We start from the raw sequence: 72,089 nt of genomic DNA on the forward strand, positions 1-72,089 counted from the left end.
GTTGAAATATGTTATGCCAAGCCATATTGTTATGTATATAAAGCATGAATCTCTGTCACATGTCACGATCATTATGTCATGAAGCATACATTTATTAGTAAGTTAGCTTCTAACTTACTCTCAATGTTTACGAATGTATGGTGGTAAGATAGTATCATTTATAATCAGGTTCATCATTGCTTATTATATGTCATGCCATGCCATGCCATTTATCATCTGTCACATATTTATTACATGTCATCTATTACATGTTTGTTTATTACATGCCATGATTGCCATGTTATCTGTTATATATTTATCTGTTATATATTTATCTAATACATGCCATGAATGTCATGTCATTTGTTACATGTTTATCTGTTACACGCCATGGATACATGTCTTGAGTCACACTAGTCCATCATGAAATATTTTCTCAGTCAGTCATGCGTAGGAAACTTATGGCGTAATCACTCTAATTGTCCAAGTATCTCCATTGATAACTTGTACAAGGTACTCTTGGCGTAATCATTTTGATTGTTAGAGTACCTCTATTAAAATACTCATGGCGTGATCATTCTAATTGTCAGAGTATTTCCATTAAAACTATTACGAGGTGCTCCTGGCGTAATCATTCTGATTGTTAGAGAACCTCTATTAAAATACTCATGACATAATCATTTTGATTGTCTGAGTATCTCTAACGAAATTTGTTGGGCGTAATCATTATGGTTGATCAAATATTCCTGACGAAACATATATATGTTAAAAAGGTCGCATGTTCATGTCAAGTCATATTATTTTCATGTCAAATCACGTTATGTTCATGGCCAAGTCACGTTATTTTCAAGTTATGATCATTTCATGCTATTTTTCAAGTCATGTCACGCATGTTCAAGCTTATATCATGAAGCATACATGTCATCTACTATCATGCATACCTATTCATACCGTTGGTAGCTTAGGAGCCTTGTTGAGATTTTATAAATCTCACTATGGTAGTCCCAACACCCATTGCCCCCAAAATGGTAGACAATGTATTAGGAAGCAGAAGAAAAGCACACACAACCAAGCAAGAGCCTCGGGAGGATGAGAGACTTGATACTCAGTTTTTGGGACATCATTTTGAATTGATAGCGGAGTTGTACAAATAGCTTGACACTTAGATTAGAATCATGTATATTCGTAAATAAGGAGTTACACTTTTAGTACTATGCTTGTTTGATACAGACTAGTTAGAACCATATTATAACTTTTGGATATGTGAATATTACGATATCATGATTATGTTTTGGGATATACTATTTCTGGTACATTGTGTATTGCTCAAAGAAAAAATTATCCACTGCGAATAGTGCATATTGTTAGATGTATGCTAGGTACATTGCATCCTTAATTGTCATGAACGCGGGTATGTAACCTTATGTTGCATATCTGGAAGTTTCAAAGCTCCATCAAATCCCAAGCAAAGCCTGCGGGTGTGTGATAACCCAATCTAAGCTAGGTCCTTACTCATATTTATTTTATTTTCTTATTTATAGGAGAAGTTAAGGGTGTAAGATTGACATAGGCCATGTTCTGATTGATACAATAGGCGCCCATGCCCAAGGAAGAAGCCCAACACTTAGCCATTTTGGCCCCTTTAAGGGTCTAGGGTTTGGACTGAGTATGAGGCACCACTTGGATGGAAGGCCCTTGAGTTTCCCTAAGATGTAATCATTAGATCCATAGGCATGGGAGACTCTATTCACTAGGGAATGTGCCACTTGGCAAGCACGCAAGATGGCTTCTAGAAGAAGTTGCATGAGAGAATATGGGTTAGGGTTTGGTTTACTAGAGTACACACCCAACCCCATGGAGGCCAACTTTCTTATGGCCACTTATCACACATGCATAGGGCTTTAAGATTTCTAGAAGAAGTAATGATGAGGAAGGTGAAGAGGGGCTTAGGGAAGAGCCACACGCCACTCATGATGGCTTCTAGAAGAATCCATGAATGAAAGAAGACTAGAAGGACTTCAGTTAGGGTAAGAGTTACATGCCTACATCATGTCATTTGGCAACCATGCATTGTCTTTCTCTTAGGCTCAATGTATCTGGACAAAAGTGGAAGAAAGGAAGTTAGGGAAAAGGATTTCGGGCATGGTGAGGGACTCACATGCCACTTGTCACATGGCATCCATGCATGAGCCCTAGGGATTCTAGAAGGATCTAATCATGATGAGGGACATCTAGTAGCCATAAGGCTCCACACTCCTCTCCATGTCCAAAGACCTAGGTTCATTGAACCTAGACCATATAAAGGTGGAAGAAGCTTTAGGGTTTCGCCTAGGGCAAGGAATTTCCATTTGTCATCCATGCAAGAAGTGAAGTGTCTCTTGACATTTTCAAGAGAAGCAATGATGAGGGTAGAAGAAGGGGTGGATTTTGACCAAGGTAAGAACTAAGACGCCACATGGCACCCATGCACAAGGGACCCTTTGGTTTCTACATTAGAAGTGATGATGGGAGAGAGAATGAGTGGGAATTGAGGAAGGTATTTAAGGAGGGAATTAATGGAACTGGCACCCTACCCCCACCAAAGGTCATTTGTCTCATTTTCATATTTTTCCTCTCCTCTCTTCTCCTCTCTATCTCGCCTACCTTAGAGTAAGAAAACCAGGCATTATTTTCCTTCCAACCAAACACCATCTACGCCCTAGCATTGAAAGGAAGATCTAGACATCACAATTGAAGAGGTTAGCATGGTGAGATCCTTCATGTTTCTATCTCTTCTCATGAACACACACATGCACTTGTAAGGGCTTTTGCGTTGAAGAAGGGTCAACTTGAGAAAAGAGTAAGGGATATGCATTATGGCCTTGTCGTGAATCTTATGGGATCCATAGAGTATTTGGTTCAACCATACTTAATCATATTGAGTATGTTTTCTCAAAGAACCCGAACCATCAATGGCAAAATAGAAATGGAGTCCTTGTAAGGTTAGGTCATTTTCGACCACCAATAAGGTTTCCATGAAAGCCTTCCTTCTAGTAAGACACATGTTAGAAATCTTTGCACATCTTCAAGGAACTTTTGGCCATAGAGTTGATGTACATACACAAGTATACTCCTTTCACACAAACGGCTATTAGGGTTAACAAGGACCCACTAGCACCAAACCATTATGGGTTCTATCAAGTAAGGGAAGTACTAACACCATTCGACCTAGGATTTTTCCTCACATAAGTTATACATAAGCATGTGTTTTCTTCATGTTCTAATTCTTTCAAGCTATAAACGTGATGCACTCTTAAATATGGCATAAGTACATGACATTGTTGCATGAAAGTCACATGGTCACATGTCAATTTTTTCGAGTTGTGAATTAAAAGAAAAATGGTTTTGTCATGTCCCCAAATGCTAGGATAGGGGAATATCCCAGTAGAACTTCTATGTCCATTTTGGAGTGCTTAAATTGGAGTGGTAGCCCCTAGGTTGACAAAGCACAATCAACAGACTTCGAATGGGTTCTTTTTAAAGGAATCCGGAGTGAAGTAGCACTTAACACTAGTGGGTACAACATATTGAAAATGTGGTGAAGGTGAATTGCGAACTGTAGTATTAGATGGTCTCTAAATTACTCACACCAAGTCAATAGGGCTGGCAATGTGATGCAGTAACAAGTAGAGACTAATGGTGCATAAGGGAGCCATGAGGTTTCCACCCACATTGTTATATGGACTAATGGTTACAAGTGATTAACATGGATTGAAAAATGATATTTGCACATGGTATTTTGTCACTCTGTTACATGATTACATGGTCAATGTTTTGAAAATAACACGTACAAGAAAGAATAAGTTTTTGGGTCAAGTTCATTTCAATGCATTCATACTCATGGTTTGTCTATATATGCTTATATTATCTTCTTGTATGTTATTGGTTTAACTTGTTGAGATATCTTGAAATCTTACTATGGTAGTTTCTGCTACTATTCCTCCCATAATGTTAGAAGTTGTAATAGGTCTAGGAGAAAGCGATGGGGAAACACAAGAGGGAAGATCCCCCATGAACTAAGGAAGCCCCTAAGAGTCCTAAACTTTTCCGCTGCAATTATTACATACTGCTAGAAACATGCTAGGTGCATTGCATGTAACTGTCATGAACGAAGTGTGTGTAACCTTGAGTTGCATGTTCCGACGCTTCAATCTCCAACCAATCCCAAGTGGGGTCTGGGGGCATCACACCCCATGCTCTCACCAATTCTCCTCACTTTCACACAAAGCCAACTTTCACACTTTTACAATTTGAGAGTAAACCGAGTGAGAGAGTTGAGTGACAAAGAGCTAGGTTTTCTCTTGGTACTCAAAGCTTTGTAAGTCTAATTCTCAAACCTCATCTCTTATATTTTATGTTATCTTAATTCATGATCTTGTTAGTGTAGTGTTGGATGATTTCCCTTAAAGTTTTGTGGTTGAATATTAAAAATATGGAAGTGATGTTTCAACTAGCATGCTTTGTTGCTTTGGCGTTTTTGTGTTGAAGTGTTGTTTGGCCCTAGATATTTCGGTTCTAATGAAGTTAGTATTTGGTTGGAGTGCAAATATTTTGGTTGATTTATAGCACAAGAGGTTTCATTAGGAAAAAAAATTGCATGCTCCATTAGGGTTATGGAAACCAAAATAAGTATGAAACTCTTTGTTTAAGTTTATTCTTTAAGCCCTAGAGTCTTGGTTTAGTGATTTGATCCTATAAAATCTTTCTAACAAGATTTGAGTCTATGTTTTGAGTTGTATTTTGAGCCTTGTAATTAGAGTTTTAAGTTGAGTTTTTATTGAACATTCAAGGACATATGATTTGATGAAAGTTTTGAGGATCTTGGCATGTTGCTTGTTTTAATATTGAGGTTTGTTGTGTTATGTTTTAAATGGTGCTAAGGCTTATCTAGGACATGAATTTGAAGTGTATGAATGATTTAGTTCACAAAAACTTGCATGCTACCTAAGGATTTAGTCAAAATGGTCTAGAACAAAGCATGAATGAATCAGTTTAGGGTTTATGGCACAAACCGATTTCTATCTATCGTTATCTTGAATTTTATTGCTTTGAGTTATGTACTACCAAGCTAGGAATGAGTATTTAACATGATAGAAGATAGGGTTGGGGATTTATTAAGGTTCTTGAAGTCATTTGCAAGAAAAAGGCTAGAGATGCCATACTAAAGTTTCGGATTACATGGATATTTATGTTTTGAGTTGATTTCTTCATATGAAAAGTATATGACTATGGTTATTGTATATATGGTGTCTTGACATGTTACTAAACTAGGAATTAAGAGTTGTTCATATGTTAAATTCGGATCATAGCATAAATGGTATGCAAAGATGACCAAAAATTACATCAAGTGAAAATAGGGTTTAGAGGTTTCAACCAAGGTATATATCTCATGGTAGATATTTGATTTTGTAAATTCTAAGTTCATGAATTGATTAAGAATATAAAATACATGAAGTATGTGAAGTTTGTTGAAATTCAGGGCCTATTTGTAATTATTGAAAGTTTAGGGGCTTGTTTGCAAATTCTCAAAGTTAAGGGGCAATCTTGCAAATAATACTCTAGGACTAGTAAGTTTTGTTTTTCTAAGTTAAGTAAAATTTTCTATCCTTAGAATATCTCTCATTTCTGCCCGCTCTACTTTTGTATGCAAAGAAATCTGTAAGTTAGCTTCTTACTTACTTTCTGTGTATGACAATATGTTTGATGGTAGATTTTATGCAAGCATATCATGTTTTATCTTGATTCTCATATGAGCAATAATTAGGTATGCCATAAAGTCATTTGTCATATGCATGAATATCTGTCACATAGCACAAATATATGTCATGAATCACCATGAAGTCATTTGTCATATGCATGAATATCTGTCAATAGCACGAACATATATCATGAAGCATCATGAAGTCATTTGCCAAATGCATGAATATCGGTCACATCACATGAACATATGTCATGAAGCATCATGAAGTCATTTTCCATAAGCATGAATATCTGCTATATAGCTCGAACAAATGTAATGAAGCATGCAAGTCTGTCACATTTCTAAGTCAAGCAAGAAAATGTTAAATTTTATCACGACCCCATGAGATAAGACATCATGATAACCCCATGATATAAGACTATGCCGTGAAGTATGGAAAACTCTGATGTCGATAAAGTTATGTTTTGTAAAAGCAAGTTCATTACTGTAACGAAATTTGTTTATGAAACCAAACATGTCATGAAGTATGAAAAACTCTATAACGCCGTCCTTGTGATGGGACTTTAGAAAATAATTTTAGAAAATGAGACGGGAATCACTGGACCTTTTAAAACTTTTTCCTTTCCTTCCCAGGATATAAAATATTCTATGTTTAAAATTAAAACCTGCTTGTAAATTAAAAAAGAGTTTACAGCGAAAATCATTAAATTAATTACAAAGTCATTTTATTAAAAAAATATTCTTTCATACATTACATAAATAGGCTTAGGCTTCTGTCACCTTTCCCTTGGGCCATATTTGTCCTGACGCTTTGTCCTCATTTTGTTCCGGGAGGGGGAGGGACATAGATAAAATAAAATGAGTCGAATACTCAATAAGTATTACTTCTTAGTATAAAAATATACTAACATATGTCTTCATTCATGCATTCATCATTCCTCTACATACTTTACATAAAAAATTTATTTCCTTTGAAAATAACAAAAGGTGGGATTTTTCTTTAAAAATATTTTCCTTCCTACTAATACATTTCTCACACCTTGTACATTCATTCATAAAGAAGCTAAATCATTCGTACATTCAATTACTCTTATCACTTTTTCTTTGGCCAATACACACTGTTATGCCCTGTGTGTTGGGGTTAGCGGCCTTTTGGACCCGAATTCCACCCGTGGCCACAAGTTAGGAATCCCTTTAAGTCAAGGGGCAGCATTGGGTGTACTACCAGTACTACTTACCCAACACTGCAATCTGCCTAGTCTATTGGTACCATCATTCATTCATTCATTTAGTCATGGTCGTTACGTAGCTTCATACATTAAAACATTCATTCCTTTTTTTTTTCTTTCCTTTCCTTTCATTCATTCCTTTCCGTCCTTTCCTTTTTACTATTTTCATTCATCAAACCATTTCATTTCATAAAATAGCATTTTTTTTTTATAAAAAAAAAAAAAAAAAACTGCACAGAGCCTTCTTTATTCAAATGAACCTCACTTTAGGCAAAGGAATACCAACTACAATCAAAGAACCGAAAGCCAGAACAAGACAATTCCAAACGCAATAACAAGAAAATTCAAAACAGAGGAACTTAAGCAATAACCAGCTCCGAAAGCAAGACAAATAATGCCCAAGGACAACAGAAACCAAAAGCAACCCTACTTCTAGTAGAGATGTAAAGATGGCAATCCCGATTTATCCAAACAAATTATACCCCTTAGTTGCCAAGGCACTTCCCAAAAATTATGCCAATCCAGATTTTGACCAACGACACCCGTTTTTGCAAGCCAATCTACAACCTGATTTCCCTTCCCATAAACATGCCGCAATATGCAAACCATAGAATCCATGAGAGCAATTATTTTATCCCAAAAATCCTCCAAATACCACACCTCACATCTCCTTCTCTTCCACCATGAAATCACTACCAGTGAATCTAGTTCTATTTCCACAAAGTGAAACCCCACCTGTTTACAAGTTCTAAGACCCTACAAAAGAGCTAACAATTGTGCTCTATTATTCGATCCAATGCCTAGATGAGAAGCAAAAGCATGTACCAAATTTCCTTAGGCATCTTTCATGACACCACCAGCCCCTGAGGAACTCGAATTACCGAAGCTGCTCCCATCTGTATTTAATTTAAACCAGCCTTGAGCAGGTTTTTCCCAGGAAACAAACTTGATCTGACGCCGTGAAGGAACAACCACAGGAATCTGCAGTGCATTAAGAACCTACCTATCATGCATGGAAAGCTTGGAAACCTTATGAATATCATGACACAACAGACCTACCCAATGTTGAATAGACTACTAAACGGATAGGAAAGGCTCTAACCGACCCTCCATTCAAGCTGCGCATCTTCTACTCCAAAGATGCCAAGTGATTATCGAAGGTAATATCCCCACAATTATCCCCTATTAGATATGAAGAAGAAGCACGATGAAACCATCCAACCATCATGTTCTTCCAAGTTCTACCAAGTGGGAGCCCTAGTATTGCCCCACAAAAATGCCACACCTCAGCAGCTAAATCCCCTTCAAAAAGTACATGATTTTGGTCTTCATAACTACCATTATTACAGCAATCACATCGAGAAACAATAGGGACCCCGATACAACGAAGATGATCATCAACATCATTTCATAGCATACACATAAACACCATCAATAAACATCATTTCATAGCATTCTTTAAACATTCTTTCATAGCATCATTTAAATTTCAGTTTATAGCCTCATTTAAATATCATTTTATAGCATCATTTAAAAATTATTTCATAGTCTAATTTAAACATCATTTCTTAGCATCAAGCATAAACCTCAACAATTGATTTCATGGAAAATAAAGACAATAACTACTACATATAGCATCCATCTCACATGCATACAACTATTTTTTAGGTGCATAAATAGGGACTGACAAAGAAGGTCATTACATATATATACCCTTAAAACATTAATACTTTAGCTTCATTTCATAAACATCATTTCATTTTCCTTCATTCAATAAAAAAGACATTTTTCATAAAAGTTTTTCATTTTCATTTTCATATCATATAGAAAACTCTAAAAGAGTATGAACATAATACTTACCTGGACTCCATGCTATTTTCATTTCATGCAATCCATTCATATGCATGTCAGATGGCAACTTACATGCATACATAACCTAAACTTCATTCCCTTTTCAAGTGCATATGCAACTTAAAATTAGAAATGCATAAAACTACCCTTGACTTCAATTCATACCTCCAAACACAAGCTATTCAACTCCATATCCTTATACCTTAAAGTGAATCTCCATAGTTCACCTTAAAGGTTAGGGTACAATCCCATCAACTCCATCACTCCATTCCCCCGTTCATGCATAACCTAACCAATACTTCATCATAATCCAAACCAAGCATAATATACAACTTTAAGCCAACCTTAAGGCCCTAAACATTGTATACTCATGCTTAAGACAAACTATCTATTACATATGGTAAATCTGTCATGCACATGCATCCAACCAATTTGCACATGTACCTTAACCTTTTATCACCTAAGATAAACATACAGTTTACTAAAATGTTCGCTTGTGTATACAAGCTTTATACACACTGACACTAATATCCAACTCAAATTGCACATGTACCCTACCCTTTTATCACCCAAGTTCAACATACATTCTACCCAAAACACCGACTTATTTTTACAAGCTTCCTACCAGCCAACACAATCCCAACCAACATATCCCTTAACACAGCATGTCTAACTACATAGTTTATCTCGACACTTCACATGACATACAACCACATCACACTAGAAAAAAATCCAAGCACTTCACAAACTATATAATCACCCCATCACTTCACACTACACAAACTCAACTACACAAACATAATAATCCACTAGATAATAGAATAAGGAGTATACCAATTTCAGGGGCTGAATTGGAGATTCATGGTGGCTCTTTGTGCTGCTATAGTGTGGAGGGCAGAATAATAAATCTAGGGCTGAACATTGAAGTTGGCGGCAGTGAAGGGTGATTCAAGGTGGGGGGAGAAAGAGTTGCTTTTTCTTCAGGTTGTTGGGCTTGCTGTGCATGGTGGTGGAACTGGAGGAGGGCTTTCACTTGGGGCATGGAAGAGGCAATCCATGGCTAGGAGACTCACAGTGGTGGTGGTTTAGGGTTGTTATGGTGGAGAGAGGGTGCTTCGTAGGTGGTGGAAGGCTCTGTTTGGAGGATTACGAGGTTCTCCACTGGGTGCAATGCTTGTGGCTATGGATGAAGGAGACGGTGGAGACTAAAGGCATAAGGCATCGTTGCCAGTTCTTCACGGCAGCTAGTGGTGGTGGAGATCGTGGTGGCACTGAATGAATGAGAGAAATAAAGAGGGAGACAAACGGTGAGAGAGTGAAGGGTCGAGGAAGATGAGGGTTGTGGTTAGCCGGCGACGTTGTGGTGGTGGAGCATTACAGACTACGGCGGTGGTCAACAATAACATAGAGAATAGATGAGGGAAAGAGAGAGTGCATGTGAGAGAGAAGAGAGATCTGAGAGAGGGAGAGTGAAACCGAGATGGATGAGAGGATGAGGTGGTTGCGGCGGGGCTTGATTGTAGAGGTGGCTAGTGCAGGAAGAGTAGGGGCTTAGGCCGTGGAATGAGAGAATAGAGAATGGAGAGAGAGAGAGAGAGAGAGAGAGAGAGAGAGAGAGAGAGAGAGAGAGAGAGAGAGGTGGGGGCTGGGGTGTGAAGGAGGGGTTGCTCACGGCGGCTTGAAGTTGTGCGGCATTCTTTGTGGCGGGGACGCTAGTTAGCAGTGAGGCGAGAGAGGTAGAAATCGAGGAAGGGAGGGGGACATCGTTCGTGGGAGGGGAGGGGGGGGGGGTTAGAGAGGAAAAAGAGGGATTAGGATTTTTGGACAATTAATCAAGGCCTACATTTTGGGGTTCCTAACCTAGATCCAATAGTGGAGATTAAACATAAAAGAATGAAAATAAACTAAACAAAAAAAGTAGAGAAATGAAAATAAAATGAAATGAAACTATATTTAAAAATTCAGCTTTGTTTTCTTAATCCCAAAATAATATTTTACATCATAAAATAAAATGATGAGTTTAATAAATATTTCTTAGGAGAAATAAAATCATCTAAATAAGTAGCGTTTTTAACATAAAATAAAATGATGAATATTAAATAATATTCCTAAAGACAAAATCATTTAAATAAAATAATTTTCTAAAACTTTATTACTTTCGGAGCTCCAAAATTAAAGAAGCTTACTTTAAAAATTAGATTTGGTTCAATAATACTAAAATGCCCCATTAAAATAAGTTGTGGACTCATAAAAATATTTAGAAGATTTTAAAACACTTTGCTCAATTTAAAAATCACCCGCTAAATTTAAAAACAAGGATTCGGAATTTAAAATGTAAAGGCGAGACTCATGACCAATCGAGAGGAAAAGAAGTGGTTGGTCACAAACATTGATGTCAATAAAGTTATATTTTTCAAAAGCAAGTTTATGTCTATCATCCATACGTGCCATGTTTATTATCATGCATGCTTGACATACTGTAGGTTGCTTAGACATATAACTTGTGGAGATTTGGAAAAATCTCACTATCGTAGTCTCAACTATCATTCTCACCCAGAATGGTAGAAGTTATGTCAGGATCAGATGGAGCAAAACACCCTAGACTGGACAAGGTTGAATATAACAATGGGCAGCTAGCTTGAGATGACTGAAGACAAATACATAGAGGAAGCCCATTTTAAGTTAACTGATTTTTACATGGAAATTATCACGCTTTTGTTAAAAGATATTCAGGAGTATAGAGGGGGAGCGTAAGCCCTACTGGATTCCGGTAGTTGAAGAAGTTCTCACATTTGAGAATCATTTTGACCCAATCGACCATTTCATGAAACTTGTTTTGAAGTTGATAACTGAGATCCAAGAGATCTTGGGAGGCACAGGATAATGTTTTTAACCATATAACCTAAAACAATGTGCTTATATTTTTTTGTTATTACCTTCAAATCGAAAAAAATAAAATAATCAGGTTGAAAAAGCCTAGTGTACTTCAGCGCGCCAGGGGCGGCTCAAAGGCAAGGCGACTAAGGCGCTTGCCTAAGGCCCCACTCCTTAATTAAGCCCCCTAATGGCTAACGTTGTTTATTCAAAAAAATTGACATAAATCATTTATATTCTTTCAAAAAATAAAATTGATAGAAAATAGATATTAAAAAAGGTTAGTATTGTAACCAACACATCTCAGATATTCTTTTAACATTTTGCTATGAGTTGTAAATAAATTAATAATTAATATTTTTAATAAACATCTTATAACATAAAAACGTAGTTATTTCAGATATACAATAATTAAGAATAGAATATAAAATTTAGATTATAATCTCAACTTTAAATAATATTAATCATGATCTAAAAAAGAAAAGTTTTATGATCTTTTTTTTTTCGATTTGGGGAGGTGGTTTTGAATTTCAGATCTCTATTTTGGAGGCTGAATGTTATGACAATCCAGTCACATACCTTTAATTAAAAAAAAAAATCTGATCTTAAAACTTACACAAAGAAAAAAATGATATATTGTACAATCGAAATGTTTATTGATTTGTATTATATTTAATTGGAGAATTGATTGAATTATTATATTAAAAATTTATAAAAATAATCTCGTCTTAAATTCTGGCCTTAGGCCACCGTGTGCATTGAGCCGCCCCCGTCAGCGCCTTCACTCAAACTTGCCTCAGTGTTCAACGCCTTCACTCAAACTTGCTCTCAAACTTAAAATCTCCTATTAAAAGTTCCTTTTTTCCTATCTACAATCTAGAGAGAGAGAGCTTCAAATGTAGGTATGAACATTTAGGAAAGAGGGAAAAGTTGGAGGAGTTCATGGCGTCAACTTAAAATTTCAGTGTTTGTTGGAAGAATGTAAATAAATTGCTAGAACGTATTTTACAATTTTACTAACAAATTATTTTTATTTTAGATATAAAAACCATCACAAAATATAGCTCAAATATAATATCATGATGTTCAAACGTGAAAGAAAATTTGCTAACCTTTTATAACAATTTATCATAATCATCACAAAAAATCATTTTTAGTGACAATTTTTTATCCGTCACAAATTTTAAACCGTCACAAAAAGTTCAATTTGTTGTAGTGGTTCAAGCGGTTGTTAAAGGTCGAGGAAATGATAAATTTTGAAAAGATGAGTTATTTTAGGTCATTGACAACCCCTTATACATATATCCTAAGTATCACATCTGATGTATGATTGGAATGACCTATATGTTTGACTGTGATATATATAGTATCACTATATATTGATCAATGAATGGAAAGATAAGGACAGGAAATGATAAATGAAAGGAAAGGATATAGGTTTAAATGAATGTTTGACTGTTTGATATAAAATGTTAAAAAGCCTTGACTATAAAGACGGTACCATAAGGTTAAGAAGGGATTGCAACATTGAAATGCATTATTGGCAATGGACCTAGTGATACACATTCATGAGGAGGCTAGGTTCTTATCCACTCGCCATGAAAGAGTAATGATTGCAATAGTTGCTAACCCTAATGCATGAGGGTTAATAGTGTGTACCGGCCATAATGTTAAATGAGGGAAGACTACAAAGGCATAACTGAGATTGAATGTGATTGCATGACTAGATTGTATGACTGAGATCTTGAGAAGTCAAGAGGAACGGATGTATATGTTTTAATGTAACTAAATGTGATGAATGTGACTGAACATGATTGAATTTGATTGTGAATGTTATTGCATGACTAAAACCTATATTTTTATATACTTACAACATGAAGTAGTTCTTACTGAGTATTTGACTCATTTTTACTTTCATGTATGATTGTCCCAGGTGATGTTTAAACTAAGGATTGAAGCTATATATAGGATGGGAATTGCCACAGTAAGAAGTGCAAGAGTCCTAGATCATGTACAAAGGTTTTTCAAATTATATTTTTGATAAAACAAGATTTGAGAAATTTAAATAAATTCTTCCGCGGACTCTTTTTGATATTTAAAGTACGTGTTATTTTATGAAATGAATCTTTCTCTTGGATAGATACACAAAATCCTCTTGCTAAGCTTATAGTGATGGCTAGTGTAGTGAGGTGTGGTTGGTGTGATAGAGAAATGAAGCACAAACTGAAGAGAAGAGAGTGATTTTTATTCAAGTGAAGATGGGCATGAGTTTTGATGTGTAAACGGTTTTCCAATGGTCTTTACAAGGGCTTAATTTCTTACACTTGGATACAAGAGAGGAGAGTGGCTTGGAGTGTGATTGGAAGAGTTAGGAGGCAAATAAATGATGGTCTTGAGCATGGGGTGCAGCTGATAGTGGTGGGGTAGCGCCATATGAAGTGTATGAAAGTACTTTATGGTGTGTGGTAAGGTAGGGGTGGTCACTTTGGAGGCAGGGGTTTTGACACTTTGTGGAGTGGACATAGAGTGGATCTTTTATGACGGGAAAGTGGCAATTTTGTGGCTGCCACATCATCACACATTTTCTTTTTCTGAAGCCTAAATGTTCGAAATAAGATCAAACCAAATTTCTTTAATTTTGTTCAAAAATAATTTCTATTTGAAGATTTTCGTTTTCTAAATTTTTCTCTTAGGTTTCGTACGTACGCAATTCAAATCAAAATCTACCTTTGTACTTCGTCATATATATCTTATTTTATCATGCCTTATCATATCCTTAACGTACTTTTATTTGTGCATGACATAGTATAAACAAACATAATATATGAGTGCATGGAATAAGCTGGGATACCAAAGAATGTGTCATATGTATAGTCATAGATAAATAAATTAATAAATAAAAAAGGTGAGATCTGAGAAGGATTCATAACTTTCATTTGAGATCTTTTAAAATCAAAGGAAATGTGAGTTAAACACATTTAGGATCCCTAGAGTTAGAGAAAGAGGAATTGTGCTACGTGGCAATCACATGTCACCTATGTGGCGAACCTAGAATGCCACTTGGCAATCCTGGAACACCCTAAGAAAGTTTTGATTAGGACCCACTCCTTCGGGTGCCTTGGACAAACCATCATAGATGTATTACACTTGGCATCCACTTAGACCTATGGATCACCACATCACCAAGTTGGCTTGCCACCTCACTTGGCTTCATTACCTAGAAGCTACATGACATGCCAACTCAGCCCATCAGAAAGATCACATCACACACACTTGCATCATGGCAAGCAAATGGGGCATGTGCCACTTGTCACTCGTTAAGCTAAGGTTGACGATGTGAACCAATCCTCCAACACCTCCCTCTCCTCCCTTGGCGAGCCATCACCCTCACCATTAGATTTTCCTTCTTTTTAGTCAATGCTTCTTACACACTTGAGCTCAATCCTACACTTGTACATGAGGATGGGAGCCAACCTTAAACCCAATAGGAAATCATGCAAGAGAACCTTGCAAGCTCTCTCTCTCTCAAGTTTATCATTGTATGCATGTTTTATGAAAAGCGCCATGAGGGTTGGGTCATGAACCCAAGTTGGAATGGGGCATTATCCCAATGAAACCTCAAGTTTAGTGTTTAAGAATGGAATTGTGTGGTGGAGGCTAGAGAAGCTTAAGGTGAAGGACGGTTACACAAAACCTTAACTATTCTTGAGATGAAGTCACACTAACAAACTTTAGTTGTAGTCGTGACAAAGGGAACCAGGACATCCACAAGGATCTTTAGTGAAAGTCATGGCATACGGTTAATATAGAACGAAATTGGGAGTTTTGGGAATAGAGATGTTGAGGAATCTAGAAAGAGTCTCATTGGTTGCATTTCATTCTCTAGCATTTATTTAACTGTTTAAAAATCTTCCCTGGTACTAAATCTCTTAGATTAATTACTTATCCGCCGTGCACTGTTCAGATCAGTAGCAACATACTAGGTGCAAACATATTACTGTCATGAGCATAAGGCATATGCAACCCAATGCTACATATCCTGACACGTGGACAATCTGTCAAAACATAAGCAGGAGGTCGGAGGCATCACAAGAACACATTATATCAACCTATAAAATAGTAACAAGGGTGAGATCACGGTTACGTGCCTCGAGTTTTACACAAGATCACTTTATACCGTTAATAACAATTAAGCACGTCAAGAAAGCATCTATACATGATACTCGTATCATGACATTAAGATCTACTTAAGAACACTAGAATGTTTAAAACTTAAGGCTTCGCTTGTTTTCATAACACTTCTCAACTCATCTCATTTAATTATTACAACTTTTTCAATTTCTCACACAAAATAAAATAAACAATTCAACTTTTTCAAATCACAAAATAATAATAATATTAAAAATATATATTCTAATAATATTTATTCAAATTTTAACTTTTATCTCAACTCATCTCATCTTATCTGCGAAAACAAATTTAATGAGGCTATCCAGGGACTTAATAATTTAGTGGAATTTGATAGTAACATATCCTTATAAATTGACCCGTGATATATAATTCAAATATCCAACCTGTGATAAGGCCAAGAGCCGCTGATCTAATCCTAACAAATTTTCTTTTCTTTCAAGTAGAAAACTTGCCTAACATGATCACTAGATAGCTTAGGAAACTTCTCAATCTGTCAGAACAACAGATTCTGAATTTCTTGTAGCGTATTAGGAATGCTTTTTGACTTATAATTCAGGCCTAGGAAATAGTTTTGGAAGTATGTATGAATTAGAGTAATATAAATTACTTGGACATGATCATCACCTAGAATCATAGCTGCAGTAATTAGAAAAATCTCCGGTACGAGTCTACCGAGATTAGGTAAAACAAATTAGGAAAACAAATTGACGTTAGAGGATCTCCTAGTCCAGGGATAAAACTATAAATAAAGAAAAGTTCATACTAAATTGTAATTAAATAAAATATTAAGGGCAAAACTGGAATTTCTACAATTTATAGGGTTAGATCAAGAGAGCTTTTAAACATTTTAATGGTTATAATTCTTGTTAAGTGAAAGACGTTACGAAAAACCCTAATTTCTTGATGTGAAGAAGTCACACTGAAAGATGTTTACGAGAATGTGTGGTCAAGAGAACCACTACACTTGCACGGTGCGAAGGGGCCATACCAGGTGGCTTAAAGTAAAGAGTACGAAAAAAGGGAAAAGGAAAAACAAAGAGAATGTTTGGGGGCCTTGCCCATATTGCATTATAAAACCGAACGCTGATCTGGATATAATCGCCTGATATCCGGATCCACAATTGGGTAAGCAGTGCTACCCCTTGCTATATTTGAAGTACAGTACATTTGATGCGTCAACCCAGATGATGAGGAGAGCCAAACTTTAAGGTATGAAATCTTGTACGTATATATAGTTTCAATATCCAGTTTTTGTCTATAACACCCTGCTTATTTATCCTTATAGATTAACTCTTAGATCAACACTAGAATTTAGAAGACTAGCTATTAGAGTAGTCCATGACCCTAATAGCTTTAGAAATAATCAAATTAAGTTTAGAATCTTGGTTAAGAGCATTGATAGATCACCACAAGATTAGTAGTGATCTTGAAACCATGTTTTAAGCTTGATTTTTATTCTTATCATTTCTCATCCTTTTGTTCTAAAATTTTCTTGTTTGATTATCAATTTCTATTACTCTTAGATCATATTAGAATTTTAGATAAACCTTTACGCATGTCATTTAGGGTAATGACATGTCAAACCCTAAAACCATACCAATCGGCACCCATGTGTACTTTTGTGTGCAATGGACTAATGTGCCCCTAGCTCAAATATTTTTTATACCAATTTTATCAAAGAAATTTCATTTATTGGCCCCTCAATTTATTCATGAAATTTCCTACCAAGCTTGATTTTCGAAAACCTTAGCTAAAACCACAAATTTTGTCCAATCCAAAAATGCCCTTGAATTTTCGACAACCATCTATGAAAATTCCTCATTTATTTTATTTTATTTGATCACCACTTCACCACCCAATCCCCACCGTCTACTACCTAAAGAGGATACTCAAGTATGCCTTAAACTAGCCACAAAATGACAAGAGGATAGTCCAAATGAATAGGACAAAAAAGTTTTGCTTTGTGAATTACCCCATATCCGACGGCATCATTAACTCTTAAGCATTTCATTAATTGCACCACCCTTTCACCACTACCACACGGCAAAGCCCCTCTCCCCATAGCCATTCAGGCTTTCAGCCTACTCTAAGGTGCAATGATCACCAAGTTAGCAAACCACCCAAGGAGGATCTAGGCTAGGCGACATCATCACCACTGTCCAAACTCCCCAATGGGAGGCCACATTGTCAATGCCACACACACCCCTTGGAGCCTATATAAACTCCACTCCACCCCCACTTCTTCCTCACTTCACTTTCTCAAACTCCATTGAGTGATCTTGAGAGTTCTCATCCTCTAGTTCTTAGTTCTAAGTGAGTTCTTGAGTTGTGAGCTCTTAATGGGAGGTTTCAAATACTACAAATTCTACGGAATCTTTGTAAGTTTTCTCTTTAGATCTTAGTTTATATGTTAAGTTGTGTTTTTGAGTGTTAGCATTAATTATGGGTGATTATAGCATGAGATACCATGTTTAGCAAGAAGCCGAAATTTTGGTAGATAGGTTTATTGTTTAAATTATTTTGGTGAAAAATTAGTTATGGCATACTTTGATAATTTATTATATGATTCGAGTATGTCTTAGAATAATTTTTGAAGGATTAGTTTGAGGTTAGAAACATGTCATAATAGGTTTTAATCTCTATCTTGTGTTTATCATCAAAGCATGTATGGTTTGACTTTTAATCATGCTTCAATTGAGGAAATTGACTTATTTTACTTAGGCTTGAAATATGAGTATTTAGAAAACCTTCTGATTGGGGTAAGAAGAATGCATAATTTAATTCTAGCATGTCATTGATAGAAAGGTCATATCATGCATCACTTGAGGTTTAGCTAGAGTTTAAGGATTTTATTAGGCATGATTAAGTATTGGGATGAACTTGCTCAAAATTAAGCTTTTATTGCGTCATTGAGGATTTATAGTGATCATTTTTTATTGGAGGGATTTTTCATGCATGCATTCATGAGGATTAATAGTCAAAATCTCATATAGGCATCAACTAGAGAGCATGCCACGAATTGAGAATGAATAAGCTAAGATCACTTTGATTTTTTTAGGCATGGACGGGATTAGAATGTGCAAGATATGAGGACTATGACTTTTGGTTAAGATTGGAGAGCTTTTGCATTAGTAGCAATATTTGAAAGTTTATGAGTATTTTCGTAATTTCCCTTTATCTAGAAAATTTTATTTTTTCCTTAAACTAGTATAAATTCTAACTTAGTACAATTGTTATTACAGTCACTACCCCACTCCCAACTTCAACAGCCTATAAGTTGGCCTCTAACTTACACTTTAATGATTATTTATGATTTATTGATAAATGTCGCATCCATTTTGAAATTGTCATTTTGAGTATGAAATGTCATATCTTATGTTCCATTTTTGTCATTTTCCATACAACTATCATTTTGAAATGTGTCACATACATGCATATCATGAAAATCATCTTTAAAAGTATTGCATAAAAAATTATTTTATCACGACCCCAAAGGCTAGGATGGGAAGTATCCTGGTGGAACTCCTATGTCCACTATGGAGTGATTAAATATGGAGTGGTAACCTCTGGATTGACAATGAATAGTCAACATGCTTCAAATGTGTTCTTTTTAAAAAACCCCGGAGCGAAGACATATGTTACGACACCTAATGCTGGTAGGTGTACATGTTATGATTTTTACGATGTTATGTTATATTACCAATGCATTGAGAACGAGTCTGCAGATAACGTAGTTTCAACGTGAGTTGTACTACGGTCACCTATAGGTACTCATAGTGCATATGAAGAACTGTGATGATACCATACGTTATGTTAATTCTATGATTTTATATGATTCATGATAAAAAAAAAAAATGAAGTTGTTAATGACGAAAATGAAATTATGTTCTTTCTGAGAAAATGTAGATTCTTGAGAAATTTGAATGAGAAACAAATACAGTTTTTCTGCATTGCATGCATTTCTTGTTTATCATTCTTCATGCATAGTCTATCTTTGTACACATTAGTTGTCTAACTTACTAAGGTTTCAAGTAAATCTCGCCCTTTATGGACTCACTATAATAGAAGTTGTAGATCTAAATGAATCCATTGGACCAGTGGATCAAGAGGATTGAAGAGGAACCAGACGTCGACAGAAGACTTGATCTTATTTTTATATTTCTAGGTCTGACCCTTCATACCATAGAGCTCATGAAGCAGTTGGTTTAAATTTTTGGAAACTTGGCATTTTGTACTAAAATTAAACTACCTGATGATTTGAACTTATGGTTTAATCAATATTATTGGGATGATTTTAGTTATTCTGGTATAAGTTCATTTTCACCCTTACTTTTCACTGCAATTATTGCATATTGCTAGTTGCATTTCTAGGATGCATTACATATTAACTATCATATAGGACAGTATGTAACCTTGTGTTGCATGTTTTGACACTCTAAATTTCCGTTACATCCCAAGTAAAGATTGGGGGCATCACACTGTCAAACCGAGTTGGGTAACAATGTTGTTATTTCGTAAATGGTCTGTCTTATGGTTTTGTAATATTCTACCTTGTGTTGTAGTTAAATTATCTGGTACGACATTATTATAAATGTTTATTTCCATAGCCATCAACATCAAAACCTAGAACCATGCTAAATAGCCCGGTAAAATATGATAGAATGTATGGACATGCGTCGACTATGGGTTGTTTGTCGGACATTTTGATAACCCCAAGTCTTGTAGTGACAGGGAATCGAGAGCAACACACGTATAAATTACATGGGCTGGCTAAAACTTGCTTGGAGCATAGATGTTATTTTTCCATGGATGTATGTTATTATTATGGAGTACTACAAAGAGACACATCCATGAATATTTTTGTATTTTGAAAATGGACAATCATTGGGGCCCGCCCAGCATGTACCACTCGGCGTGTCTCTAGTGCATTTGAATTTTTTTTTCTTTTAAATATTATTTTAACATCATTAATTAATTATTAAGAAAAAAATACACAATTTTATTAATAATAACTTCCTTAACTATTGATAAGACTTCCTTAACTATTAACTACTAACTTCAAAAAAAAAAATTCCTTAACTATTAAGAAAAAAAAAATTAAAATATCGAAGTGGTAACTTTGAGGAGGCCAAGTATCATTTTCATTTGAAAATTGGTGAAAAAAGCATGAAAAAAATTTATACACATGCATCATAATTCCTAATTTCCCTTTATATATATATGCAGATATTAGAGTTTAATCGGCAAGAGAAATGTTTTAGCCACAAACGGATTTTATAAAAAGAAACTCATAAATTGACATGATTTGATACAGTACATTAGATCATAAAATTATTTTTATTGTAAAATAAATATAACGTATCATATAAAATAATATCAGTTTGTGAATTTTTTTATAATTGTAACACTTCTCAATTGGCAAATGTATGTATTATGAAATGGAAGACGAAGAGACTTACAAAGGAACTTAAGGGATTTTCGAAGGAATTAGAGTACATATGATTTTCTATGCAATATTAGTTATGTGCATTATGAGCATTGTGTACTATTTTATTGCTTTGACTATAACACCCGAAACCTCCGAACCTTGAACAGATCTATTTTAACTATTTATTTAAGATTATTATTAGGCGTGGAGAGTTTTATTTATTATTATGTACGTTATGCAAATATTTTTAAGGTAAAAATCTCAAATATGCTAATACTAGGCTTTTAATCCGGACCATTATATTTTTAAGATGGAATTGAGCCGGGTCGGGCCCATGATTTTCAAACAAAGCCCAATTGAGCTTTATTTGGATAATTTTAAATAGATTATAAGCCCAAGAATTATTTTAAAGATCGAAATTATTTATTTAGCAAGTCAGACTTATTTTAGACTGAAACCCGACCTATTAAAATGTATTATTCAACTTGACCCACGAATTTAAATGGTTAGGTAAAATACGATACATTAATTGGTGTCATTGAGATGAAGATCAAGTTTGTCTTTTAAAATATGAAGCTATATATATATATATATATGCGCGCGCTGCAAGTCATACGAGGATTTTGCTTGACATTCTCTACAATAAGTAGCAAATACCATTAATAGTACTCAACTGGAAAGTGAACGTTGGAATCCATCTTTAGGCATCAGTAGTTCATAATCAGGTTTCCTACAATTGTCCTTTTTATTCTCATTGTAAACTGAGTATATTAATAATTAATATTTCTGTGTTGGACATCTGGAATTAGGGTTATTTCTTGTTATGGGTAATGCAAGATATAATTTTAAAGTGTGCAAACCTCTTTTTCATATAGAGTGCACGAGACTTGCACATCTTAAAATTATAAATATAATTTATCTTCCTGTGATATCTTGAGTTTATTGCGCATGTACGTCACACTTTTGTATGGACACGTCCTCTCTAGCATATGGTCAATTAGCTATGAACACTTTATATATATATATATATATATATATATATACATATATAGATAAATTCTCCTTTTAAGTGAAAGAGTGCATTAGAAGGTGATGGATACAAGTCTTTAAGCCCTGTTTGAATAGTGATATAAGATAAGATGCTTTTAGATGAAAATATTATTAAAATATTATTTTTTAATATCATTATTATTTTAAGATTTGAAAAAATTGAATTGTTTATTATATTTTATTTGAGAATTTGAAAAAATTCTAATTGTGAGATGAGATGAAACCATTTTTGTACCAAACATGCCTTAGTTAATGGTCAAACTCATTCCAACGCAACTGTCACCCCTCAATGAAACAAAAATTACTTCCAAACATCTCCAGATAGTCGGGTCCTAAGCTCTTCATCAATTTTTATTTAGCCAACGAAAATAGACAAAGCATACTGAATGTACAAACTAATTTGATGTGTTACCTCTTTATACCTACTACACCAGTAATTGAACCTGTCAGAGAGGATCATCCATGCTGAAAAGCTCAAATTTGTAAAAATCCAATACCAGAAATGACAAGAATATAATACAAAAACCATGCCATCACAATGCTTGCCCCAGATATGACATGAATATAATACAAAAACCCTAGATCAAAAAATTTTCCCCAGCTATAGAGCTTGATCTTATACTTTTACAAAGCAATCAGCTTTCTTGTCACTCTGTTCCAGCATTTCAGAGACAAGCCATATGCAAAACAGAAGTTGAAAAGGCAACAAATGACACATTGAAAGTATCAAAGTTCAAATTGGAAGACTTCATTAGTTGCCTATAAAAAATCCCACATCTTCTATCATAAACAATATAAAAAGATAGCAAATACACGTATCACTGGGGTTGGATCATGGATGCAAATTCCCACTGCAAAATTTTCTACTCTTGAAGTGAAAGGTGTTTTTTTAGTACACAGCCACAGGGGTGCATAATATCTTCCTGAATCCTGAGTATGCCTTTCTTTTCTTTTCTTTTTTTGTGCTAAATCCTGGGCATGCCTTCATTTCTGCAGTTGTTACACTATGATACACTTATCTTCAGAACCTTCGTCAAGTGAACATCTCCATTTTCGTCCATGCCGGAAACTCCATCGATTAAATCAGTTACTGCTATTGACAAAGAATGCTACTTTAATTGTAGTTGTAAAAAGATAAGATCCAAAAATGTCGAAGATATATTGCTTCAACAGGTGTTTTCAATGATCTATAATTATACTCTGATGTTACACTTCTACAACTCTTCTGTAGAAAAGAACATATGCCGCAGAAGACTTTATCTTCTCATGGCTGATGGGATAAACACGGGCATCATCAAATTCGTACCACTGGTCACCCCCTTGCTACATCAGAACAAAAACAATTAGAATACCATTTTTTTTTTTGTAAGTAAAACACAGTTACTACTGGCAGAGCGAAGCTTAAACAAGATAAAGATTTCATGATAAATTAGATTAAAGCGGACTACGTCTACGAGTTAACGAAGAATCTTGTTTTGTAGATAGGTCTGCATTTTTGGGCCAGCAAGTCTAATTGCTGCCAGCATGTGGCTAAGTGAAGCCCAGTCTTTTTTTTTTTCCCATTTAAAAAGTGCCTAAATAATTGTATGAAATTTTTTTAAGCATGCAATTAAACCTTGGTGCTTATCTTCCTCCTTGGCAATCAACGAATGTAAAGCACATTTGCAACAACCTAGAACTTCTAGCTTCAATACGAACTAAACAAGATAAAACATTGTTCAAAAGAAAATAAAAAGTCCAAAATATGTAATATTTTTCACCAAGAGGATTCTAGCGATCACAAGAAATCATGAAAGAGTTCACTCGTATAAAGTTAGGAATATATGTGACGGTCATTTAAAGTTAGGAATGTACATGACGGGCTCCACAGATGTACAGTAAACTCATGTGTCTCACATAAAAGCAATTATAACACATACACCAAGGCCACATATACGAAAAAGTAACTATGATATGGATAGGATGTCAAAATTTCCCTTCTACAAGTTATTGTATATTTTGAGGATACATGGTAAGTTTTTCAATAAAACAAGTCGAAAGATTAACTACTGACAAGAACACCACTTACATGGACAAATGCTGTGTAATGACCACCTCCCATGCTTCCGTAGTGATTACTAACTGCATAAAGCATGTAACGGTTACCTGACTGGCCATTCATCTGGGAAATATAAGGTGACAGATCAAAATTATCAACGGGAAAGTCGACATAAGTCTCTAGCTTGTTCTTCGAGAACCGGCTATATGAGAACCTCTTCAAATGAATAACCAATATTTCTGGCAGTCTCCAAAGATCTAACTTTTTAATAGCTTGACAATGCTTTTCACAGCCAGGACAGTACCTAAAATTACGTAAAAAATAAATTGACATCAGAAAGGGTGCAATAACAAGCTGCAGTTAACAGAAGGAAGCCAAGAAATGCTAGAGGTTGTAGGGAACGGCATATGCTGCACAGGAAATCATAAATATATACACTGATAGTGCACCCGTTAAGTAATTTGGTCTTGTCTATTCCAAAAATAACAAAACAAGGCCATTAGTAATCCATGGACTAATATCTTGAGTACGTATGGAACATTTAATGAGGCTGTTAAGATTGCTCAGTGATATAACTTTAAATGCCATTGATATAAGAAAAAAAAGGTTTCTTAAATGGATATGGAAAAGCTATCTATTATGTCAATTTTTTCATATGAAATAAGGACGCCAATGCCAAGTGAGTTTGAATAGAGTAGCTAATACACAATGGCCAAGTGCAGACAACTGGAGGACATTGTTTCATTCAATTAGAAAAGTCACATTATCCAATATCAAAGCCATGATCTTGATATTGATGATGATGAGAACACTACTGTAATAAGAAATGTCGGTAGGACGATTAATAGATTAAAACTCACAACTACTACATTCATTGCTTTTGGAAGAATGTGTCCGAACACCTTGATACTCTACCAGAAAGCAAGCCACTATATCACCAAAATGTTACAGGATTGCCCAATCAAAAAAGTAGGTACAATTAACCCGTCAAAATATATCAACCCCCCATATGTCAGACAAAATATTCTGGCTAGATAGAATATGAAAATATTTTCAAAGCACAAGGTAAAGATTAATGAGGTACCCACTGACCACATGTCTTCCGGTCCAAGAGGTTCCTCCAGCAAGAATGCTTCTAGGCACTTGTAGAGAGAAATAGACTCCTGAGGTTTCTTCACATAGAACCCAGACTTGAAAACCTCTGGTAATGAGCAAAGAAGTTTTGTATCATATCGTTCCATATGTGACTCTGGCCAGCATACAAGAACATATAATCGGCTGGACACTCCCATAACTGTCACTGGCTCATTCATGGCTAACTTGGAGTGCTTGACAATTCCCTTTTCATCAGTCAAATGAAATTGCAGTTCTGCATCCAAAGCTGAGACAAACCCATTCACTTTAGAGGGGTTCACACATCCATCTGTAACAGGAGTTTCGGCACCCTCTACTTCTTCAATTGCAGTGCCCTTGGAGATATCAAAGTCTTCTGTGGGATTTTCTGCAAGTATTCGGAATGAATTAAGCAATTTTAGATAAAGATTGCAGATATAAGACCCATCCACAGGCCCGCAAAGGCTTGCCACAAGAGGAACTCCAAATGCCTTCCAACTTGAAGTCAGCTTCCCATGGATGTACTGTCTGACAATATAGAATTAAAGAGAGAGCCAGGATTAATGGGGAGCCCTTCAAATCAATATTCTTTTAACACATCTTAAGAAAATAGTATTAATATTGAGTATGTCTGGAACCATGTTTGTTTGCCTGAAGTTCTCAACTTAAGCTTTGCAAGGAAAAATGCTAGGACTTATCAAATTAATCTACCCGCTTTTCTTTCAAGACTAAATCATTAAAGTAGCAAATTTAGAACAAGAGGGGTAATAAACATTCCAATATGGTGATTCAGCTTCCACATGTTGGAGTTGAGCAAAGGGCACAAGTACATAAAAAATTCTCCAAATAGATTTCACATTATAGAGAATCCATTTCCTCCATTAACTAAACTGGAGGATAAAAAAACAACAAATCAATAACCTCTATGAGGCCTTGTAACGTCACTCCCCTCCCCATGTTTGACTTCAAGAAAAATTATGTTTTTTCATCATACTATACCACTCTTCTTGAAAGATCACATAGTAAAGAAGCACCATATACAGTTCCTGAAAATTTATTAGACCTAAAAGCATGAAAAAATGAAGGTAGCACACGGTTCAAAGATGGAAGTCTGGTGATGCTTGTACCCTAAGCCTGGATTCAAGTCCCCCCAAAGAGCAAAGATTTCTCTATTTCTCTATCTTATTTTTCATTTCATTATCTTTTTACTGCCAGGATGAAAAGAAAGCCAGTACAAAACACTGAAGGCAAAGAGGGTACAGATTGTTATAGAACCTCATGTGGCATATAATATACTTTCAGACTGCAGAAAGGTCTCTGTCTTCATAAAGTAAAATATCTATTTTCCAACATTATCCCATTCTGATTTAAGAATATATGTGGCTTCCCTAATTAGTTTGAGAAGGTTACACAGCTTGTTGAGTTTATTTGTATACATTATTTACTTGAAATTTTTCTATATCTTAAATAAATTTATAAATAAGGCACCTTACATTTTTTTTTTTAATAAAACGGCGAGGTCAGGCCTCTTATTATTAAGAATCCCTCACTGAGGTGGAGGAACAACCATACTTACAACTTCCAAACACAAACCAAAAAAAATACATCAATGTCGAATATAAGAAATACCCAATTTATCCATACGGACTAAGCCCCGAATACAACCTTGCATCAATTCCTGTCTAAAATCTGATATTCTACCTTTAGTCCCCTCTTTTGCCAAGAAATCCACCACCATATTTGCTTCTCTAAAATTATGCCAAAAACGAACATTAAGATCACTTACAAGCTCCTTTACTTCCTCCAAAAAATCCCATAAAAACCAATACTTACACACACCCAAAGCTAACCACCCAATCACCACAATTGAATCGGATTCAACCAGTAAATCTCTCAATCCCAACGAGCACAAACACCATTCCAAATACAAGCACACACATTCCATAGAGTCTGGGACCACTATGTTTCCAGTCCACGTATATAAATCAATATTTGCATGTTATGGAGAAGACACAGAAGCCAACTTTTCATGGGCCAAAGAATGGTGAACACCAATTCTTAACTTAGACTTCCACATACAATCACATCAAAGGAAAAAAGTTCACAGTTGACAAATATCATTGAGCTGATTCAGCCCCCTAAAATCTTATTATGTGAAGTTTACAATTCCATGGACTACGAGAAACTAATCAACAAGGTATTATACAAAAAATTGACCACTATGTAGGATGATCATCTGATCCCAAAACCCGACCACCCTAATGGTACCAATCAACATAGGTCAGTTCTCAACAGTCCATTGGCGCACGCCAGTTATGTATTGAGGTGTATCGATGATTGTCAGGTTGGTCGTCGACTATTAGTATCAGTAAACCCAACCATACCAACCCAACGCACAGCAGATAGTCACTTCACTTACCGATTTCCCCCAATAAAAAAAGGTTGTACACTGATTTCCAACTTCTGACCAGAGTTGGAAGAGATTTTCTAGTCTGATTCTGCCCAACACCCTCCACCGCACCCAACATCGCCAAGGGCATTTAGAAGTTACGCTGCACCGCCTAAGACCACCTAGCCCCAAGGCTGCCAGATCTGGCCACGGCACTATTTCGTTCAGCACCATTGGTAAGCATCTCTCTCTCTCTCTCTCTCTCTCTCTCTCTCTCTCTCTCAATGCTTGGGGAAATGGGTGGGAGGCCAAGGGGATCAGTGGGTGAAGAATATGCAGTGACACACTACAGTTGGTGTATGGTAAAACACCTCAAAGGGTATTGTTAACACAACCGAAAGCCATTTCTCTTGCTCCATCGTTTTCTGATCTGAGGTGTCAGTTGTTCTCTAGTCTTCTCAAAACAACCATTAATCCTTTTCGGTTTTGCTTTATACTAGTAAGTGACAATCACATATGATGGGTCACGGGTGCCGACTGTGGATTTGATCATGACAGTTGAAAGATGTCATTGAAGATCGATCTAATCATGGCCAGCTAAAGGAAGTCATTAAAGATGGCTCAGCCTTTAAGAAGCCCTTTCTTTTCTCTGGAATCTTTATATCATAGCAAACGGTTGTACTTGACCTCATGTTCCTCATTGAAGTGGTGTTAGGTAGAAGAAACTCCCACCCTACAATGACCATATCAGCACTCCTCACAACCAGATCAACACCTTTCACGGCCAATTAGTGCTCCCCAATCAATGCAAATGGCACCTCAACCCCAAAAGATGCTCCTCATAGTTTCAACCACTAGGTAGGCACTCTAACGGCTGCCACTGAGCAAATTGGTGAAAAGGTAAGCTCACCTCATGAACCCCTCGTAGTGCCATAAATCAGCCAAAGCGATGCCTAACAATGAACAAACTAAATGCAGCGAATGTCAGGGCAGATTGGCTGAGTACTGGTTTAGGGCCACCAATGACCGTTGACTAAATCAAATCAGAAAGAAATAGCAAATAATTAAATTGGCCACTGAGAGTCTGAGATTGCCGACTTAGCACTGATTTAGGGATACCAACGACCACTGATTTTAGATCAAACTTGAAAGACATTACATAATTAACAAACAAATTGAACTTACTCCTCCATACGCTGATTTATGAAGACAACCAAGGGAACCTGCTCAATATCTTTTGCTAAACGATAGGCCACCAGTCGGTCATCATCTCTGATTAAGGATAATGAATCAGCTGGCTCCTCAAGATAGCGTATAATCCGGTTGTTGTATATCTATATGCAAACCATGGTGATCAGAGATCAAAATAAAAATATATTTACATCAGCATTTCCAGTAGTATAAAATTAAATATCAAGCATATGCAAGCTTTACTTTCAGAATATTAAGACACTGCAAAATACCTCAGCCACCAACAAGGTCTCGTCAGCCCCTAAAGAACACGCAATGCCTAGAGCCTTGATAAGATCTTCACATTTTCCATACTTTGGTACAGTAATAGTGCATGGAGATGGCTTACTATCCCCATTGGTATTCAAAACTGTTAAAGTCATCGTCCGCATTATTGTTGAAGGTAGAGGAAGTGATAGGTACATGAATGGATCAAAGGTTACAGAGATCTTTTTGCAAACAGGACAAACTAACGTTGATTTATATTGACCCTGCAACCAATCATGACAATAAGGCAAATAACATTAGTACTATATAAAATGAAAACATCATATACTTTCAATTCTCATGTAACAACTCAAGGAAAGCTCAAGCCAAATCCAGATCTATAAATCAAAAGGACTAATAAATGCATATGAGCCCCTTGGAATCAGTATAAAGAGTAAGAACCTTTTCGTCCCAGGCAATGTGGTATCCTATTCACCACCTTCCTACTCAATCAGGTCTATTACATCTCAACTTAAGAAAAACAAAAAACTACAATGCAGGTCTTCCTAAGAACAAAAATAAGATCTGTTCGAGCTTATATGAAGATCTGTTCCTATAAGAAATGTTCCAAAACAGAATCCAACCTGGTTGTCTGAAAATTACAATAAAATTAAATAAATTGCCATCAAACCAAAAGCAGTTTGCCAAGTTAGCGACTTAACTATATATACAATCAACTTGGGTTGAATCACTAGATAAATGGATATGTAACCTTGGTTTGATGTGGTCAATCTATTCTTCAATTCCTTCCCTTAATCCATGTACTAAGATTTATGTAATTGGATCGAAATCCATACAAAAGGTCAAAGAAATTGACTGGCCAAAACGTTTTGGTACATTGGAGTTGTCAGTCTACTGTAGCAATAAATATAATGTCACATTCTAAACATAACTTTAAAATCTTGACATGAGCAAAAATTCAAATTTCATGCCATTATGAACACTTTTTTTGCAATTCATATTTTCATTTGCTAGTCACACCCCAGGTTTGGCCACAGCAAAGCACGCCTCAGTTTCCCCAAATTTATGCATGCCCAACATTTAGGCCTCGTTTGTTTTCACAGATGAGAGGAGATGAGATGAGTTGAGATAAAAGTTGAAAGTTGAATAAAATATTGTTAGAATATATATTTTTAATATTATTTTTGTTTTGAGATTTGAAAAAAGTTGAATTATTTATTATATTTTGTGTGGAGATTTGGAAAAGTTGTAATGATGAAATGAGAAAAGATGCGATGAGATGAAAAGTTTGTAAAAGTGAACACGACCTTAATCCCAGTACTAGCCACATTAGCATAATGCCACCCAAACCACCAGGAGAGGCTTTCACCATCCCTTAACAATAAAAAATTACAGCAAAAAGAGAGAGTTGGGAGCAACAGAGGGATGAGAAATTTAAAGAAAAAAGGAAGACAACACTTACTTGGCACACATCAACAATTATGGAGTTATTACGAGCCAAATGATTCTGCCAGTATTCATTGGCCACTTCTGCATCTGGTCGACCATCTTCATCTTTGGCTTCAATATAAGGCTTGCATTTTACACGATTGAGATCTTCATGGAGCCCATCCAACAAAAAAGCAAGAAGCTCCTATGACAAAAACAAGAATTGTCATTTTATCTGAAGATAAATTTATGGTAAACCCACAGGCCACAACCCAGAAGATACAAAAGGGAAAACCAACACCTATTTTTGACATATTAACTTCACTCACTTGGGAATCATGTTGATTATAGCCACTGAATTGAGGAGCAAATCGAGCTAGCTTTGACTTAAACAATCTTGGAGCCACTGGAGCTGCGCCAGGAGCCCATAACTTCCTTAACAGATCTCCAAATGCTAAAGCAATCTCACCCTAGTGAAGAAATAAATACCTATTAAGAAACAGAACATTCGGCAAATACTCCGAGCAAAATGAGGAACCTCTCATAGAAATGTACTCGCAGAAAACTCATGTTAATATTAGAAAACAATGAATCTATGATTGTGGTAAAAGGATAACATACATCCATGCCTAGTAGGTTCTCATGATTTATTTCTCTACCATAATCTCCAAGAAAATAATCAACAAGCTTTGGGGTGTGGGCTAAGCATTGGAGAGCACTGTTCATGAAACATGTGTTTCCAAGATTTTGCAATCCAGTCAATCCCAAAGAACCCACTTCACCGGAACCTTTATGACTCAGATTAGAGTTCGTATTGCCTACACAACCATTCAGTGAAGGGGTGGAAGATGAAATTGACAAAGCAGAATGCTGTCTAAACTCTACTTTTCTTCCATCCATGGACTTCACAGAATCTGACAACCCATAAACTTGCAACTCCAGTACAATCTGTATAGAAGCATAACACAACTGGAAAAACGTTAGAGTCCATAAATCAAAAAACCATAAATCACTTAGAATAAAGACCAAGAAGTTAAAGCAGCAGTTGTAATGAAATAAACCTAGGAGGAACAATTGATTTAGTATTCTGGACTAATTTCCACTAGCCACTGAATGAACTTCCTTGTCGGGCAAGTGAGATAAATTGAGCCAGCCCTAATTGATGGTCCATCCATAAGACTTGCACAAATTTTGTATGCCATAGAAGTAACCGAAACAAGTTTTCCAGAAACTCTACCATAAAAAGTTCTGGACTTTTGCTCCATAGAAACTTGGAGAATTACTCACAGTACCAGACCAGACACCAATCCAATGAAGAGGACAGGCCACTTATTAAAAAGCCACACCAACATATGCACTGGGAGCAATATAACTGCACATGGCTAAAGACGCATGCAAACACATGTTAAGTAATAAGTTTATTAGAAAACGCAAAAGATCCAACCCTGTTACCCATATGTATACACAAACACACAAACATAAATTTAGATATCATTACTGAGGAGGAAACTTCAGTACCTAGCAAATATATATTGTATGTATGTGGAGGGGGTGGGGCTAGCTCAGGGGAAAAAGTTTGAACATGCTAGAGTTACCCTCCCAGTCTTGCTGATGCAACAATAATTAGCTTGTTCCCAGGAACAATACACCCATTCAAGTAAACCTACCATTAGCCAATTTAAGCAAGCAGTCATTCTAACAAATAAGGGTGTGCAACCGGACCCCTTTTTTCCCCGGTCCGGAACCTGGAAATCTGGGCTACACCCAGGCGGGTGAAATAAATCCGGATCCAGTTCTCTACCCGGTTATCCGGTTTTTCAAATATCTATCACAAAACGAAGCCGCTGAGAAGAGTCTGCTTTTTTTTTTTTTATTCTTCAGACTTCACGAATACGGAATCGGGAATACTCCATCTCCAGGCTTTAGTCTTCGTCTTCGACTCTTCACTCTTCACTCTCGAGTTCTCACAAATACAGAATCCTTCTCTCTCAAGTCTCTCAAGTCTCTCAAGTCTCTCGATCTCACAGTCATCATCTCACCGAAGGTCCGAAACACTTTGCCCTCTCTGTCTCTCAAGTTTCTCAATCATTCTGTTTCCGGTGAGAGGTCACTGCCCGTAAGTCTCTCAAATGTCGCTACTATCGGTATGATCCTCTCTCTCTCTCTCTCTACTCTGTCTTAGCCTTTGGATTTTGTTTGTAAAAGATGGGTGTTTAGGGATTTTTGTGTTTTAGGGTTTGGTTGTGATTTTTGGGTGTTTTAGGATTTTTTTCCCGTAAGTCTCTCAAAATATATATTCTCTACATGAGATAGTACCCCATTAGTCATTAAGCGATTGAATTTATAGATAAACACGCTCTCTAAAGACTTTTGTTTTGGCCAATAATACCTTTCAAAATTAATATTACCCTCAATTTTTGGACCCCATCCCCCACAAAAGAAGGAGAAAAAACACCCATCTATTTTGTATAACCAATTCTCTCCTTCCTGTTTATATAACCAATTCAACTATCCCCTCAAATTCAACTATAACCAATCAACTACTTATTCCTCTCAATTGTATATAGAAGATCATAAAACATAAGGTAAAAAAGTAAATGTGTTATCCTCCAAAACTAAAAAGAAATTCCTGCCATTAATTTCCAAACAAACTCAAATAACTAAAGCAAAAGAATCCAACATAAGGTGGAGTTTGGCCGCTACCTCCAAAGTTACACCACCAAGAGATAGGAGAAAATAAAACAAACAGCAGAATTTTTCAGAAATTGGGTCCCAATTTTGTCTATCTCCATGAATGATACTTGTGTTGAATTGATGCTCTTGTACTGCTTAAATATGTAGTTGATGGTTCTAGGAATGAGCATCTCTTGTATTCATATCCTAATATAGCAAAAGACACACATTTCAATCTTTCAAATGAGATTGGCCCGTCCTCACAAGTCTCAAACCATGAAAGGTCCTTATGGTTGACAGTTCTTCTGTTGGTCAAAGGGGTCCATCCTCTTTTCAACCAAAGCAAATGAAGTTGGTCTATTTTGGATGGAATTTGGACTGGATGACGTTTTGAGTGGGTCAAGTCCAACTTGCAGTTTTGTTTTCATTATTTTTTTTCATAAATATATTATATTACTCATCAGAAAAATTGTTGTTATGAAACTATAATTTTAGGTTCAGATTGTTCTCTGTTTCTTCTATCCTGTTTCTTTCTGTTTATTTGTTTTATTGTAAAGATAATGCATTGAACCACGAGCTATGTGACTAATGCAGAATATATTTATACATCAGTTTACATTTCACTGTCCCGATATCTTTCCATGAAAATGCTGAAGCATATACATTATTTTTTATGTTTAAAACAGATGGAAGGTAGTTTTAGTGGTAGTGTTGGAGGATCAGCACCTATTTCAATGGACATGGAGGAAAACACTAGTCCTTTAGTGCCTTCCTATATGAATACCCCAAACCCCACACCATCTCTCCCTCCAAAGTCAAAAAGAGCCAAGAAGGCTACCAACTAATCTCATGTATGAGATCATTTTACAAGGGTTGAACATGTTGATCTCATTGCACCTAAAGCTCAATGCAATTATTGCTTCAAGATTTATGGATGTCCTTATAAAAATGGTACTTCATCAATGTCACACCACCTAGGATATGCTTGTCCGAACTCTCCCATTAGAAAGAATAAAAATCTTGGGAAGGATAAATCATCATCACACACTGGAGTTAGGATGGATGATAAAGGATCTAGTCCTCGAATGTTAAGATAATATGATCGTGAAAAATTAAATGCGATAATTTCCAATTTGTTTATCCAGTGTGAATTGCCATTCAAGGTTATAGAGCTTGGAAATTTGTTTATCCAGTGTGAATTGCCATTCAAGGTTATAGAGCATACAGCATTTGTTAAAATTTTGGGTTATTTAGAGCCTAAACACACCTTGTCATCCCGAACCACCTTCCAAAAAGAGTGTATTGGTTTATAAGAGGAGAAACAAAGGTTGAAGGCTTTGTTGAGCAGTCAAAGAGTTTGTTTGACCACCGATATATGGAAATCGGTGCAAAACAAGAATTATAATTGTCTCACGTGCCATTATATTGATCAAAGTTGGGTATTACACAAGAAAATCATAATGTTTTTCAAGATTCCTAATCATAAGGCGAGACCATTGCTTGGATGTTGAGTATTGCTTGGCGGATTGGGAGATTAACTGTATTTGTACGATCACTGTGGATAATGCCTCCTTTAATGATGTCGCTATTGATCATGTGAGGAGAAACATAAGAAATAAGGAGTTCACAATTTTGGGAGGTGAGTTGATACATGTGCGATGTGCTGCATATATTTTAAACCTCATTGTATGTGATGGTTTAAAAATTATATATGATACTGTAAATAAGATTAGAGAAGCAATGAGATTTGTGAGGTCCTCACTGACAAGGCTTGATATGTTTAAAACATGTACAAATAAGCTGAATATTGTGTGTGGAAAAATAGTGTGTCTAGATGTTCCTACTAGATAGAACTCAACATATCTAATGCTTAGTGTTGCTGAAAAATACGAAAGAGCTTTTGTGCTAATGGGAGTGAAAGAGTCACAGTTTTTGGCGCCTCCGTTTGAAGATTGGCAAATGACTCAAATTTTTATTAAGTTTCTGAAAATTTTTTATGATGCCACTTTGAAAGTCTCCGGCTCATAGTATGTAACCTCTAATATGTTATTTTAACAAATTTGTACAATTGAGAACACTTTGAACAACATAGGTCAAAGTGAGGATGGTATGTTGATGAGGATGGCGTCTACTATGAAACTTAAGTTTGATAAATATTGGGGGAACACGGATAAGATGAACATAATTGTTTATGTAGCTTTTATCCTTGACCCTCGATATAAGATTGCATCATTGTCATATTGGTTAAAAAGGTGCAAAGGGGATGAATGCAAAGATAGAATTAAGGCCAACGTAAGATTGCTCATGAATCGTTTGATTAAGAAATGCCACAAGTTTCATGGGCTAGGTAGTGGAAGATCAAATATGGCCCATAGAAGTTCCTCAAGTATTATTGGTAATGACCTGAACTGTGATGATTTTGATATAGCTCTAGAGCAATATCTTGAGAAGCAAAACAATTCGAAACTTTGCTCAGACATGGAGAGGTATTTGTCGGATGTGATTGAACCAAAAGTACCTGAGTTTGATATTTTGGATTGGTGGAAGAACTCATTTAGATATCCCATCATTGCGGAGATCGCACGTGATATATTGGTCATCCCTATTTCCATTGTCGCATCCGAGTCCACATTCAGCACCGATGGATGTGTAATAGACCTATACCAAAGCTCATTAGCGCCGGAGACTGTCCAAGCACTAATCTACACACAAAATTGTTGACTTGTGAACCACTTAATTCTTGGGAGGTGGAGGAGCATGTAGAAGGCGTTGACATCGAAGGTAAACACTTTTATTTGTTAATTTTGATTTTTTCTTACTAATTTATCCATTTAACTTAACCTCTACATTTTTTTTCTGCTTAAGGTAACCATTTCCTTCAACTTCAGCAACTTAAGCATATGGACTCCCACCCCTATGAATTGAAAAATCTCCTTATGCAGTAAGTTATTGGATCCATATTGAAACCATGCCATATTTAATTTAACCAGATCATGAGTTTCTTAGTTCTTTGTATTAATATTTGTGTGTTTTGGTTCGTTGCAGCTATTGCTAACACGCTTGGTAAATATGTGCTTAAAAATGTTCATCAGGTATGTTATCATGACAAAAGTTTGGCTATAGTGACTGCTATTTTTGCTTTGCCCCTGTTCATAATATTATAAGTTGTGGCCTCCACAGTCTGAGTTGGGTACTAGAATCCACACAAGCAAACAGTTTTGCCGATATGGAAGAACAATACAAATGAAAAGAGAACGACAAAATAATAGAAAATAATTAAGACCTTGCTTATTGTAATCCTTCTAGAGTCAACCTGATCTGCAATTTGCTCATAATGATATATATATTGTGGAAGGAGAAATTAATGTACTAAACAAAAGTCATATTACTGTAGATTTCTTTGATATCTCCATTTTCAAACTTCTATTCCATGCTTACTTCTTCTGATTCTGATTTTAGTTGCCAGGTCAAGAGAAAAACGATAAAAGAAACTGAACAGTGGATGATATAAATGCTGTTTCTTCTTGTAAGCAGTGGATGATATCTATTCTTTTGCATTGTTGCAGGGAGCAGCAACGCAATGCTATGTTGTGATGACTCCAAGGATTATGACCCATATGGAGTTTATAGTGTTTTGTGCAGCTGCATTATTATTTTGTTCTTTGTAAATTTAATTAGTTGTGATGTATTATTATTTATTTTATTCTTTGTAAATTTAGATTTTGCATTGTGATGTAACAAAAATATTATCTATTTTGCATTTTTATTTATTTTGTTCTTTAATTTATTTTTTTATAGATTAATTTTAAAAAGTGTTTAAATTATTTTTTTTAAAAAATCTGGACAATTTAAGCATGATATCAGAATATTATTTTAGAAAAAAAACTGCTATAAATTTTTTTTAAAAGTTTTAACGTCTTTTTAAAAAAAAAAAATTAAAACCCGGATTAAAATCTGATTATAACCCAGATATCCGGTTACAATCCGGATATCCAGATTGAATCCAGTTATCCGCCCTAATTTATCCGGGTGGATAACCGCCCAGTTTTTAGAATACGGATCCGGATCCGGTTATGGCCGGATATCCGGATCCGGATCCAGATCTAGTTAGGTTACACACCCCTACTAACAAACATCCTATATACATGCATGGAAAGCGAAAAGAATCTTCTAACATCTAAATGATGACAATCTCCCTGCCATTCAATAATCATTCATTTAATCATAAAGTATTGCAAATAATCTAATGCCAAATGATCAATATTGTGTGCAGAACCCTACCAACAATATCTGATCTCAGAATCCTACTCTCCACATCAAATTTGGTTATCACCCTTTCTAAGAAAGTTCTTAAACCAGAAAATTGGGTTTTGGGCGTGGTGGAAGGGCAGGGGGAAGATGATAGTGTACCCTTTCAACTTCTTGTAGCCAAAGACCCAAAACAATAATGATAAACATTTTTCTGTTTCTTTGGAAAATATGATAAAATAATGTTATAAATAAATAAGTGTGTGAGAAAATTATAGTTGCCCTCCAAAACTACCACCTCTTTTGCAACATGATTTCTGAACTATCAATTTCAGCACATTGCAATTCAATTTCAAAATCCAGTAGCAATGTCCACTCTCCATCAGCCTTGGGTGTTAAGATTGAAAGAAACATAGTCACATGCAGTTCATGCATTTTTTTAGTTTTGAAATGACGAAATTGCCCCCATTTCAGGCCTTAAAAGACAATAATGCAAGTGGGAGCAATCTAGTCATTTCAAACCATAAAAAACACCTGCATGGAAAGTAACCAAGTTCTTGTCAGACCTAACAGCCAACGCTGCTAGGTGTCGAGAAGGTGCTGGAGTGGAAGGGCAAGGTGTTTGGAGTGCTGTGTTGTATGCAGAAGACGAGGGAAGCAGCAGTTAGCCGATGGTGTTCAATTGTTATTAAGGGCAGGAGGAAACGGTGTCGTGTTGTAATTGAGGAAAGAATTAAGTGGAACGCTGCTGTTTAGCTTAATGGTCTGTCATGTAAACAAATAGGATGTTGTCGTGTTATAAGAGTTGGGTTTTGGAATGTTGTAATACGAAGTCGTATAATCAAGAAGTATTTTTTTTTATAAGTAAAACTTGAAAAGCTGAGAAAAAGAGACGTCGTATAATGAAGAAGTATAAATACAGTGAGTGGAGGGAAATTCCAAAACTCAGATCATTCAACACATTTACCTTCTTCCTCTCGATTCTTTCTACTCTCTCTCTACTCTCTTACCCTTCTGGAGATTGACTATCTTGAATCAGTCAAGCTTGGGTCCATTACAAACGCTAATAGAGAGTTCACATTACAAGACATCCAACATGTGAAAGAAATAACAAAACAGATTTAGTCTTGTATAATCTCATATGATCAATTAGTTATGCAAGATACCACCTCAACCTAGCTGTTTAAAATGGGTAACGATTGATCTTAAGCCTTGTAAACAACAAACTTCAAAACAAGGATTTGTTGAGAGAATGCACCTAAAACATATGGTAACTAGTGGGCACAAATTGGGAAATGCCCATCAAAGGATCCAAATAAAAATTCTTGGGTTTTAATACTAAACACCAAGAATCAAATTTCATCACATAAACATGCATAAATCACCAAAGTTCTACTGCAGGATATAGTAGTGCAGACAAAAGTTTGCTTGCAAAAACTCCAAATTCTCAAATCCAGAGAATGAGGGAAAATATTCACTTCCAAATACACACAGTGAGAAAATAGTGTCAGAGATGTACACTGTTTTGAGAGCATTACAAGCTAAACAGATGTCATCAAACAGAACTACCACTTACATCATGATCTGACTGTCGTTGACAATCGCTTAGAAACTTATTTTTTTCATTTGTGAAAAACGGTATTGTCTGCCCACAAAGGTCCCAGATGCGTAACTGTACAGAAACAGAAGTTAGAAACCATTTACCTCTTCTTAATGCTGACCAAATAAAATACTTGATTACCAGCTCAGACTCTCCACCGAAGATTTTACAGGCTCTTCTGAAGAGCTCGCCCGCATTCTCCTAAGACAAAAGAACAACAAATAACATAAGACAATGTAGAATGTCCTCAGATGGTAAAATTATTCAGAAAATGGCAGCATCATAATGAGAATGCATACATAGTCTGTGGTACCAAAAAATATTAAATTAGAAAAAACTAAAAAGTTTCATCACCCAAGGCCGGTCCCACTTATATCACTTTTCAGGCTGCATAAAGCATGAGCTCCACTTTTTGACAGTGTATAAGAAATACATAAAACCTCCCCAAGGCCAGACACCTTTTACCATTTGAGCCAAGCTCAAGGATCACATATAGATACACCACTCCAAACATGACATCAATAATTTGTGATGCACTCAGCATGTAATTTTGTTAGTAAAAATTCCACAAAGTATCTTCCACCTCCTATCAATAAGGGACAGATTATAAGTGATGTCAAATTGTCAGGTTTTATGATTATAAATGTGTCTTCATTTGTGATAAATATCAATTTACCATATCCTTTTCTAACTGAAAGCCAAACAAGGATATTAAAAACTAATCATTTGGTGCTGTGTAACAAGCAAACCCAAACCATTAAAAAAGTTAGTCATTCAACAGTACATCTGAGATTATTAAATATATACATGTATGCATTGGATGGAAGTTACAAGCAGATCGGGTATTTTATACAGATGGAAGTAGCTAAAATCCAACCAACCCACCTCCAGCAATCAAGTGAAACTTAATCATAGTGGGTTGATGCAGGCCCTTAAAGGTGGAATTTTGCCAAGTTTAATTTAAAAAATCATTAGTCAAATGTTGGTGATTTTGGGGAAGACAATCTATGAATATGAGTCTATGATGTTTTAGTCAAAGGCAAGTCTAGGAAAATTCCCTGCTCAAATTGAAGTTTTTCAAAACACATGGTAAAAAAATCAATAGATTGGGTTGATGACAGTGGTAGGACACAAACAAATACTAGTGTTTCCGTTGAAGTCAAACACAAAAAGGTCAACCACTACCTTTAACACAAATTTTCCCCCTATTAAAATGTGAAGAAAAGGGAGCGTGCATATTAGTTGGGTTATGCCTTGTCATGTGGTGGAACTTTTGCCATGTTGGAAAGGGAGGTTTACGCGTCTACAAAGCGAAGCATTGTGGAAGATGATCCCAGTTTGTTTGTTTTGGGTATACGGAGAGAAATTGGAACCTGAAGCTATGGGAATAAGGAAAATTCAGGGGCGGACCTCAAGTATTTCTTCTTTAAAGCCCTTTATCATTGGATGTGTTCCCATTTTGGTTTTTCTTTTTCAAGTTTTCAGGGCTTCTTTACTTTTTTCATGTTTTCTTAAGTGGTGTTTCTCATGTAAACGCCTGGTATGCTCAAGTAACAACTTGTGATCGGTAAACAAGTTTAACTTATCAAAATAATAAATAATTATTAGTAACAGTTTCGTAAAGCCGGTAATTTGCTTTCATTACAACACATTACCATAATCTGTTCACTGGTTCCCTTGGTTAGACTTTGCTCTAGTTAACTAATTTAACAGCATTGTAAAAATGACTTCCAACATGAGTAGAGAGAGGTATAAAATGAAGTATGAAAGTTCTTCTGAAAATGAAGAAAAAACTTGAAAGAGAGTTCCACAGATGTCGTTAAAGCGCACCATCAATAAGAATATTCTAAAGCATTGCACTACGTGAAATGCAAAGGTCAGATTTCTGGTCAGTAAAAAATCTGTAATATATATTTTTTTTTTATAAGTGAGAGAGTTTTATTAATATGAAAATAGACCTAGCCCAAGTACACAGGTAGAGGTAAAAAAATTGTAATACTATAAATAATACATGAACCTTGCAAGATTATAAAAATAATATGTATCATTTGTACTTTAAGCATAATAAATCCATTGACTTGAAAGCTTAAACCTTATTGCAAACTCATAGCTTCATCCTTTCCATGAAATCCAATATTAACATATATTTTTTTTATAAATTCCAATGTCAACATAAGAAGATGATAAAACTGCATTTAGTTAATATTTTGTATGTATGTATGATTATGAATGTATGTATGTACTTAAAATAACCAGTAAGCAAGATCAAAAGTCCATGAGACAATATATAGAATAGACTGCTTGGTCAAATCAATATAATCAATAGGTATTGCCATTCCATACCTCAGAGAATAAAATCGAGTTGGTTAATTAAATTAACTAACCTTTTTGCATATTCTTATTCCAAATGAATTTGTTTCCTGCAGAACTGAAAGCCGTAGTTTGAGAGGATACACATCCGCAATATCCTCTTCTGCAGCTGAAAAGCTCCCAGCATTTTTCATTGCTGCTTTAGAATCACTATGCCTACAGAGAACAACAAAACGCCATTGAGATTCTAAGCGGCTTTAGTCACTAGCGACAAACAAAACACTCCATGAGTAGCAACTGAAGGCATATACATAATCTTAATAGTTAGATAAATTTAAAATAAAACCATCTATATTCATTTGAGCAATTCAACAAAACCTGGTGCTCAACAGACAATCTGCTTAATCAATCAACTATTTTTTTTTTATTTGTAATAGAACTTCATTATAAAGTACAAAAGGTGCAACCCAAGAAACAATATAGGAGATACACCTATCTAGATAGAGAAAAAGATACATTAATCAATCATATTAATAATGTTCCATTAAAACAAATTTTCATTTGATTGATTTAAAATTCGAGTTGCTTGGCAAACAAAAAAAAGATTTAAAAGTACTGTTAAAGCAATCAAGTGAAAATCTTAAATCATAAAAAATGCATTGCAAGCTGAGACTTTTCAAAACAAGGCAGGATACCATATCCTTTGCTGCTCAAATCACATGTTACTCAAATGTCTATAGTTGCACATTGAGTAAAAAATTGGAAGCAGTCAGGTGAGGAATCTCCCTTTTTTGTGACCACATGAGCATTCCAAAGACATTTCTATTCTGAAGCAGATAGTAGAACAACATTGTGATAACCAAGCCCATAAAGTCTTAGAGCCCAACCCATCAAGAAAAGAAAAAAAGCAAGTGAACTCACTTTTCACTTTGTAAACCTGCCCCTGAGCCCCCCCCCCCGGGCCTCAAATATTCTTTCTCAGGCTCTCTATCATTTTTTTTCTTGCATGCTCCTTCTCTCTTGATCTGCTATGGTTAATTTTTGCTACTCTTCAATTATTTAGTAAATAAAATGTTTGTTTTCAGTGTCACTAAAGGAATTGCCAGAACTTTTTTAGTGAATTCACAACCATGGAAAGAATGTCGTATGAGATTTTTAAAATTTGGAAAAAAAATCCAGAATTACAAATTTTACCTGGCTAGAAAGCATAGAATTATGATAGATTTAGGATGAACAAAATTTAATTTGTTTTTATGAAATCAGTATGGATTCCAAAATTTGTGAGTCAAGCAGATAACAAAATTAGTTTGAGGTCATTTGGAGTTAAAATTAATTAGTTATGATCTGTACAAGTACCGAAAGACGGTCAGATTGTGCTTTTTGCAAAAATATTGCAGGACCCGAAGTTTGATTTGCACTTATTATTTTTTGAACCAAATGGCATCCAAATCCTATTATTTTTAAATATATATTACAAAGGTGTCAAAAGTACATTGATGTGGACTTTTTTGAAATCTACTAAAGTGTAAAGGATCTAAATATTGAAAGAACGACTTTGAATAGTCAACATAATACTGTTCCCGGTTCTTATTCTCAAGGATAATGCATGCTACTATAAGAAATCTTTAAGAGAGAAATATAGGACTGAATGATGATAAATTAAAGGAATTGGGACCTTAAGTTCCTGCGTAAGATAGTTCATACGTGACTTTATAAATGATTTTACCATGTTTTAATGAGGTAATGTCATGCTTACGTTAGAGAAGTTTAAAGATCACTCAAGAAGCGATTCAGTTACTAACTGACCACACACTTCCTTAAAATAAAACACCCAAAAGCCTATTGAAAGCCATTTTTATTGATGTTATGTCATTTGGGTTGTTTCTCTCCTAGTAGTGCACTTACGAAATTCTGTATACATGATTTACTGAAGCAATGATGTTTAAGATGTTTGCCTTTTCTTTCAATGTACTTATGAAATCCCATGCTTTTACTGTAATTAAAGTAAATCATGAATATTTGATTACTTATTAAGTTCGGTGTTTGAGAAACTTATCTCTTATGCATGCAATGAAAGATGAAGTACATGAAATTCAAGAACATAATAAGCTCATGAAAGATGGTATTTAAAGAAGGTTTTGCATGTACTTAAAATAAGGAAATGAATCCCTATGCATGGTTTAGTATGTTTTGGCCGTAATGAAATGTAGCAAGCAAAAGCTCTGTGATAGCTCTATAAAATAGTCGTTAACTGTTTAATAAAGGATGGAAGATTCATGCTTATAGGTGTTGAGTTTTTTTTTTTTAGGTGAGATTTGTATGGCCATGGGGTTCCCAGAACACGTAGTGATAAAATCAAAAGTTTTTACATTGTCAAATGATGGAAGATTCATGCTTATAACTGAAAGGAGCTAGAAGGTGGTGAAAGAGATGAGGCTGGGGTTGTCCATGGTGCAATGGTTTGCCAAAACTATGGAGGATTATCTAAAGGGAGAAAAGAAGGATTTTTACACCACGACAAGGGACGGCAATAGGAGCTACATTGCCCAAAGATGTTCAAATGCCCACGGTTGCTACATGGCGTTAGTGGAGTACATGGGTGGCAGCCGACGTAGCTTTATTTTCATACCAGAAGATACGGAGGGTAGGGGATGGAGGAGGATGGCAAAGGCACTGTGGGAGTTCGCAAATGAAGGTAGAAACTCGAGTCATAACAGAGGAGAGGCATCTCTGAGGCCGTTGGTGGAGGCGAGCAAACCACAACACCAATTGTACAGGGAGGCTCTAGTACCGACGAGGTGCCGGTACACCCCCATGAGTGGAACAGGGGTTGAGAAAATGGTGTAGAGGCAGCTCAGAGAGGAGACACCAATAGACAAAACAACGGCCAAGGGACCGACAAGGCCCCACATATCGCTGGTACAACAAGTGGTCAATGGGAGGGCGGCAGTGGCAAGCTCGCTATCGGTCTGGCAGAGGATGGCGTGCACAATACATTGTTGGATGTGCAAGCACAACTAATGACAATGCAGGAGAAGGTGAACTCCTTAATAGGGTACATTGAAGCAAGTGGTCCCAGCACCCTTACTAATCAAAATGGTGCATTGAGGAGGCAAGGGTCTTGCACGGGCCGAGGCTTGGCGGCAAGGCCTCTACATAGACCTAGGTCTAGGCCTGAACCCACAGAACTTGGGCAGCTAAGAGTGGGGCAGTTCCAAATGGGTTGCTCCCCTAGGCCTCAGCCTGTGACGCAGAATAGAGATGAGGCAAAGCTCGAAACCTAGCCTGTGTGGGTAGTCTGAAAGGGTGGAGATGCTAGGCCTTCCACCGGTGGGAGCTTGTCAACCTTGCCAGAAAAGGTTCAGACTGACTCACGACTAGCAAAGGAACCCTTGACGGTAGCCCAAATGGTGACGTTGACAACAAGGGAGTTGACAGAAACGGAACCAGAAAATGTTTTACCCGTATTCTCATCACCAAGTATGGGATCTCTAGCACATCACAAATAGACACGCCAACGAGTAGCAGGGACGAGGTCTCTCTTAATTCCCAAGTGGTATCCTCTCCAGCGAAGGCTGTACAGCAAGTGGACCTAGCTCGAGTGCTGCTTACAAAGGCTGGAAGTGCCTCTGAGCAGGATGATAATTCCTACGCAGGGCTGCTCTGAGTGGGATTGTAGGTCTCTTTTTACTAAGGAGGAGATGGGGGCGCAGATGGATTCGCAGTGGGCAACTAGGGACGAGATCGACAAGGTTGGGGAACCCATACCTCTAAACAGTCTGTTACCAGGTTAGCATGGTATTTTTGATTGGGTCTTGCATAAGGTGAAGGAAATCCAACACAATGTGTGGGGATTGCATGCGAGGGTTTCAAGGAACAATTCATGGCCTTGCTTACTGCCATTGAAGTGGGTCATGTTCAGCCCAAGAAATCGGACTCCAAAATACAAAGGGAACTTAAGAGAGTAACATGGTCTATCAACTATGAGGGTAGCTCAAGATAGTATCTTGGAATGTCTAGGGGCTTAATGGGACTAATAAGCACCTTCAGATAAAACATTTGCTACATGAGTGGAAGGCGGACATTGTGTGCCTACAAGAAACCAAGTTGGAAGTGATTCCAAGAAGTGTAGTTTGAGGTTTATGAGCTTTCCATGTGTGGATTGGACCTATCTTGCATCTATTGGGGCTTCAGGAGGAGTATTAGCTATGTGGGATAGAAGAACGGTGGAGAAAATGGAGGAGCACCTCGGGGAATATACAGTGACATGCTCCTTTAAGAGTGTAGAAGACAACTTTATGTGGGCCTTCGCTAGTATCTATTGGCCGAACTTAGACAGCAAGAGAAGACTTCTATGTGACAAGTTAGCTGGAGTACATAGCTGGTGGGACCTACCATTGAGCACGGAGGCCCGATTAAAGAGCATATTGCTGGTTTTTTTGAATATTTGCTTACTAAACAGGTCGGGCGGAGGCCAAAGCTTGATGGACTAGCATTCGAGTCCATCGAGCAGCAGCATGTCTCTTGGTTGGAGAGGCCCTTTGAGGAGACAGAGGTTCACGGTATGGTGAGGAGGATGGTCAAAGACAAAGCTCCAAGTCCAGACAGTTTTTCTATAAGATTCTTTTAGTCATGTTGGGATGTGGTGGTGAAGGAGGATCTAATGAAGGTGTTCCGGGAATTTCTGCAGTTGGAAAATTTGAGAAAAGCCTAAATGCCACTTTTATTGCGCTTATTCCCAAGAAGATTGGAGCATTGGAGGTAAAGGATTATCGACCCATTAGTTTTGTGAATAAGGTGTACAAGATCATCTCCAAGGTGCTTGCAAACCATTTAGGAGAGGTACTAGGGCAGATCATTATGAAACCCCGGCCAAAACACATTTGTAAGGGGTAGAAAAATTTTGGACTCAATTCTCATTGACAATGAATGCATTGATAGTAGATTGAAATCTGGCAATCCAAGTATCATAGGCAAGTTGGATATGGAGAAGGTCTATGATTACATTAATTGGGATTTCCTACTTTACTTGCTGGAGAGGTGTGGATTTGGAGGGAGATGGTGCTCGTGGATCCGGTGGTGCATATCCACAACGAAGTTCTCAATTTTGGTGAATGGTAGTCCATTTGGATTTTTAACAGCTCTCGAGGTTTAAGACAAGGGGATCCTTTATCAACACTCATTTCCATCAGTCATGGATGCGCTTAGTAGAATGACTTCTACGTTGGTTAATAGTGGCTTTGTAATTGGTTTTCCGGTTGGTGACATTAATAGGGGTACCCTTAACATTTTCCATTTGTTGTTTGCAGATGATACTCTAATTTTTTGTGAGGCAAAACAAAACCAGATCCGGGCATTGAGGGCTCTTGTACTCTGTTTTGAAGCTATATCTGGCTTGAACGTGAACATAGCCAAGTCAGAATTAGTTTCAGTTGGTAACGCTAGCAACATCCAGCGGTTGGCTAGCTCTCTTGAATATAAAGTTTCCTCTCTTCGTATGAGTTACCTCAAACTTCCTTTGGGGGGTGCTTCAAGGGCTACATATATCTGGAATACAATAATTGAGAAGATTGAACATAGATTGGCAGGTTGGAAGAGACTGTACTTGTCAAAAGGCCAAATGGTCACTTTAATCAAAAGCACTTTGTCAAATCTACCAAATTATTTCTTATCTTTATTCCCAATTCTAGCGAGTGTGGCAACCCATATTGAGAAACTTCATCGTGATTTCCTTTGGAGTGGCTTAGGGGATGAATTCAAATTCCATCTAGTTAAATGGGACAAGATATGCTCCTCAATCTCATCTAGTGGGTTGGGCATTAGAAACCAAGTCTTCAATCGAGCCCTTCTTGGGAAATGGTTGTGGTAATACAATATAGAACCGAAAGCTCTATGGAAGTTGGTGATTGATTGCAAGTATGGAGGCTTGTGGGGGAGGTGGAACACTAGGAAGTTACATGGGGCGTGCGGAGTGGGAGTTTTGAAGCATATTAGAAGAGGGTGAGGGGTTTTGCTCGTCACACTATACTGGTACGACTTATGGTGTGGAGATAACGCACTCAAGGATTCTTTCCCTTCAATATTCAAGATTGCACGTGAGAAGGAAGCTTCAGTGGCTGATCTCATGGGGATAGCTGGTGACCTAGTCCAATGGAATGAAAGCTTTACCAAGGCGGCCCAAGATTGGAAAATTGACAGCTTTGAGAATTTCTTTAGACTCTTGTACTCCATGAAACCGAACCCTCAAGGATTTGATATGTTGTGGTGGGTACCTACAAGAAAAAGCATATTCTCGGTTCACTCTTTCTATAAGTCACTAACACAATCACAAAACAATCACTTTCCATGGAAAAGGATTTGGAGAAACAAGACGCCCCCCAAAGTGACGTTCTTTGCTTGGACAGCTTCCCTGGATAAGATTTTGACGATAGATAATTTATGGAAAAGCAGGGTGATTATAGTGGACTGGTGTTGTATGTGCACAAAAAGTGGGGAGCCTGTGGATCCTGCCACTGTGGTTGAGCTTCTAGCCAGTTGGACAAATCTAGACGGTATTCCACAAATCACAACTATGTGGAAGATAGTTCATATATGTATTTTGTGGTACGTATGGTAGGCGTGTAATGACCGAACGTTTGAAAACAAGGAGTGCTCATTGGAAGAGCTTAGATTACTTTTCGTTAGAACCTTATTTTTATGGGTCAAAGATGTTGATTTCAACGGCCTTGATTTTCATGATTTTTTTGTTTCCATTTCTTCTTCCTAGATAGGTGTCACCTCTTGTATATCATCTTGTGTACTTGAGCTATGTCTAATCTTATTAATACAATTGTTTACTTATCAAAAAAAATGAAATGTAGCAAGGTACCATAACTAAATAGATGGAATGCAATCATAACGGGTGGTCCATCACCAGACTAGTTCCCCTAAATGCACCTTAAGTTAAACAAGTGGAATTAGATGCCATAAGGTAGGCCGTAATGAAATGTGGCAAGGTACATAACTAAGTGGATAGACTGCAACCACAATGTGTGGTCCGTCACCAAAACAATTCCCCTAAATGCACCTAAAGTTAAACAAGTGGAATAACATTCTGTAAGACAAAAAGACAAGGTTTCTTGTGGCTTCTTATCTTCAAAAGTTACTTCTTCATGAAAAGTAATTTCAAATTTATTTGTTGCATGCTAAAAGGCTTTAAAAGTATTGCATTTATATATTCACTTTTACTATTTAGTACTTGGTGCATTACTTATAGTGTCTTCACTCACTTTATTTATTCATTTCCCTTTCAAACAAAGTTAATGAGATTAGAGAGGTTTGAGATAAGACCTACCAGTCCATGGTGGGATGAGTACTGCTCATACTAGCACAAGTTGATGTTTAGTCTAGCACTGATGTCATTTGGTTACAATAATCACGAGACCTTGTTTAATTATTACTAAATTAATAGATGTAAAATGACTACATATTTATTGTGATTTTCTTACTTTACTTAAGAAGGTTAAATTTCCAACATAGTCAATTTCCAACATAGTCAATCATTCTCCAGTTGGGTATTTTTAAATCTTTCATCCGCATGCCCCCTAGAAATATATTAATTCACAGTATTGACCCTCTTGGGTTTGTGACAAACATGGCAGCAATCAGATCATGACAGGAATAAGATTATATTAATGAGGCAGTACTCCTAGGATTTGCCCTATTTGGGCTGCCAATTGCTAGAGAAGGACTGAGGATTGGAAACTTTTTTTTTTATCAATAAAAGATAGATATTATATATATGAATGAAAAAGGTATAACCCTTGTACACAGGAAGTATACATGAGTGCTCCTAAATACATTCTAAGAACGATAAATTAAAGACAAGAAATCATGAATATTGTTCCCATGCAAAACAATAGTGGAAAACCAACACATTAATGTGTGGAGAAAAAAATTCTTCAACTCGGTCATTGTCCGTTCCGTATCTTCAAAGCACCTCGCATTCCTTTCCGTCCAAATACACCACATAATGCACAACGGAATCATCTTCCACACTGCTGCCACTTGTTGACTGCCTTGCAACTTTGTCCAACAACCCAACAAATCCACAACCCTCAAAGGCATAACCCAAGCAACATCAACCCTTTGAAAAATCTCATCCCACAACACTCTTGTTACCTCACAATGTAATAAGAGATGGTCCACGGATTCTCCATTCTTTTTACACATATAGCACCAATCCACCAATACACAACCTCTCTTCCTCAAGTTGTCCGTAGTCAATATCTTTCCAAGAGCAGCATTCCAAACAAAAAAAACTACTTTAGAAGGCACACGAGCTCTCCAAATATTCTTCCAAGGGAACGGGGTATTGTCAAGGTGTGTAGTCAAGATGCTATAATACGCCTTGACTGTACATATCTTGTGATTATTAGACCTCCACTTCAAACTATCTCGTTGTGACATAGGAATCTCCATGGAATATAATAAATTGAAAAAAACTGAGACACTAGGTAATTCTCAATCATGGAAATCCCTATTAAATAGAATATTCCACTGGTGTGTACCATGAGAAAATAACCTCACATCCGCCACTGAGGCCTCCCTATTAGCTGCAATACGGTATAGAGCCGGGAAAACCCTTTCCAGTGCCTGTTCTCCACACCACACATCTCGCCAAAATCTGATTTGATTGCCCTCACCAACAACAAAACGAATTTTATTTGCAAAGCATGGCCACCCCTTCCTTATATACTTCCATAATCCCACACCATACCCCCCTCTCACTTCATTAGAGCACCACCCACCCAGCCCAATACCATATCTTGCATCAATAACATCCTTCCACAATGATCCCCCCTCCAAATGATATCTCCAAAGCCATTTTCCTAATAAAGCTTTATTAAAGGTTCTCAAGTTACACACACCCAACCCCCCATTCACAACTGAGCCACATACAGTCTTCCAACTCACCAAATGAAATTTTTTCTCCTCCCCCATGCCCCCCCATAAGAATGCCCTAAAGAGTTTCTCCATTCTGTTCACTACCCCTACAGGCATAGGAAACAGAGATAAAAAATAAGTGGGGAGGTTAGTGAGAGTACTCTTGATAAGAGTGAGGCGTCCCCCTTTTGACAAATACACTCGTTTCCAGCCAACCAACCTATTCTCTATCTTCTCCACTACCCCATCCCATATAGCTCTATTCTTGAAAGTTGCTCCCAACGGAAGGCCCAAGTATTTCATTGGGAGAGAAGAAACCTTACAATCTAGAAGACTTGTTAAAGTATAGATATTAGAGACCACACCCACAGGAACCATCTCAGACTTGCCTAGATTCACTTTTAGCCATGACACTGCTTCAAAGCAGAGTAACAGTGCTCGTAGAATTTGGATTTGGCTTCTATTCGCTTCACAAAAAACCAACGTATCATTTGCAAAAAGAATGTGTGAAATGATAGTAGGACCACTAGCACCGTTGCCCACCTGAAAGCCCGATAAGAACCCTTCCCCAACAACAGCCTGCAACATCCTACTTAAAGCCTCCATAACTATAACAAAAAGAAGAGGAGATAGAGGATCTCCCTGCCTCAGACCCCGCGAACTGTCAAAGAATCCAGCCGGTGTGCCATTAACCAGAACTGAGAATCGGGTGGTTGAAATACAATGACGCATCCATGAAATCCACCTATCTCCAAAACCACATCTCTCAAGTGAATATAATAGAAACTCCCAGTTCACGTGATCATATGCCTTCTCCATATCAAGCTTGAACAGCACACCTGATCCTCCCTCCCGTAATCTATAGTCCAAACACTCATTTGCAATGAGTACTGAGTCAAGAATTTGTCTCCCACGAATAAAGGCATTCTGTGACTTGGAGATAATTTTTTCCAACACCGGACTAAGCCTATTAGCAAGAACCTTCGAGATAATCTTATAAACACTACTAACCAAGCTTATAGGCCGAAAGTCTTCAATAGTCACTGCCCCGTGTTTCTTAGGGATGAGGGCAATAAAAGTCACATTTAGGGATTTTTCAAACTTTTGAAGAGAATAAAATTCATTAAAGACCTGCATAACATCACCTTTCACAATGTCCCAACAAGTTTGAAAAAAACCTATTGAAAAACCATCCGGCCCTGGCGCTTTATCTTTAGCTATTCCAGATAAGACCTTGTAAATCTCTTCTTCAACAAAAGGTCTCTCCAAAATACTCACACTCTGCAAGTCAATTGCCTCAAAATTCAAGGCGTCAAGCTTCGGCCTCTAAGGAAACGATTCTGTGAGGAGAGTCTCATAGTAATGTACTATATGGTTTTCTAACTCGGGAGAAGAAGAAAACACCTCAGAACCTGATTGGAGTGACTCGATAACATTATTACGCCGATGTGAATTAGCCACTTTGTGAAAGAACTTCGTATACCTTTTTTTTTTTTTTGATAAGTAAAATAAGTATATATTCATCCAAACAAGTGTCAATTACAAACAAATGTTCTAATGCTCCCATCCTAATTAGGTGGGAGCATTAGAAACTAAAAACTCATGAAGTTCCATGCCATTAAAGACCACAGCATTAGCCCAAGTACATAGGGTCCTAAAAAATAACATTTTTAGCTCCGCTATTGATCTCTCTTTGTCTTCAAAAATCCTCTCATTGTGCTCTTGTCATAAGCACCACAAAATACAGTTTGAAATCATCTTCCAAACCGCTTTAATCTGTCTCACACCTCCAATTGAGGTCCAACAGGCCAAAGCATCCATCACAGTTTCTGGCATAACCCACGCTAGATCTACTCTATTAAACACCGCATCCCAAATAGTCCTGGCTACTTCGCAATGTAAAAGTAAATAATCCACCGATTCACCCCCTTTTTTACACATACAACACCAGTCTGCTATAATTATGTTTCTTTTTCTTAGATTATCCGTAGTAAGAATCTTCCCCAAAGCCGCTGTCCAAACAAAGAAAGAAGCTTTGAGAGGAGCCTTATTGCGCCAAAGCTTTCTCCATGGAAATTGTCTGTCAGGAACTTGTGTAAGTACCTTGTAAAATGAGCTAACAGTGAAGACCCCTTTCCTTGTTGGACTCCACCACAAATCATCTGTATGCTGGGTATTTGGGCGACAAGAGTATAAAAGACTAAAAAAATCTACTTCCATTACCTCCACCACCATGGCATCTTTAGCATTTGCAATCACGAAAAGTGTAGGAAACCTGTCTTGTAGAGCACTATCGGAACACCAAACATCCTTCCAAAATCTGATCTTTGAACCTGTACCCAATTGCAATCTTGTATGTTGATGGAAAACCACCCATCCTCTTCTAATGTGTTTCCATAGTCCTTTACCAGCAGCCCCTCGAACATCTCTAGTACACCAACCCCCCTCAAGACTACCGTATTTGTTCTCAATCACAATCTTCCATAAGGCATCCGGTTCCTTGATATACCACCACAACCATTTGCCAAGTAGTGCCCGATTGAACATCCTCAAATTTCTAATACCCAACCCACCATTGCAGATAGGACGGCACACAATTTCCCACTTGACTAAATGGAATTTGAACTCTTCACCTAGACCCCCCTACAGAAAGTCTCTTTGTATCTTCTCAAGGCGTCCCGCTACACTAGCCGGTATAGGGAATAAGGATAAGAAGTAAGTGGGTAGATTAGAAAGCGTACTTTTAATAAGCGTAATCCGGCCCCCTTTTGACAAATACATTTTCTTCCAACCTGCTAATCTTCTCTCTACTTTTTCAATCACAGTATCCCAAATAGAAATCGCCCTCGAGGCTGAACCCAATGGTAATCCCAAATAGTTCATAGGGAGAGACCCTATCTTACAACCCAGTGTACCAGCCAACACTCTCAAATTTTGAACTTCTCCAATAGGCACCAACTCAGATTTATCATAATTCACTTTTAAACCAGACATTGCTTCAAAACAAAGCAACAATGCCCTCACAGCCCTCAATTGATCTAACTCGGCATCACACATAATAAGCGTATCATCTGCAAACAGTAAATGTGAGATGGTAGTGGTACCCCTACTAGGCGATCCAATCTGAAAACCACACATATAACCATTAGTCACTAAGGCTGAAATCATCCTGCTTAGTGCCTCCATAACAATAACAAAAAGTAATGGAGACAATGGATCCCCTTGTCTCAAGCCACGAGAGCTCGGGAAGAAACCCTCTGGACTGTCGTTGATTAACACAGAGAATCTTGACGTGAAGATACACCATCTGATCCATGACCTCAATTTTTCTCCAAATCCACACCTACCCAGTAGATATAGAAGAAAATCCCAATTAACATGATCATATGCCTTCTCCATATCTAGCTTGCACATAAGCCTTGGGCTACCCGCCTTCACACAACTGTCCAGACATTCATTAGCGATTAGAGCCGCATCAAGTATTTGTCTACCCTTCACAAAGGCATTTTGGGGCTTAGTAACGATCTGTCCCAATACCCCACTCAGACGGTTAGCGAGTACTTTAGCAATGATCTTGTACGTACCACTCACTAGACTAGTAGGCCGAAAATCGGAAATCTCAAAAGCCCCTACACTTCGTATACCTATCACCTTCTTTCAACCAAAGGGATCTGGATTTTTGACGCCATGAAGTTTCCTCTGACAACAAAACCCTCTCCAAATTTGTCATAACCATGTCTTTCCTCAATAACATCTCCTCTGAGTTATCTCCCAATAACTCTTTATCCACCAACTCTTGCTTCCTCCAACAGTGTAGCCTTCTGATTGTCAGTGTGACCAAAAACCTCCAAGTTCCACTTCTTCAAATCTTGTTTCAATGCCTTCAACTTACTTGCAAGAATGTAATTCGGAGTACCAAGGAACTGATATGAATATCACCACGCACGCACCATCTCTACGAACCCATCCGTTGTTAGCCACATATTTTCAAACTTGAAATACCGACTTCCCCTATGAATACCCCCACAATCTAAAATAATAGAAAAATGATCAGAACTGACACGAGCTAGTCGTTTCTGACTAACTTCCGGATAATGAGCTTCCCACGCAGTAGATACAAGGAATCTATCCAATCTCGACCACACCAGCCCATTTGACCAAGTATATTCACCCCCTACCAGCGGGAGATCCATGAGATCAAGATCGAATATGAACTCGCGAAATTCATCCATGGCCCTAGAATTCCGACAATGCCCTGAACGCTCACTAGGAAAGCGAATAGTATTAAAGTCGCCCCCCATACACCACGGCACATCCCATAATGAGTATAGACCCGCCAGCTCCTCCCACAACTTTCTCCTATCCAAATCCACGTTAGGGCCATATGAGCCTGCAAATGCCCATTCCCAACCATCCACCACATTTTTAAATCTAATCGCGACCGAGAATTCTCCGATACACTCCTCAATCGACTCAACAACTCTTTTGTCCCACTTGAGTAACACTCCACCAGAGGCTCCCAAAGAAGCCAAATAAGTCCATCCCACATACGAGCACCCCCATACACTTCGCACAATTTTCCTATCAATGTAACACATCTTTGTTTCTTGAAAACACACCACATCACCCTTCCACATCCGCAATAATGCTTTGATACGGAGACGTTTATTGTGATCATTAAGCCCCCGTACATTCCATGATATAATCTTAGGCTTCATAAGAAACTATATTGCCCCTCCCTTTCAATCTGTCCCTTCCACCGCTCCCTTCTTTCACATCATAATTAATGGAACAAGTTAGCCTTTTAAGCTCCCTATCCCGCCTTGTGGTTGACTTCGAATGACTAGCCTCAATTGCTATAAGCAGCGCCTTGAATTGTTCTTCATAACCTCCAAAAGAAATCCCAATGACATCTTGAATCTCCTCTACCTTCTTAAACACCCAATTTGACGAACAACTCCCATAAGTAGAACTGGGAGGGAGTGTACACAACGGAGTAAGGATGGCCCCCTCCTCACCTATGCTGACGGGAGAAAATAAAGCTAGTTCTGAACCACACACTGAATCTAACTCCCCGCTGGAAGGAGCAAGACCCATCGGAGAACCTAGTGCTGAAAAACCATGTTCTGAATGTATTGGATTCACCACTGGGCCTCCATCCACCACACACGGCCTTTTCTGCATATTTTCCAACGACAGCCCACAAGACAAAGACATGAAACCCACCAAATGCCCGTCCTCTGCTGCCGGTACCTGCACAGGAGCACCATCTACTCCTTCGTCCACCACTTGCGGCTGAGACTGACTGTTCTCCAACAAAAACCCATCTGACTGCAACGGGAAAACAGCCCTCGAAATGAGCCGCTCCTCTGTTACCTCACCGTCGTCCCCCTCTTCCTGTCGAAATGGCCCTAACGGCACACCATGGTGGTCGACCGTCACCGGCGGTTCTTTCTGTGACGGTGTGGGAGCCGGCGAGACGCTTATCGGCGCCGCTAGAGTTTGACTCGGGCCAAGGCCCGAAATCTCGGGCCTCGCCCGATTCCTCTGCTTCCAGTATTTTTTTGGGCCTACGGCCTGGCCCACACCAGAGCCCATACCCGGGCCCATCACAGGCTTCCCCTTCCCAGCACCCAAGTCCAAGCCCAACCCGTCTCCTTCACGGCCCATCCCATTCTGCAGCACCTCCTTCCCCTTAACACTGCGTTTCAACCAAACAATTTCATCCAATAATAACCCAATTTTTTCCTCCATATTATTCAGCACCCCTAGTATACTTTCCTCATTTGACCCCATCCATACGTTGCCAACTACCCCACGATTCTACACGATCTCTGGACTTGACGCGGCTGGCACCATAGCACTCCCCTCTCTCGATTGAACCTTCTGTGCTTTAAGCGCCTCACTGTATGATCGTGCACCACCTGCTATTAACAATGAATCACCACCTTCTTGCCTGGCCAGCTTCAAGCTTCCTTCCTGGAAAGCACTAAGTGTTCTGTTTCTCCCCTGCGAGACAGTGGAAGAGAAAAGAGGACTCAGCTCATTCACTGTATCTCCAAAATATCTCCTACCTTCTCCCTTCCTTCCTTCCGGCACAACAATCATACATTTTCTCTTGTCATGCCCAAATTCCGATAGAACTATAAAACTGCCATAATAATTACTACCCCTCCTTACCATCAATACCATATTTCCTTTTCTACGAGTTCTCAGAAACTCTGCTGAACCCAGTGAAGCTGCACATTCCTTCACCATGGAGCCCAACCATCCCATGGTTTCATGATCCAAAGAAATGTATTTCACCACACGACTACTTCTCTCTGTGATTCTCCACCACCTTTCATTCTCCTTTCTGAACTCAAAAAACTTTATGATCAATAACAAACTCCCTACACAGCCCCATCAAGACAAACCACTATGGTAGACTGGACTCAACACTCCAAAGTCTCAAGAATCTGTTGCCATTAACACCCCAGTACCAGTGAGGATTGGAAACTCATTGAAATATATTAATCCTTCACGGTCCAATCTTTTTTTAAAGCTTTTTTATAGCCAGTAAGGTGCTAGATTTCCTCAACATCTAAGCAAATAGATCCCCGAGAGAAATAACCAAGAATGATTAAATTTGAGTCAAACGGAATCAGATAGTGCAATGAGCCAATGAAGGCTAAAGTCACATATGGATCATACTCTAAAAGAACTAGTCAATAGTACAATTAGAGCCCCTTAGAATCATTATCAAGAGAAATAATTTTCTCTCCCAAACAATGTGAGATCTCATTCACCACCTACACTCACTCAATACGGGTATACTGTTAGTTACGTAGTGCAGGCATAGTTAAAATTGAGGGCGTTAAGACATCAAAAAGAGGTTTCCACAAGGATTGGTAGAATAATTGTGTGTGAATAGCCTCCATATGGCAGGGTATATAAGTTTTGAGTCATGTAGGAATGTACAATAATTTCTTGTCTAGAAGAAAAATGAGAGAATTAACAAAATTAACATAAATAATAGAATTCACTGTCATTCTTTCACAAAGCTCCAAATAGAAAAAACTGTAGTCAAATGAAAGAAAATTATAACAAGTTGTCAAAACATATTCTATGGAAAAATGCAGCTCAGCAGCCAAATTCAAGAAGACCTAAAATGTCATTCAAAACATATCTAACTGTGCGGATCTTGAAGAGTACACCACATCAACAGCACAAATGGCATCGAACATATGCTCTTTAATGGACGCTTATATCATAACTTCCAATAATCCCAAACACATTATTTCTACACAAAACTGATCAGCTGCTACATGTTTGCATTCTCAGTGTAACAAAGGTTTGATCAAAACATTGACCTTTCAGCTCCCTATCTACAAATTAAAATAATAAAATGCGAGAAAGCAGATATCGAAGGGAAAAAAAAAAAAAACTCCATATAAGCGGAAATTAATGGAAATTATGATTGATATTATTAAGTCGCTTTCATTAAGGCATATACAGGTTGTTTAAAATGTAAACCGATCCTTGCGCATCTCAACATAGTGTACCTCAGTTACAATCCAGAGTCAAGCCAGCTACTTAAGTTATTCGAGAGCATCTAAACCATAGATGACGTCAAACATTAATATTAACGCGCATTCTTATAAAACCATTTTTCATCTCACAATTAAGTCTCGCTTACAAGCATAGAACGAATTCAAGTCAAAAGAAAAAATCCAAATCAATACAGACCACTCACCATCTGAGTGCCTGCACCCACATTTCGCTGGGGACCAATGCATAGTCCCGTCCGGAGACACCCGCTTCACCATTTTCCCTCTTCTCGGAATCATCCTCCCTTCTCAGACTCAAAACAAGATCCAAGCTGAATATATTGTTGATGAGCTTCATGGGACCCGTATATGAGGAACCTGTCGACGCCGTGTACACAACGGCTCCCTTCGAACCCAAAACACCCGGTATTGAATCTTCCGCATCCTTCCACCACCTGAAAAACCAAATCACACACACACACACATGCACCATTCTAAGATTCAATACTCCCCGCTAATGCAGCACACTGAGATCACAGGAATTTGAAAAAAAAGGCTGAAAAGATAAAAGTTCCATTTGGTTCCCAAGAACCGGAAGAAAGGGGAAAGAGAACGAGAAATTGGAATAAAATGGCAGCCCAGTACTATCCAGTATCCAATAAGTTTCCAATTCCGTGTCACATTTTCGTTAGTTTACTTCTACTACCCCTGCGTTTTCCGGGCAATCAAACATACCAAATTGAGGAACCAGAATGACCCCATTGGAATTTTTGGTTTAGATTCGTTAATAGTGGTGAAGAAAGCAGAGAATTGAAAGGGACTGAGAGTGAATCTAGTGAGGCAGAGATGAGACCTGTAGGGGACGAAGTAGACTCGTTGGTCGTTGTCCAAGTCGGAACGCTGGGTGGAATTAGAGAGATCTTCTGATAGACCGTCCATTTTGAGAGAGAGAGAGAGAGAGAGAGAGAGAGAGAGACGCGTTTAGAAATGGATTCGGAAAATGTAGATCATTTGAGAGAGAGAGATAGAGAGAAACAGAGGAGGATGGCGGATTTGCAGAGAGAAACGGGCGGAGCTTTTCTGTGAAGAGGGTTCGAGGAGGGAAGAAAACAAAAAGCAAAAGGTATATACTGCGTTTCCATTCGCTTGAAAATTTGAAAAACTTCAAATTATTCAGGCACAATACAATCAATGAATCAAGATGCGGAGAAAAAGTATAAACTGATTTTTCCTTTCATTTTTTCTTTTTATTTTAAATCAGGTTAATTTTAATAATTATTGGTTAATCAAAAAATAGAGAGATTAACGAAAAATGTAATTATTTTCAGATATTTTTAAATTATTTTATTATTATTTACAAACAATTCACTATTATTAATTACTAATCACAAATTATTCACTATATTCTAATTTGATATACTCTTATCATTTAAACGGAGTCTCAAAAATATTAAAATAATTTGTTTAAATTTTATTGCCAAAGTTTTCTCTTCATTAGTCTTTAATACGGGACGATGCATTTTGAATTTCATCCGCCAATTTGGTTAAGAATTTTTTAAAAACAATTCAACTTAAACTAAAATCTTAAACAATTCAGCCTCAAAATAATTTCCTATTTCAACCTAAATGATTCAATTTAATTAACTTATTCTTTTTTTTTTTTTTGGAAAAAACTTAATCTTTTGGTAGTTAATGGTATTGGAATTAATGCCCTAATAATTACATTTGAGTGCCATTTGGTAATAACATATATTATTTAATAAAATATTTGTTAAAAGAACTGCATGAACGTTGTGCATTGTATTAATTTAGTTTATATAAGTTGAAAAATACTGTTTAGACCGATAAAATTAATCGATTATGATTTTTATTTTATTTATTTTTATTTAATAATTAAGAAGTGACTATTAGTCTATTAGTTTTTTTTTTAAATGTTTAAAAATATTTAAAAAAATAATTGAAAGAAAAAAATAAAAATAAAAAAGTACATTTACATTTATCGATACAATGCAGGGACACAATTCTCAATCCCCTAATATTATTGTCCATGTAAGTTATTTGTACTTGATTTATATATACTAAGGAGATAAACATATAGAATACATAAATCACTAGTCTTCCATCCAAAAGTGAGAAAACTCTCTACTTTCCCCAACCAAAGCCTCCAAAGTACAATCCTCTTCATTTGTTTTCTGCTCCTCCATTCTTCCTTGCCATCTCCATTTATGACCATGTTTATAAGTTTTTTTACCGTATTTATTTATTTTTCCTTCCACTTAGCTCAGTTGAGGACTAATCTACTATTCTTCAATGACCACATAGTTGTTGATCTCCAAATACCCATGAAAACGTTGAAAAAGATTGATATGTGATGTCCATGTGTCGTCACACCTCCAAGTATATATTGGCAACAAAGGCCATGTCAGGAGCTCCAGTGCCTTCAAATCTACCAAATTTGTCCCACACATTGACACAGTTGCGCGTTAACTATTTTGGCCATCATTGACTCGAATGAGGTTAGGGGCGGATTCCAATGCTAAAATGCATCACTGGTGGTGCACTAGTATGCCCAAACATGAGGAGGCTAGGTTTTTTCCCACTAGCCACAAAAAGAGTCATGACTACAAGTGTTGCTAACCCTAACGCACAGGAGTTAACAGTATGTACTGACTATGAGGTTAAAAGGGAAAAGATGATAAAGGCATGTATGAGGCATAAATGAGACTGAATGAGATTTGAGGTTACGGGACAAGACTTAATTCAGGGAGAAGACATAGAGACCTAGATTATGCATGAAGGTTTTATTATATGTTTTTATAGAAAGAGATTTGAGTAAATATTTAATAAAGGCTTCTGCAAACTCTCATTTTTTTTTATAAATTACATTTATTTCTAAGCAATTGAATGTTCTATACCTAATGCTTTGTTGAAAAAGAAAAAGTCTTAAAAAATGAGTAGCATTATGATCCTTCTAATTTCTAAAATTAATATTATTATTAACTCTTGATGTAGGAGGTTCCAGGCCTAATGATGAGTACTCCTAGGATTTGGGTGAGAGGCAGTAGATTTGGGCGAGGAACGACTTATTCCTCAATTGGGCGAGGCGACTTATCTCTTGGTTGGGTGAGGAGACTTATCCCTTGTTGGGCGAGGAGACATATTCCTTGGTTGGGTGAGGAGAAGTGGCGATATCCGTATTTTAACTATAACTTTGGTTACAAGTGTCAAAATCGCGCATATGATCCCAATCTGAAAAACTCTCTCCGGCGCATACGTCATGGTCACCATGTTTTGCCTGGTGGGCCCCATTTGGGCCCCAAAATCAACCATTTTACCTTCAAAATGTCAATTTTAGTCAACTCTTTCATTTTTGGTTATTTTTCTTTTATAGTAATGTTTATCTTTAGTAACGATTTTATTCTGGATTCTTAGGCTAGATCTTAGTCATAATTATCTTATTCCGTATTTTATTATTTGACCTTAATTACTAATTTGCCATTTTTTGGTGCAAATTCAGTATTTGAAATGCTTGTTGGAACTCTGTGGCATATTTTCATGTGTAAAATTTTTTTTAATTTGCATCACACGTGGATCATTTTCACGTGTACTCATTCTCATCTCATACATAGCCATCTTCGTAAATTCACCAAACCCAACATAATCATTTTTTTTTTTTTGCAGAAGCAATCACAGAACTCCTAATGTACTCATCCAAGTTTTGAGGTAAGATGGTAGTTTGACACATGTAGCTAGAGAGGAAGCACCAATGTTGTCCATGGCCGCGGTTTGTTTTGTTTTTCTCTTAAGATTTTTATTGTCCATTATATTTATGAGTAACTAAATTCTCAAGTAGGGTTATGGATGAACTTGCACATTAGATGATATTTTTAATTTATTTTTAATTTATGTATTTGGCTTTCAATTACTAAAACTCTTTTGTCTTATCATTCTCAATTTATTGTTGATGTTCTCTTCTCCGAATAATCATAGAATTTATTCTATTTATGGATTCAGTCATTTTTTTCTATTGAATGAATTAATTCTTTGATTATGTTTAGATCAATTATTTATCTATATTTATTTAATTATTTACTGCAATATCGCTCCCTGAGTATATTGTTGTCGTTGCTGCAATATCACTCCCTCAGTACTGAGCCGTCTCCCTCTTCAAAAAACTCATAATCGCATACTAATGAAATGCTTATATATGGTAGGAAAGAAACCTTAATGTCTTCATATTCCCGCCTACAAAATCACCCAAATGTTAGGACTTATATTGGCAGCCACGTATGTGCTTCAGGAGTTCAAATTTAGAAATCATTATTAGAGACAAATTTGTAGCCTTTTAAGATAGATTTCCAACTCATGAATAATCTCATCAATCTGCTATTTTAGTGAAAAGTTACGATCAAAATACTAAAATATGTTCAGGCTGTCTTCTAGCAAATTTCAGACTGACTTTTTCTCTTAACCCGAATTATTCTTAAACCCCATCATTATCCTTATTTGAAGAGTCATATACTCGTTGAAAATTCTTAGGTTGTTCCAAAGTCTTGCCCACTTGAAAGTCCTTTGAATTTGACTGGGTTTTGACTTGCTATTTTATAGACTCTGAAATTAAACATAAAAATCTGCTCAGAAGTATCCCAAATTAAATAGAAACTCAATTCAAAAATACACATTAATTCATATCATTTCTATTAAATTTTAGTATTTTAGTCCAATAATAGGGTATTTAGAGTCCACTTTTGTACACTCATCACCTGACATGTGGGCTTTAGAAAGGATGATTGATTGATATTATTTAAAACCTTAATCTCAGAGTTTATCTCTATTTGTGAGTTTCCTCAATTTCAATCTTTAGCTTCCGTTGTTTAGCTAGCCGTCAAAATTAATCTTCTATTCTAACCCAGCAACGTCTGTTGGTATCAGAGATTTAGCGTTTTCTTAGGGTGAATTATTGTCTGTTTGCATGGTTGGTGGTAGAGGTCATGGTCGGAGTGGATAGGTGAGGAAGTCTCTCCCCGCGATCATAACATACAGGACACAATGATTGCAAATTCGCAGAGGCAAATAGCAAAATTATCCTAGGCTCTAGAGGCACAAAACCTGGAGGGTCAGACTTATGATCAAGAGTCTGAATCCAGTTTCGAAAACTTGTATCAAAATCGTGCTCTATTCTGGGAATACCGTGGTCGAGAGGAGCGAGGTGGAGACCTAAGCTTCAGAGTGGATCTACTAGAATTTTCTAATACTCTACAAGCAGAGGGCTTCATCGATTGGTTGCATGAAGTGGAACGTATCTTTGAATACAAGGATGTCCCAGATCGTATGAAGGTGAAACTAGTCGCCATCAAACTAAAGGGTTGAGCGTCTACCTGGTGGGAGCAGTTCAAGTTGTCTCGAAAGCGACAGGGTAAAGCCAAGATTGGCGACTAGGAGAAGATGAAGAAAAAGATGAAGGGTCACTTTGTGCCCTTTGGATATACTCATACCTTGTTTCAACGACTTCACACGTTGAGGCAAGGAATGAAATCCGTTGATGGTTACACCAAGGAGGAATGACACGAAAACTTAGGCTTTAGAGTTGACATACTAGAATCTCTTAGTACTTTGTAGACTGAAGGTTTCATTTATGTGTTGCTTGAGGTCGAGTGGGATTAACCTTCATTGATGTGTTGCCTGAGGTCGAGTGATATTACTAGTTTGAGAAATATAACTTCGAAGAGGAACATTCTTCCATAGGATGGAACCCTACACTGATTTGCAATACCTATCCCGACAAAGATGAAGTCGTGGAAGAAATAGCTACCTTGGTGCGTTGGCGGCTTTTCTAGCTTGCCTACAATAAGGTGAAAATTCCTTATCACCTTGCTTTGAGATGTCTCAAACAAGCTTTCTACACAGTGTTGCTCGCCCATATGCTATACTAGTTGCAATCTACAAAACCCACGGCTATTTTTCACCAAACCAGTGGAGTAGATTCTCATCTCTTCCTTCCATGCACACTTTGATTGGTGGTTTGTCCCCTTGCACTAGCGCAATTCTCACATCCTCCCCTCCATACATGGAGTTTTGTCCTCAAAATTTGGTGAGGATCCTCCATTGATCTGGCCTTCTAAGGGAGAGGATCTTGGCGGGGGATTTGTCGATGCCTCTGGTTTCCTTCGACTTAAGAGGGGACTTGCCCTCATCTAGATCCGCAGACTGACCTTCACCATCTGAGATTGGGACATGAGTTGACTCCTCATGTCTCCTTTGTCTACTCCATCTGGGTTTCCCACCAATTGTGCTCTCTCGTATCATAGCTCGGCCCTTAGATTTGGCATCATAGGACGTTGGTGAATCCTCACCATTGTCCTTTTATTGCTTGTCCCGCTCTGATGCAACTCCTTTCTCTCCACGAAGTGCCCTAGTTGTACCATTGGGGTCCATCATCTCTGCTAGTAGGGTTCTTGCCCTCCCAAATCTCTCTTCATCTCAACGGTGTTCCTCATCTACTCGTTGGTGTTAAACTTCCAATCTCGCCGCTTCATACTGTAACAGCTCGTTAGAAATTCAATAGTAGAATTTCTATAGGCTTTAAGAACCTCATGAAAATACCGTAAGTTTTCACGATTCGATTAATCACGTAGGTTTTAGTCTGTCAATATAGTCAGAGCTATCACTAACTATAGTGCTAGAAGCGCGATTTTTTTTATTTGAGGTAATTAGAAGTGTCAGTTTAAGATATGGTCTGCGACATTAGACTCAATTGATTATTTAGGATTTTATGGCGCAATAATCTCATTTTCAGTTTTCAGACGATACACTTGTTTGAAAATGCATTTTGCTTATTTTGAGGGACTTCAGGATTGAAATTCAATAAAAAAATTGCACAATTAGGTTTGTACGAATATTTAGGTTTTTACAGTGCAATGTCTATTTTTCACTTTTCCGGAGTGAATAGTAACCTCAATAATAGCATTCAGTGTAGTATTTTCAAAAGCATAGTGTGGAATGTCCAAAGTAGGTTAGAGAAGTTTTATTTGGACACTTTGCAAGATCTTAGCCACACTTGGTGAATAATATTAGACACTTGGCAACATTAGGAACCATTAGATGGATTTGTGAAGGAAATCAAGGTGTGAGATCATGCTACCTAAGTAAAACCCTATTTTCCATCTGATAAACCAAATTGTGCCAAAACAAAGAGGGTTTCAATCCTAGTGAGATCATAAAGTATTGGAATTCATTTGAAACCCCAAAAGTTTGGTTGAAACCGAAACCCTAAATGGTTTTCCCAAACCCTAAAGTTGGCCTCCAAACCCTTTTTGATCCGATTTCTAGCATTGTGTTTAATCAATTGATTAAATCACTTTCACATGCTATTAATTCATCGAATTCTTGTTATGACATCATTATTGAACCTTTTAAATCTTGAAATTTGATTGGGTCAAGAAAAACCCACGAATTTGGCCACCTTGGCAAAGCTTCTGGAGGAAGTTCCCACGTGGCAAGCAATCCTCTGCCCTTGGTAGCACCGAAATAATTCCTTGATGTGAGAGGGAAGTCCACCTCACCACCCTCCACATCTCACGGCAGCAACAACAGTCATTCTCCTCACTATTCTTCACTTTTTGTGACATAGGCACCTCCAATCAAAGGGTCATTCATGCCCATACCTCCTCCCTATAGAATTCTAGAGTCATGCAAGACACTCTTCAATTAATTTCATCACTTTTACACCCCATTCTTAGAAAGAAACCCTTAAAAGTTCTCTCGGTCATATTTTTCAGTTATTTTGCGTGATGATTTTGACACATTTTAAGTATTTTCTCAGGATTAGTCCTTCCTGAAAGTTTTTCATCTTTGAGTTTAGTTTCTGTTTATATCTTATTTGTTTCATTTCATGGTCATTTGTATGATAAAAAGTTGTTTTAACCATGGAAAAGTCATTCTAGGCGTTAATCTGGAGAGTGTGTTATAATTTGGAGTTTTTGACCAAGTTAATGGACATATCTTGGTCTAAAATTTTTATGGAGTGTTTTCAATGTGTATATGAATTTTTATTAAGGATTTTTTGCACAATTAAAGTTTTTGATGAAATATTTTCTTAGATTTAGAAACTTAGAAACTGAAAGAAGAAAAATAGTTTCTGTTTTGAGAAAGTTTGAATATTTCGTGGTTTAATCTTACTTTAATGGCTTTTATATTTTTATTGGATGATCTTAAGCCTCTTATATGCATGTTAGGATGTTATTTTGTGGTATTAGTTTCAAAGATATGACTGTTTATGCAAGTGGATATTCGGTAAGGCCAAAGGATTGATGTTTTTTTAGCTAGATCCAAGTTTTTGGTTGTTTTTAGCCATTTTATTTTAAGTTTAATGGTTGGATCTTCTTTAGAACAAATTCTTTAAACCATGTGATATTTTGGTTTGAAGATCTCATATTTTTAAGCCATGGATCAAGTGATTGCTCAAAACTAGTTAAGAAAAGTTTTTGTTTTTGTACTTAGTAGGAAGCCGAAAACTCTAAGTATTTTTTTGTGATTTTTAGTGACTTTTATTTGATGATCCTAAGAATGGTTGTTCTTGAATATGTTAGAAGTGAGATTTAATTTTTTTGGAACTTTTAGAGATGTTTTTAAAAAAGTAAAAACTTGTGATTCAAGGGTTTGTTTTTAGTTAAAAAATTTGGATCTTTTTACTTAAAAGTTTTGGGTTGATAATTAGTAAATTATTGTTGGGTCTTTTAATTATGTTTAAACGTAGGATAGGAAGATCTTTATTGAAAAATTTTGGTTTGATCATGAGTTTTGAAATTGGAAGGAATGCAACAAAAATCAAGGGAAAAAACCCATGCATGTTTTGGCCCCTATGGTGTTTTCATGGTTGTATTTTATTCTAAATTTTTTTGAGTTGATATTTGAGTTTAGGATAAAATTTACATGAGAGTGATTTTTGGAATTAGGATGCAAAATCCTTAAGTTAGGGGCAAAATGGTCATTTTTTCACATGTAAAGGGTAAAATGGTAATTTTACTCTAAGTTAGTTTTTTTTTTCCTTATTTCTAATTATTAGTGATTAAATTTGTAACTTTTAGAATCCCTACTTACAGTTTCTCGTGTTTCGCATTTTATTCTCCTAACGTGACAATCGATATAAGTTAACTCTTAACTTACTATCAGTTTATTGTGTATGTGTGATGGGTAAGGAACTACAATTATGGTTGTATGTTATCATATATGACATGTCATGCTACGTCATTACATGTTTATCTGTTACACATGATGTATATTGTCATTAAATACTTATTTGTTACATAATATGTTCTATCATGTAGTGCTATTTGATGCAAGTGTGTTATGTTACGTATGCCATTTGTTAATGGTATGTCATGTCACGTAATATTCATTGTTACATGTTATGCTATATTATGAAATGTTGTCTGTTATATTGTTATGTCATGTTACAAAATATTTTCTGTTACATGTTATATCATGCTACAAAATATTTTATGTCGTCATGTCTGTCGACTTATGTTCATGTCATGTTATGCTACGTCAGGACTTCTATCCTTTCGTATTCATGTCACGTTTCTTCTTAGGTACAATTTGTGTATCTCGGGAGTCATGTTAAGTTAGTTCATGTCTATCACTACCCTAAGTTCTAAAATATGGTAATATCTCAGTGGAACTCCTTTATTCATGCTGGAGTGTCTAAATAGGTGTGAAATTTCTTGAGTTGATGAAATACAATCAACAGGTTGCAAATGGTAACTAGTTGGTCACCGGAGTGCGCCAGGCACTAACACTGATGGAGCCATCTTTTTTTTCACGTGTGTCTACTGCAATTGTGGCACAAAAAATTCATAGGGTTACAACAATTGTGACGCATAGCATATGGGGTTACAATAATTGTAACGCATACACTACGTGAGACACAACAATTGTGACACGTACAATATGTTGGGCCACAATAACGATGAAACACGTATTAACACACTCACAGCTGGTCCAGATACCATGTGTTGTGATATGGTAATCAACAGGAACACAAAGCTCAATGAGACCCGTGTAGCACCCACATGGTCACTTTGTTAATCAAGTTTATTAAACAAAATTTCAAGTTCATGCATTTCATGTTCACATCATGTTTCAGTTCACGTTCATGTCTAAGTCAGTTCAAGTTTAGTTCCGGTTCAGTTCACATTTAGTTTCACGTTCAGTCATGTTTCAAGTTCGTGTTCATGTCCAAGTCAGTTCACATTCAATTTCACGCTCAATCATGTTTCAAGTTTAAGTTCATGTCCAAGTCAGTTCACGTTTAGGTCACGTCAAGTCTTAGTTTCAAATTCATGTTATGTCAAGTTTCCAGTTTAGTTCATATTTCTGTTCAAGTTATGTCAGTTTATGCCATGTTATGTCAAGTTATGTTATGCTTATTATTAACTTTTATTATGCATTCATACATTTATTGACATGCATGCATTATTAACCTAACTACCATTTCCCCTGAATGGTAGGTGATGTGTCAGGACCAGAATAGGGAGCAGACACCGACAGACTGGAAGAGGTTATCTAGATGCTGCAGACATGACACAGAGCTTATGACCTCCATTGTTAGGTTTTTGGACAATATTTTGGCAACGTTAGTCGAGTTACGTGAGTTACTCGACAAACTAGCCCATTAGTATATATTGGTAATATAATTAAGGAGTGCGGTCTCCCTTGTTTTGATATTACAGTCTTCTGAGACCTGTAGTGTAATCATGGATGTTTATTTTGTCATATATGCATGGATTATGTTTTAATTATTTGGAATATTATCAATTTGGCGCATAATATTGCTAAAAAATAATTATCCGCTGCGAATATTGCATAATGCCATATGCATGTTAGGAACATTGCATCTTATATGTCATGAATGGGGGAAGGTAACCTTGCGTTGTATGTCCCGATACTTCAGATGTCCGTCCAATCTCAAGCAGAATCTGGAGGTGTCACACACGCCGCTACTCCAAGAACTGACTCATTATCTTGAGTGGTATGGCTGCCCTTCGTGTGGTTCTTTCTCTTGCACCATGGTTATGGTTCTTAGGGTGTTATAGTCCAAATGGGTAAACTGAAGGCTTCCTTATTGCCTTACTCTTGCCCTCGATTTGACTAATCTACCATTGCATCGAGTGTTACAAAGCACTCATTACAGCTCGAATAAGTATGGGTACTATTCCTACATGACATGCTCACTTTCCCAAGTAAACTCCTCGTTTCCTACATCTCCCCACTACACCTTTACTAAGGCTATGATTTTAGATTGCAATCTCTGCTCCTTCTAGTCTATGGTTCATACTGGTCTTTTTACATAAGTGAGATTTGGATGCAATGAGACTAGATCCGAACTGAATACTCGAGGTTATTGATTCTTGAAACTTTTCTTTAATGAGGAAACGTGGAACATGTCATGAACCCATTTGTATTCTGTTGGTAACGCAACTCAATATGCTACTAAGCCTACTCTTTCCATTATTTGGTACGGTCCAATGTACCTTGGGCTTAATTTTTCTTTTAGCCCAAATCTTTTAACTTCTTTCATAGGTGATACCTTGAGACACACTAAATCTCCTTCCTCAAAGGTCAACTCCCTCCTTTTTACGTCAATGTAGCTTTTTTGCCTGCTCTGAGTCGTTGCCATCATTGCTCGTATGAGTTTGACATGTTTTATCATCTTCTGGATAATCTCCTGTCCAATCACTCTAGCTTCTCCTATTTCATCCCAATACATCAGCGATCTATATCTTTTCCTGTATAATGCCTCGTAAGGGGCCATTTGGATGGTCATCTCATAACTATTATTGTATGCAAACTTAATGAGTGAGACGTAGCTCTCCCATGGCCCCTTAAAATCTAAAACATATGCTCTTAGCATGTCCTTCAACATCTGAATAGTCCTCTCTGATTGTCCACTGATTTGGGGATGGTAAGCACTACTGAAAATAGGTTGCCAATGACACTTTTTGTGAAAATAGGTTGCCAAGAGGCCAATAGTAGGATGACAAGTGGCATGAAGAAGAATTGCCACCTTAATGGACTTGGTATTTGGTTCATAGCAAGCCATGGAAGTTAGATGATTTGAATAAGGCCCAAAAGTTGGTTAAATTAAGGGTCCAAGCTTGATAAGAAAAAGGTGTCAAAGAAAGGTTCAAGACAAAACCCAATGTGAGGCCCAAGACTAAGGCCTAACTTAGTAAGCTATTGAGGTCCAAGGAAAGGCCCAACAAAAAATGAACATGAGGCTCGAGGGAAGGCCCATTTCAAGGCCCACATTAAGGTCTAGCACAAATAGAAGTTTTATGCCCAACGAGATTGCACCACTTGGAGTATAAGCCTAGGATTCTCATCACTATACAAATAGTAAATATCATCACCTAGCAAATAGTTTTACTTCTCTTGCAAACCACCCACACGCCCCTAGGGTTATTTTTTTTAACCATGGTCAACCCTCCATCATGACTTCAAGCTTAACCCTTCATCATGCCATAGAATAGTAACTTTGACATCATGCATGCCGATTTATTCTAGCTTTTCTCTCCATCATTTTTTTGAAATTTTCGTCTTCTTCACTTGAATGGGATCAATCTTCCACAGCTCTAGAATAGTAGTTAGATTGCGACTCATGCCATGAAGTGGGAAGGCATATCAATGCCAAGAAATCACTCAATCGGATGCACTAAGTGCAAACTAATGCACTCCAAGAACAAGCCAACAAAATCTTGTTCTTTCAGCTACCTCATCAATTGATTTTTTGCATTTGATTAAACCACTCTCATGTTACCTAACTCTGGAAAATTTAGGCATAATATGAAGTCAAGAACATCTCCCATAGTCACTCCAAAAACCAAACTATTTCACCTTGGAAATGGAACTTGTTTAAGCCAAATTGCACCCTTGTTCTTCTAAAATGTTTTGCAACAAATCTAGCCCCCTTCACACGCCTATAACACCACATCTAGGTTTGGAAATGTGTCATCAAATCACACTCATTTTACCCTAAGAACTAACCCTAGCAATGATTAAAAGCCACGGAGTCATTTAGTCTCAATCGTCTTACTGCAGGATGACAGAGACAGACTGGCACAACATGGTTTACACATCCTTACAACTTGCCTTATATCCAATCCCTAGTCTCTCTTCGAGTGAAGATCTCCCACATAGCGTTGGACCATATCTCTTGGTTCAAACAATATGATCTGCCGAGTCATAATCTTTTCTGCAGGCTAACTCTGGATGTGACTCTTCAGATGGAGTGTGGACTTTTATGTACCACACTGCCACCTTCTGAGCGTTTCCATGTAATTCTGGAAAGCTCATTCGTCAACAAAGGTCTTGCCCTTGATTGTTGCTCATCTTAAACTCGTTCTTCACCTTTGTGCATTGGTTGGTGTTTCTAGCTCGCCTACCTTAAGGTGAAAATTTATTATTTATTACCTTGTGTTAGAACATCTCGGCCAGGCTTTCTACATCATATTGCTCGCCCATATGCTAGACTAGTTGCACTTTGCAACACCCACGTTTATTTTTTACCAAACCAATGGAGTGGCTTCTTATATTTTCTTTCCACTCACACTTGATTGGTAGTTTGTCCCCTTGCACTAGCGTGATCCACACAATAGAAGCAACCAAATTAGCAGGTAAAACGTTCTCTTCCAAATCTATCCAAAACAAAAACTACATCATTTTTCCTTTTTTGTTCTTCTGCTACCACTGAATATCCTAAGTTTGTTTCTCTTCAATTATTCTCATTCCTTGCTACCATGGTTATGTAGTTGAGTATATAACCAAGGAAAGGAATTTTGAAGAAAAAGAAATTAGCTCAAAATCGTCCATCACAAGAGAAGCTGCCATTTGTTTGCTAAATTTTTAATTTTTTATTTAGTTTTATTAGCAGTAGATCAACCCATTTTCCATCCTCTTTTCAATTTCATCTTCCACTTGATTATTCCTATATTTTTGTATGCTAAACCATTGAACAAAAGATGGTAACACTGAAAACC

At 37.0% G+C, this 72,089-nt stretch overlaps 1 protein-coding gene across 1 annotated transcript; it reads right to left on the reverse strand.

Moving 5' to 3' along the window:
• Positions 1 to 22,946: 22,946 nt before the first annotated feature.
• On the reverse strand, positions 22,947 to 59,204 carry LOC109014006 (ubiquitin carboxyl-terminal hydrolase 8-like). Its single transcript, XM_018996303.2, has 13 exons — positions 58,907 to 59,204; positions 58,260 to 58,508; positions 41,674 to 41,815; positions 39,431 to 39,490; positions 39,266 to 39,361; positions 31,390 to 31,716; positions 31,098 to 31,238; positions 30,803 to 30,973; positions 29,346 to 29,603; positions 29,068 to 29,216; positions 25,473 to 26,021; positions 24,411 to 24,684; positions 22,947 to 23,665 (listed from the first exon to the last, which is right to left on the reverse strand). The coding sequence occupies exons 1-13, from the start codon at positions 58,990 to 58,992 to the stop codon at positions 23,549 to 23,551; spliced, it is 2,619 nt and encodes an 872-aa protein (XP_018851848.1). The 5' UTR covers positions 58,993 to 59,204; the 3' UTR covers positions 22,947 to 23,548.
• Between the last annotated feature and the right edge of the window lie 12,885 nt (positions 59,205 to 72,089).

This window comes from Juglans regia, chromosome 14 (assembly GCF_001411555.2).
Source record: "Juglans regia cultivar Chandler chromosome 14, Walnut 2.0, whole genome shotgun sequence".
In the NCBI taxonomy this organism is placed as follows: Eukaryota; Viridiplantae; Streptophyta; class Magnoliopsida; order Fagales; family Juglandaceae; genus Juglans; species Juglans regia.

What these genes read in the sequence shown, in the direction of transcription:
- LOC109014006 (XM_018996303.2), bottom strand. Translation starts at nt 58,992, where the DNA reads ATGGACGGTCTATCAGAAGATCTCTCTAATTCCACCCAGCGTTCCGAC. An exon ending in TAATTGTTGATGTGTGCCAA is followed by an intron (nt 29,604 to 30,802) that starts GTAAGTGTTGTC and finishes GATTGGTTGCAG; the next exon opens with GGTCAATATAAATCAACGTT. An exon ending in ATTACACAGCATTTGTCCAT is followed by an intron (nt 23,666 to 24,410) that starts GTAAGTGGTGTT and finishes GTTCTGATGTAG; the next exon opens with CAAGGGGGTGACCAGTGGTA.